Source organism: Saccostrea echinata, unplaced genomic scaffold, assembly GCF_033153115.1.
Source record: "Saccostrea echinata isolate AGI-Se365-2 ecotype Australia unplaced genomic scaffold, CSIRO_AGI_Sech_v1 ptg000113l, whole genome shotgun sequence".
NCBI lineage: Eukaryota > Metazoa > Mollusca > Bivalvia > Ostreida > Ostreidae > Saccostrea > Saccostrea echinata.
This window is the reverse complement of record NW_026889862.1, coordinates 146,037-214,769: the sequence shown is the minus strand read 5'-3', so window position 1 is coordinate 214,769 and position 68,733 is coordinate 146,037. Positions and strand designations below refer to the sequence as shown.

The following is a 68,733-nucleotide window of genomic DNA, read 5'->3' as shown; positions in this document are numbered from 1 at the left end:
TCTTGATAAAAAATTTCAATAAACAATTTTAATTAGGTCACATATAAGTAAATTCTTACCTACTGATTTGCTGTAAAATGGGGTGGATGTGCAGAAATTATTTTTATTTTTGAATTCGAAATCTCTACATAAGGTTCAGCAATTATATTTTTACTTTCTTCATTTTACACGTATCTTTTCTCTATACACTGCTTCCTTCATGTTTCCCACCGATTTTCTTTATTCTTTTCATGTTCACATACTAAAAATTAAAACAGACCGGAAGGGGGGTGCTCTGAAACTTTGACCATAACCGATCCCAAGGTTTTTATAAAGTTAGCCTAACAAATAGTTTTGATAATACCAACACACACAAAAAAATTCAAAGGGGGAAGTATGACACTTTGGGGCGGGGAAGGGAGATGAGAATTTTTTTCTGGCCTGATGGGGCTACATACACATGTACTCAATAGATGCGAAATATTCATTTAAATTGAGCATATTTTTTTACAACTTGGCTTAGGCAAAAGTTTTAGAAACTAAGTCCTTTTCCTACGTGTACTATATAACAATGGCTAAATAAAATATTGTTATATTGAATGCGTGGGTTTACTGCGTTAGGGTCACTACATAAATTGATTTAAGATTGATCATATGATGCTATTTCGGGAGTTGGGTGAGAGAAGAGGTGGAGATAGGTTTTTCGAGATTTGGCACAGTTATCTTTTTTTCCCTTTGTCGAAGATTTTCATGTTCAATCCTTAGTGAAATTCGACTCGGGTCGGAACTCACATGATGTTATTATGACATAATGTTATAAAAGGCTAATTAATATTATGTAATAATATTTTTTGTTAAAAAGTTATATTGTATTAATATAATAATCAATGTCAAATAAAAATAAATTGTATAATTCAATATATATTTAAGAAGTGTTCTTTATAGATTGATTCTTGTTACCTGTGTGATATCAGAATAGCACTGTTCCTTGATGTTGGCCTTTGTGGCTCTTTTTAACGGAATTTAAGAAGCTCTACGGGTTTTTTAGGTAAGCGATATCGAGCTAATGTGTCAAAATCAAACTATCTAAAAGATTTGTCTGATCTCTAAATCTCCTTGGTAGCCGTAGTTTTCTTCTTTTTTGCTTGTTACAGATAAAATAATAGAAGTGGCAGCCATATTGGAAGTGTAATCATAGCAATAAAAGACTAACGTCAGCCCAAGACTAGATGTAAACTTATGACAAGTTTTTGACGTACGTCATACGTACGAGTTTTTGTGAATAACCAATATTGCATTGAAAAATAATGACTGTCATATCATCCTTGCAAACCAAGTGTTCTTAGCATGTAATGTTAGATTTTTATTTATTTTTCGACAATACCATTACAGTAAAACTTGTCTAATCCGGCGACCAGTGGTTCGAAAATTTTTGGCCGGATTAGACAACATCCGGATTGGAGAAAATTGAACCGTTATAGCAAGTTAAAAATTATAGAGATATAAACAAAGAGTGGTAAATAAATACTTGATCAAATGTGTCATTCTTTACGTTTCACTTGATAAAATCGTCTATTTCGTTTGTTTTGAACTCTGTTTGTTCTTCAGAATTTTCATTTCTGTTTAAGTTTCATATTTCTTGGTCACTCATTAAATTTGAAAATCGTTAAATGTTTTAAACACACTACAAAACCTCGTCTTAGCTGTAAATATTATTTTGTTAGCCACAGTTCCTTATTAATTTCTTTCTTTTAAAATTAATATGTTTGAATATTTAGACACAGTATTTGATAATTTCAATTGTTATTATGAATATTGGACCAAAGTCTTCTATCGTTATGGTCGTTGTAAACTAGCGATACAAAGGGAAGTAATTCGAATTCCACGTCGTGCGCGCAAAACGAAAGTAGAAAGGAGGTCATGAATAAGTTAAGGCCGGTATACACAGTAAGATTTATATTATAATACAAGTATTATAATACTTTTGTAGTATGGTACTTTTCTGTATACACGCTAATACAAATTTTATGAGATTGAAAATAAACGTAGGTAAATCCACGTGCTGTTTTCCCTCAATATATCTCTCAAAACAATTTCAGCAGTGTTTGAGCTACTCTTTGTGGTAATTTTTTTATTTTATTTCTTAGTTCTCTACCATAATAGCAGAAACATTTTGTATTTTTGCATTTATCTGAGTCGCTTAAATAGGAGGAGGAAGTTAATGGCATATATTATGATATTCTTTGTAATTATGGAAATCTGTATGTATGTAAACTGTAAACTTAGAAGTTTTTGAGTCAAAACAATAGGAAATATAAGAATAGAATACTTAATATATGACCCCGCTATACATACAGATCAATCTGATTGGTTGGAATAAAAGGTCAGCTAAGATTTGTATTAAGAAATAGAACATTGCTCTATTCTTAATACAGTTTTATAAGATTCGAAAAATCTTATGATACACAGTATTAAGAGTGTATACACGGTAAGATTTTGTAGTATAATACAAATATTATAATACAAATCTTACCGTGTATACCGGCCTTTATAGACATGCTACACGCAACCTTCACTATCACTCGTTCTTTTGCAAGTTTCCTCCCCTTACTTGAGCCATTGATGATTTTTTTTAACGTTTGTTAAAATCTAAACTGTCGATACAGGATAGATCATTAACGCATATGTAGAAATGGTGTTCATTCTGCTCATTTGAATATCGGCCATATTGCAACTACTATGGCGGCTGATTTTATGAAGGTTTGAATAGAGAAAATATGTAAAATCACAAATTTTTATATCCTAACTATTTCGGATAAAGTTCTTCCGCCGATTGTTTGATTCTTCTTAATATCTTCTACCGGAAATGACAAGACTGTTGATACCAAAGTGAAAGTTGCGACCGCCTTTTTAATTTGAAAATTCGAAGCAAGAGTATATTGTTTTTATGAAGGGAAGAGTATATAATTGGTGTTTTTATCATTTTTGATGATGAAATGTAAGTGTTTATTGTAAGTTGATAGAGTTCTTCCGCCGATTAAGAGGTGGCAGGAGCGACCCTATTTTTATAAAATACACATGAATTACCATTTCATGAGGAGTTACGACCGCCTTTTTTATTGAAAATGGCAATTTCTTGCATCAGAGTGACCTACTTAATATCGGAAAAACCGTTTACCTGAGTCTTCAGTTGTTAATCGCAGAAAATTCTACGGAGGCTTGAAGAAAAAACAAAACAAAACAGACTTGCAGGTTTTAACATAAAAATTTTAATAAATGGAATTTAGAGTATATGCAGTATCTTATGAATATTAATGAGAATAAATCACGTGGAAGCAATTTCATGAATAAATTGCACACCATTTCTCCATATGGGGACAATAATTAACCCACGCGAGACTTCTCTAATGACCAGCGGACACAGGTAAAAATAAGTGGCCGAATTAGAGGAGATAATTTGTACTAATTATGAGCAGTTCTTTAAATAGCGGCCAGTTTACAGAATAGGCAAGATCCGGATTGAACAACATTTATTAAACATAAATTATTAAGAAAATTCAAGGAACTAAAATATAACGCCGGACTTTACAACATGCCGGAATGCACAATATCCGGATTCAACAAGTTTTACAGTACCTGTTTCCGGGTGTTGGATCTTTGTCTGTATTTTCGTTATGGCAGTCTTTGTTGTCGATTCTCTACTACCGGAGTCTTTTTGAGTCTGGATTGTTTTACTGTCTATGTTTCCTAGAAAGAGATTTTTATCGGAAAACATTCCTCCATGATTAATTTTAAAAAAAAATATTAAATATCTGAATTCATTGAAAGCAACTATTTTATAAAATGCAAATTTTATTAAGAGATATAACGTTTACATTAAATTGAATAAATTATTTTAAAGGAGGATATTACTTTTATTATCGCATTATGTCAATATATATTCTAATTGAAGGGTGTCCAGGGTCCGTCTGCCGTCTGCCATTATGAAACTTTTCACATTCTGGACTTTTTTCCCAAGAAGCACTGGACAAATATCAACTATACCTAACACGAAGTATTCTTGAGTAAAGGGAATTTAATTCTATTCAAATGAAGGTCAATGCCCTCGTCCAAGTGGATATGATAAAGAATTAGAAAAAGAGGGCTTTCTTTTAAAAAAAAGATTGTTTTTTAAATATTCTTTAAAACATAAGACCAGAAAAGATGAGACTTATATGAAAGCTTCATTGCTTTATGTAGATTGTAGTTTGTTCAACGCATGACTCCCAGGGTTATGACGATCAAATTTTTATAAAGAAGAAAACATTTTTTTTTAAGAACAGCAAAGCCATGGTTAACAATATTTAGAAAAGAGCATCTTCTGGTAGTATACTTTTAAGTTTGTTTTTTTCATGTTACCCGAGGCTACAGTAGGGCCATATTTGGAAATCAAAGTTTTACATAGGAATATAAAGAGATAAATCTTTTAACAATTTCTTCCTACGAGCTGCAACGCCATGATTAGTCATACTCGTCAGGTACTGTAGATTTCAAGTCTGTCTAAATCATGACCCAGTTAAAGGGGCTGGGGTGGGAACCAGAGTAGCCAATTGATTTGCACATGAATATATAATGAAAATCTTCTCAAGAGCAGCAAGTCCATGATTAGTCATATTTAGGTGAAAAAATCCTCAGGTAATGTAGATACAGATGTGTACATGTTGTCATCCTTGTAAATTAAGATACTAAGAGGCTATAGCAATGCAAATTTTACATAGGAATATATTGGGGGAAATCTTTTAAAATCTTATTCTCAGGTACTGGAAATGCAATGATTAGTCATCTTTATATGATTAATTAATTGTATGTTGTTTTAAGTCCCATTCGAGAATTTTTCACTCATATAGAGACCCCACCATATACCGGTGAAGGGCTTCAAATTTTGACCTTTACTCTGCGCCCAGTCTATCGTGACACGGGGCCTCGGTTTTTAAGGTTTCATTCAAAGAACCCTCATATTTCACTTCAAAGTGCCGAGCGCTTGGCGAAGGAACTGTTGCTACCTATTTTTTTTCTACCTACTTAGGTCAGTGGCGGCCGAGATTCGAACTCACGGCCTCCCGATCACGGAGTGACCGCTCTACCGACTGAGCTACCTTGACAGCCATATTTTAATGAAAGCATTCTTTAGGTAGTGAATAAGTCTGTTGTTTGACACTGCAGGCAATAGGCATTTAAGGTTTTGCATAAGAATAATGTTAGATACTAGGAAAACATCATTTCAAGAACAGCAAATTCATTATTAGTCATATCTATATTAATTTGAAGCATCTTCAAGTAGTGTAGATTCAAGTTTGTTCAAATCATTACCCTCGAGGCATAGTAATATTTAGGGAAATCTTTAATTTTTTTCTCTAATGAGCAGCAAAACCAGACGTACTGATATGCCAGCATCCTCAAGTGGTTTAGATTCAAGTTTTACACGGGGGTAGAAAGAGCAAATTCTTTAAAAGCAGTTTGATTAAAAAAAAAATTGATTTAAAAAAATTTGATTAAAGGGTCGTTTTGAAAGTTTGGAAATATCTGCAAATTTCCTTATTTAAATGTCGTTTCTCTTTTAGTCCTTTTTTATATATTACAAGGTTTCCAATTATTTCATTTTAAGTTCGCATTTCGAAAATTAAATTGTCGGTATAATAACTGTGTTTACAAATATAACATACCAGTGGTGGTGTTGTTGGTTTCGGGTTTTTTTTTTCGACTGCTTTGTTTCCCACAAATTGTTAGTCAATTGTTTTGAATACGGATTACTCTGTTCACCTAAATAATAAACAGAGGACATGGCGGGTGTCGCAAGTCGACAGATGATGCTTATTCCTCAATGCATCAGATCCCACTTCTGGTGTTTTCAGGGGTTCGTATTTTTTGACCTGTTTTCGATTCATGAAAATGGTCACTGTTCGTTGTCTCTACATTTTTCACTGTTACATTGTTAAGCTCAAGCTCTATTTTCTTTAATGTCCCTTGGTCCAGTTATCACATTACGTATGCCTCTAACCCTGGTCAGAAATTAAAACCCCTTTTCAGGACACTTCCTGATTTGCTGATTTGTCAATTACCTAGTTGCATATTATGAAAATTAGATATTATATTCCACAAACAAAAAAATAAAGACTCTGCAAACTGATAAACCTTGGTTCAACTCTAGATGTAGGACATTATATAACAAATATATAGATGCACTTGGTCATTATAATTCTCGTCATTCTAGTGCTAATTATAATAAGCTTATTAGATTAAAACGTGAATATAAAACTTTTGAAAAAAAGTTGAAGCGACAGTATCGAACTTCACAGGGAGATATGGTCCAGGCTTTAAAGAAGAATAACCCAGGTCAGTTTTACAAGCATTTCCGTAAACGGACGCATTTTGAATCTAGAATTTCACTTTCTGATTTCTTTGATCACTTTCGCTCCTTAGCCAATGACACACCTGCAAGTTATATTTCTATTGGAACCTATTTTGAAAACTATGAGCCTTTTTTTGATTCATTGGATTCTATTATAACAGAGAAAGAAGTGGAAGATTGTACAAAAAAGTTGAAGTGTAATAAAAGTTGTGGAAGTGATTTATTGATCAACGAATATATCTTGACATTTAGAGAGATCTTAATACCAGGAATCGTTACCCTCTTTAATAAAGTCTTTGGTTCGGGCACATTCCCAAAACTGTGGTCACAATCGATTATAGTACCTATCTATAAAAAGGGCAATACATCTGATCCAGGTAATTACAGAGGCATAAGTATTACTAGCAGCCTTGGAAAATTGTTTACGTCCATTTTAAATGAAAGGATCGCTGCCTGGAATTCTGAGGAGTCAGTTATTACAGATGCACAATTCGGTTTTCAAGCTGGACGCTCTACTGTAGATGCCATATTTTCCCTTCAAAGTTTGATCTCACAAAAGTTAAATAAAAAACAACGTCTTTACTGCTGCTTCATCGATTACAAAAAAGCGTTCGACACAATTAATCGGGAGAAGTTGTGGTACAAGCTCATTAAATTAGGGGTTACGGGAAAACTCATTCGGATTATTCAATCATTGTATTCGGACGTACGAGCCTGTGTAAAACATGTTGGCCAGGTATCTGATATGTCTAGTGTTAAAAGTGGTTTAATGCAAGGAGAAGTGTTATCACCAATCCTATTCAACATGTATGTGAATTACCTGGAAAACCATTTCATCAGTGAAAATTCGCCATCAGTGGAACTGCGAGAACTTAATTTATTCATTTTAATGTTTGCAGATGATACGGTTATATTTGCAAATTCGCCCGAGAAGTTGCAAACAATGCTGGATTCCTTGTATCGTTATGTTTCTACATGGGACCTTTCCGTAAACGCATCAAAAACAAAGATAATGGTATTCCGAAACAGTGGAACAGTAAATTCTTCATGGACATATAATGGGGAAATCCTTGAGTGTGTCGATTCTTTCAATTATTTAGGACTTACACTGTTTTATAATGGCAAATTTAGTTCTACACAAAAAAACCTGGCAGATCAGGGGCGAAAAGCACTTTTTGGACTAAATCGAAATATCCAAATGTTTGAATTTAATGCAGAAACGCATTGTCAATTGTTTGATACATATAAATTAAGTGTTTTAAATTATGGGTGTGAAATTTGGGGCTTCCACAAATCACCTGAAATAGAGCGCATTCATCTGATGTTTTGTAAAAACCTACAAGGAGTTAAAAGATCTACTTGTAGTTATATGGTTTATCGTGAATTAGGCCGTTATCCATTAGTCATAACCAGGAAAATAAGAATTATGAAATACTGGTGTAAATTACTTAGTACAAATAACTGTATATTGAAATCTTCTTATGAATATTTATTGTATAATGCTGAAAATAAATTACACTCCAAACTTAACTGGGCAAGGGATGTTAAAGATGAGTTGTTTAGAATGGGACTTGGGAATTTTTGGATCAATCAAGATTTTATTAATCCAATACAGTTTATATCTTTATATAAGGAAAGACTGTTGGATATCTACCTTCAAGATTGTAATGCCTTTTTTGAAAATTCAACAAAGTGTTTCTTGTATAAGCACATTGTGTGTGATAATTTTTCCAAAATCCATGCATATTTGACAAAACCTATTCATTCTAAGTTAAAGAGGTATATTACTAGAATAAGGCTTTCTTCCCATAGCTTAAGTATAGAAACAGGAAGATATCAGAAAATAGAAAGAAGTAATAGAATATGTCAATTTTGTAATGATCACCGTATCGAAGATGAATATCATTTTTTGCTTGAATGTCCTGTTTATGATTCTTTAAGAAGAAAATATATCAAACCATATTATTTCAGATCTCCAAATATGTACAAGCTTACTCAGTTACTCAGCTCTCATGATGTTGGTGTTTTAGTTGGATTAGGGAAATTTATTTTTCATGCATTAATGTTAAGAAATGATGAATAATTTAATTTATATGTATATTATGTATAGATATTTTTCATGTGTAATGGAGAATCTAATGCTTACTGTAATTGTTGGTGTTGAGGAGTCGGACAGATGGACACTAGGGGTTCCACCCCCCGTAGACTCTCGCTATGCGTGTATAATTATGTTAATTTTGTGTAACTGATGGGCCGTATGGCTTAAAGCTGTTTAATAAAGAATTAAAGTATCATTTAAATAGATCTGCATGCAACGTACCTTTTAGGATTTCTTCGCGACTGGAATTAAAGAAAACTCCATATAACACAAAATATTCATTCATTTATTATAAGAAGACTCATTTTATGGAATGTAATCGAAATTTAAATAATCTTGATATACTCACATTTTGATATTATTGCTGTGTTTATAACACCCTTTGTCTGCAAATATATATATATATATATATATATATATATATATATATATATATATATATATATATATATATATATATATATATATATATATATATATATATATATATATACATTTCAAAATTTAAAAAAATAATTTTAGAAATAAAACGAATCATATCCTGATTTTGTAAATTACATAAACTTCATTAATTGTAGACGTGTTTAATCTGTAGGAACATAAAAAATGAAAATGTTTTGAATAAATTAACTGCTCTTAAACTCATTCACTTCCTTTTTTAACACGTATACAAACTAATTTTCAACAAAACAGATCGTTATTAAAATCACACAATAAAATTACTTGAACAAAAGTAAATCTATACATAATGTGAAGGAAAAATAAATGAAAATGATAAACTGAGATCAAGCTAAAGAAAGTAAACATTACCAATTACCAAAAGGGAGCAGAACAAGCACAAACCTATGCAAGCATCAAAGGTTGAATCAATTGAAGTAAGCACGTCAGATTAAATCTCTCTCTCTCTCTCTCTCTCTCTCTCTCTCTCTCTCTCTCCAAAAAATATGAATTTTGTGTTTTTGGAAATCAAATGTCAGAGTTGATGAGAACTGTGGTAAGGATCTTGTATGAGCAATTGTTATACATTGTTCGTTTGTATAAAGGAGAATGTTCACAACTTTTTGTTTTCTTGAAATGGATATTGATTTTGTGATATGTCATCACTCATTGCGATCCAGTCTAAACTCAATGACCATTATTTGAAGTCGCCAGGGTAGCGCAGTGGTTAGAACGTTTGCTCTAGATTCGCGGATAAGGAGTTAATCCTTATGTCGCGGGTTCGTATCCCACTGCGGGACGTGGTCCTACGGATGAGACCGTATAAGCTGGGGTCCCGTGTCGCAGAAGGTGATGGCACAAAATAAATTCCTCACTGCTAAATGGCTTTGAGTGCCGAGTAAAAGTCTAAAATTGCTGCCCTCCACAGACAAGTGGTGGCGTCTCCGTATGAGTGAAAAATTCTCGAGAGGAATGTTAAACAGCAAACAAACAAACAAATCCATGACTTGAATATTGGAATCTGTTCTATCTGGATTTCTTTATAATTCAGTTATCTGTTTTTGAGAACCAAAACTGTGGTCCTACTTGACCCTGTGTAGTCTTGATTTAAACAAACTTTGATCTGCAATACCTTTGAATACTTAATCCTGCAAAGACCGTCACGGTAGCTAAGTCGGTAGAGGGCTCGCTCTATGATCGGAAGGTCGTGTGTTCGAATTCGAATCACGGCCGTGACTGACCTAAGTCGATAAAAAAAAAAGGTAGCAACTCTTCCTTCGCCAAGCGCTGGGCACTTTGAAGTTAAAGTTGTGGGTCTTTCGGATGAGACATTAAAAACTGAGGGCAGATGTTGGCACAGTAAAGAACCCTCACTCCTCAATTGTAAGCCCTTCACCGGTATATGGTGACGTCTCTGTATGAATGAAAAATTCTCGAACAGGATGTAAAACAACATATAATCAATCAATATTCCTGCAAAATGATATTGCTACGAGTTGCACTGTTAAATTTGAAATGTTTTTTTTTCAGGATTTTTCCACTGATATTCTATCATAATTCTTTAACCCTGTATACTGGCGCCACTTTAACTCTGGAGGCCATAATTTGAACAGACTTGAATGTGTTCTGCCTGTGGATGTTTAGCAAATAAAAACCCCGTTGTTTTTGAGAAGATTGACTATTTGAATATTTTAATCATACGTTCCCTTTAATACTTTTATCCTCTATAGAACGTATCCACTGACATCAGCATTTGAATCCACATTATAACATGTACCTAATTAGTTTCATAGATTACGATAAAATGGTTGTTGATATAGAACATTTAAAAATGGACTAACCTTTTTAGCCTCTTATTGATTATCTACCTTTGGGGGGAATTTGTTAGAAATGTTAGCGACAATGACAACTGCAGACAATAGGGAGATTTGATTTAGCAGAGGTCACTTGAATCCTGGGCGCAGGTGACCAAAATACTCTTGTTTGTGATTGATGTAATTATCTTCTTTTAGTTATTTAAAAATACTCACAATATGTATTTTTAAAAATCGTAACTTTTCCAAAAGGAAAAAAAACGAATTAAGTAAACCTGCATGTATGTAGATAAGGAAGGTTTAAGTAAACTGATCGGAAACGTTGTACGTACAGAGGTATGCATCAGATGAGCTATACTGTATTTCGCAGGGTGGCATGAATGTTGTGCAGTCCAAATAGTGATTAGGAAGTATTTGTCCTACCTCTTTATTAAATTCTGTACAAAAACCTATGAAAACAAAGAGAAAAATATGAAGTCAAAATAATGTAATGGATTCATGAAAGTCAATATGAATAATTTTAATATTAAAAATTTATTTCTATGTATTTTATAATATTTTGTATACATCATGCCAAGCTGACCCGAGCATATATTTTCTGTTTTATACATGCAGTTTATTTTTCTGTACCCAAATTTGGCATAAAGCTATCTAATCTTGAGGGAAGACATTCATTCATGAAATGTGAAGAACCGTGATCAATCTCAAATGTGCATTGAAACAATAAAAATTTGGAGCAGAGCAAATACGGACTCTCGAAACTTCAGAGATGGGATCAGGTGCCACGGATCTCCCATATCACTTACACTAAGCTCCATTATTATAGTCTTCTTTAATTTCTCTTTTAAATTTATATTAATTTGAGCTGGGTTACTTACCAAATATTCTTCTTTCTGGCGCACACACCTCAATCGTTTGATTTCCGAAAGAATTGATTACGCAGTGATATTGTATCTTTGCATAGTCTCTACAGTTTTTGAGTTTAGCTTTCTCAATATATTGTTGGCAGTTCTTGCGTCTTGAAACTTCTTCCTTTTCTTTTCTATTTGAAGGACATGAACCGACTATTTCTACAGTGTCCATCAAAACCTCACAAATTCTATTGTCACAAATGACGCTATCCTTTAAATTACAAAAGTAGCATAAAATGGATCCATCTGAGTTAGATTTATTAAACTATTATTACTGGAACTAGTATATTGCCTTTGTAAGTTTGTTTCTTTAACAGTGTAAATAATCTTAATTTCGCATAGACTGGGCCAATCAAAAATGAATCAAATGGCGTGATATCATTTGTCATAATCAGAGGAAGTGTGTGTGTGTGTGTGTGTGATGACATCAAAAAATATCTACGCACTTTTGTGAAAACTATAATTATGAAGATGAGAGTCAATTTGAGTATGTTCCTCATTTTTTTATTGTTGACATCAATGAAGAATATATCCTTCTTGTGAAAACTTCTGTTGGTCACCATGCCATCTAAAATTCAGAGAAAAGAAAAAGTAATTGTTATATCTAATTTCTGCAGATTTGCAGTGTTTATACATTGCCTTGTAATGAAAAATTGATTTGTCCTTTTACTATATGATGAAATAATTATTTTGGCGTTCGTCTGTAATTGACCAAAATGAAAAAAAAAACATATGACAAGAATTATATTATACATGCTCCGATCAAAAGCACTCGAACTCACTTACATTGAACTCTCTCTATTTGAAAAATCGGTTACTTTGAATGAATTTCCACTAAAAAAAACTTATACAGTTTCTTTGCAATAAATACTCGTCTAGATTGAAATCGGTTAAATTGAAAAACTCGGTTATTTTGAAGTGATTTTGGGGTCCGCTGAACACAAACCTTATTGTTTTGATAACAGTTACATTGCGACGCGTGGACACAGGTGACTGATTATATACGAAATCTAGCACGTGTAACTTTTTCACGCATGTGATTTGATGTCGGCAGACTTGCAACAATTTAATTATGTCTTGTCAGAATAAAAAAAATTGAGCATTTCTAACTCGAACATATCAGTCCTCATTTTTTTTTCTTACTACGGCATTAAGACCGACATGGGTAAAATACGCAGGGGTGTTGTGTGTAAATTGGTGTGTGGAAAAAAGTGCTAGAGTAAATAAATTCACTGTAAGTGATTGGCAAATAAACTTCTTGATTTGAATCGAAGTAAAAATGTATACGAAGCATATATTTTCAATGCGATGAGACAGGGTTCTTCTATAGATGTAACTTGCCAGACCATTGCATCTACACGGCAATATTCAAGACAAACCTTTTTCTTGTGTAAATAGTCCTGATAGTTTTCTAACACGAATCATCTAAAATAGTAAAATATTAAGGACTTCTATGGAAAATAGAGATATATATGTTTCTAAAACACTGCACGTAATGTTTTGTAAAAAATAATATTTCTTGCACGCATAATTATTTAGTACCGTATCTTCATCTTATATATAACTCATGGCACATGGATATAATGAAATTCGGTTAATTTGAAATAATTTAATTCTGGTTGTAACGCTGTATTTGATTGGATAAAAAAATTACTTTATATAGTTTAAAATGGGTTGCCTATGTCACAATGAAAGGTTGTTTTCCGTGCCAATGCCTGTCGTGACATGGGTTCCCGGTATTTAGGTCTCATCCAAAAGATCCACAACGTTCAATTCAATGCGTCGAATGCTTGGCGAAGGAACAGTTGCTGACTATTTTATCGACTTAGGTCAGTCGCAGCCGGGGTTTGAACCCACAAACTTATGATCACGGAGAGAGCTATCAACTGATTGAGCTAACGTGATGGTCGAGAAAAGATACATGTACCTATCCGTGTGTTCAAATTGCATAAATGTTTGATGAAAGTTGTTTCTCTAATTCCTTTAGAGTTGCATTTTCTTAAGATGCGTTTATTTGAAAATGAGGAAATCTTCTAGAAATGGAAAGCTTTGAGTTACACATCTTGATATTTGCGGAAATTTGATGGAATTGTACGTTAGTCAAAAATGTTTGATAAGTTTATAGTTTTTAGCGCATATGTGAATTAAGTCAGCATGTGTGGTGACAGATTAGTTACTTGCAAGATGATCATATAAATAAACTTCTCAAAAATCAGCATGTGTGGTCATACTTTAACACACTGAAACGATAACATGCATCTTTTAATGTTCAAGTTAAGGAAATAAGGAAACATAAAACATATTTTCATTATGAATCAGTATCCTTTAAAGACAGAATTCTCATATATTGATTTAATACATTTGTTAGTAATTAAAGAAACGTCAAACATGTTTGTTTTTTTTTTTTAAATCTCTTGTCAAAGGTAAACACATTTAAAAAAAAAAAAAGGATCACCTACGGAAAGATTAAAAAAAATTTCACTCACAGTTTCATGATGATGAAAAGTAAATTCTTGTGGACAATGTAGCATTATATATTCTTTCATTCTCTGGTTATTTTGTATGAGACGAAGAATACATAGAGTTTTACGTCGACCGTTATCCAAAACGTTCCTCATATTCTCATAGTCTGAATTTAACAACCATTACTCTGCTTTTTAGCCCTTCCTATTTTCACTTCTGATATGAATCGAAGTTATCCTGATCAATCTCTTATGCCATTTATAAACAACTTTTATACTAACTTTCTAGTGCAATTTACCACTTCTATATCTTTTTGCACATCTGAGGGTGGGGTATGAGGTTATCCTAGAATTCCGTTTTGTAATAACCCAGTACCATAGACTTATGAAACTTTAAAAATAAATAAAACTACCAACCACAAATTCTTTAGTGTAAAATTTCGTAATTACACAATTTTATCCTTTTTAAATAAATAATTCAATGTCTGATACTACGAGGTGGCGCAGTCCTAAATATTTCTTTAAAAAAATATATAATTTATTATTTTAATATAAAATTTATAATCTCGAGAAGAAAAAAGTAACTTCTAGTGAGCTTGAAGTAGAAGATAACACAGAGTCTGACACATCTGTTTCATATTTAGATATTTCACTAAAAAAAAAAGACGTTAATGGTAATCTAACAACAAAGGTTTATAAATGATAAAAGTGCTGACTTCAACTTTTCAATCGTCAACTTCCTTTACTTTTATATGTTACAAATATACAGTTATCGCTTGCATTTTTGAGTTTATGTTTCTCAATTGATTCGATACGCAAGAGCATACTCTACGTATGGACAATTTCTAAAACGACGCTAGACAAACAAGTTGATGAAACAAGGATATCAGCAGTCTCGTTTGAAGTCATCATTTCGAAAGTTTTATGGTCGATTCAATGACCTTGTCAGCACATTTAACTTATCATTGAATCAAATGCTGGCTGACGTTTTTTTTTTTTTTTTTTGGGGGGGGGGGGGCATTATTTATACACCTGAACTGTCTACGGATTTTTTTTTATCATGACAAGGAGCACATGGCGAGTGTGACCGACCGGCAGTTGATGCTCACTCCTCCATGGCATCTGATCCCACCTCTAAATTTTTAGGTCCGTGTTAGCACATGTACTTAGGGTATGGACCCCCCTCCCCGATTTCCATTTTTTTTTTCTTTTTGAATCTGGGATCTAGTCACTTTTTTCATATTTTTGTATTCTAATATGCAGTATATATTATCGATAATGTAACTCTTTTGTCTCTTTAAGTTGTTTTTAAATATATCGTTTTCGACTGATATATAAAAAGAGAGTCCAAAACGATATAACTATTTAAAAACAGCTTATAGAGATAAAAGGTTTACTCAACTACGTGCAGTATTTATTATATTATACTGAATGTTTTATACAATTACATGTTACAGTGAACCTTGCGCGCATAAATTCGGCGCAGTCAATATTTTTTGGAATATCACCCTTCGTCAAGCAATGTCGACTGTTGCTATGCGGGAAGACGTGGCTTAATTATTCAGCGGGTAATAGTGTTTTTTACAAATGCTTCTCGACGATTCAGATTTCACTAATTTACGTTTAACAGCAAAGTTTTATACGTGCACACATGTGTGATATCTGCATGTTTTAGGCATTTTCAAGTAGTTTACAAAACATGTAGTCGTCTCAAAAAATATAGGCATAATGATAATGATTTACAACAAAAGATCGTTATCTGCCGTAGATCTCGGCGGTAGTTTGTACACCTTTGCTCAGGCAACTTATACTATTCAAATAAGAGGGTTGAAAGGTTTTTAAATAAAAAAAAATATTATCGATTGAATATTATTTTACATCCCGTTCAAGAATTATAGAGACGTCCCAATACACCGGGGAAGGGCTTCAGATTTGGACCTATACTCAGGACTCAGACATATTTGTAATGTTTATAGATTTTTGAGATCGATCACTGTTCGTTATCTTCACCTTTCTCATTTGTTGGTAATTTTTTTTCTTTTTATTCAAAAATAATTTCAGTTTAATGCATTGAACTTACATGAATTTTCTCGAAAATCATTGACAAAAAAACTCTTCACAACATCACGTCAAGCATCAGCGTTTGTAAACATGGCTCGCGCTCTGTTATTGTTAATATTTACGTTTTACCTGGCTCCAAGACCATAAACTGATAACAGACTTAAGTCAAAATTTCAAATCAAAAAAACTTTTTGAAATAATTTTGATAATTAACAAAATTTACATCGTATCTTTCAATTTGATTATTTTACTAATTTGCATATTCTTAAGTATGTATGTTAAATAGAACGCAAAATATTCAAAATAGAAATTTTGACTTAAGTTTGTTCTCAGTTTATAGTTTTGAGGCCTGGTGTGTTCAATATGTTAACTCTGCACACATCAATGAGCATGGACTGACAATACTGGTGAGTTGGTTTTGCTTTCTATCAATTGCGTCCCGAAATTCGTATTTATTCACCCCTCGATTTTTTTTGAATTCGTATTTTTTTTTTTTTTTTTTTTTTTTTTTTTTTTTTGAATTCCTATTTTTTTCACCCCTCGAATACCATTGTCATCCTCAGCTGCGCCACGGTTGACAATGGTTTTCTTGGGGTGGACATTTTCAATGTTACACTCAACTACGTGCAGTATTTATATATGTCCTGAACACTCAAGTGCTTATTGTATTAAAAAAAATACCTGCCTTCAGATTTTGTTCAATCACAGAAAATGGAAAATATTGTAAAGATCTCATGCAGCTAAACACAATCCTTGCCGAACAGTTCCAATGATTATATCAAACTGTGTATTCTAAACTCTCAACATTTTTACATGGTTTGATATTTTGTCGATTAATTTCCCTATCAATATCAAATCGTCATCCCCGTATCATTCTGCATTTCTATCTAAATTATTCCTGTTTTAGAAACTGAATCACCAGCACTGAAAAGGGACATTTTATATTGTCATCTTATGCAATAAAAGATTTTGTGTAGTAACAATTTGCATTATTTAGTTCTAAGATTCAAACTTGAATAAGACAGAAAGTAGCATATCGTACAAATATAAATGCATCCTTGCCAACATACATGTAGTTTCCTATTTTGCATAGAAAATTTGTCAGTTGCAAGCGATTATCAATATGAATAATTATATAGATTTCAAAGCGAAGAGATGTAATTTTCGTTTGTGATTTGCAGATTTATTTTTTTCAAAATCTTAACATTGACAAAAAATAATAGTTATTAGAAATTTAGTTGGAGAAAGATATAGTGTGGTATAGATAACACTGCTGGACAAGTGCCAACAGAGAAAATCTTGGTTTCGGACACTCACTACTATTGGCACCTGTGAATTGCCTACTTCATTTTATATATTTTTTTTAAACTACACGATAAAAATCATTTTTCAGATAGCAAATTTATTAAATAGTTAAGTGCTTGAATTGCTTTCATACCCGGAAAGTGCTCAATATCGAAACATTACATGTAAATGGCTGTTTACATCGTGTTTTCATGTACTCGCACTCAAATGATACATAAGTGGATAAATTTAACTTTATTTAAATGTTATTCAAAGCTATGGACACACTGTGCTTTTAATGAATAATTTCCATGGAATTTGCCACTAAATAGCAAAGTCATTTTGTAGGTGCTACATGTACAACTGGTTTCTGTAAAACGTTCACACAGGCGACTTTTTATTTGTGGAAATGCGACATTACTGGTTTAAGGACATACGCAACGTACCTTACGTACTGATAATTTTTCAAGATATTCTTAATCTAAAATCATAGTGCCATGAGATGTTCGTAGACAAAAATCAGCATGCATTACCAGTGGTTTTGAAAAGATATCAATTGATGAAAATTCTTGTATAATTCAAAGAAAAATATACAAAAATTACTTAACATATATTCTAGATGATTTGTTTATCCAAACTTGTTTTAGAAGATGTGTACAACAGCTTATATAGACATTAAAATACAGCACATAGTTCCTTTAAGCTTCAACTCTAAGGAAAAAGACAATAAAGTTCAAACTATGTTGCGTACGAGGGCTGTTCAATAAATTATGTCCGGAACTCTATGACATACAACATAGAAATCATATGACATTAATCTTGGCTTTCTCTCACGATTGAACCTTTAATAAACTGATAACCGTTTATGTGACCACGTTTTACCATACAGTTTCATTTTGAGAAGCTGGAAAACAGGAGCTATTCAAGAACACATTTTTGAGTATGGCCCTTCGTATACAAGAAATACATATGTGTTATGTGAATGCCCTAGCATTAAGTGTTCAAAATTTATGACCAAGGTAACATAGTTTTTCAAAAGTAGGTCAAACTCCAAGGTCAAAAGGTCCAAATTGTTAGTTTTCGATAGAAGTTCTCGAAGGTCAAGAGGTCAAATATGTTGGTACCTAAATAAAGGTCTTGTCAAAGAATACACCAAACCTCATTTTGTGCTACAATTTTCATTATGCAAGCTGAAATCTGAGCTCCTTTTCAATGCTTTTACATCTTCATATTCAAATGAATAAAGTTGAACACCACATCATTAGCCACTGTCTCATCAATTTAGATAATTTAGAACTTGCTTATAATACTTTAAGTTCAAATTTATTCATTACATGTGTAATAAACAATCAGCATTTAATGAGGAAATTTATATCAATATGACATTCAAAAATGTTATTATTAATGAATTACCAATTCAATGTAAAGTTCAATACTTGCCATCTAAATAAGACCTGCCTTTCCGCTTTTTTATCAACAGGAATTGTCTAAAATTACATTCAATTCAAAGTATTTGTGAGAAAATGAAAAGAGGATATAGGCACAAGGAAAATCATATAACGTTCCCAAATTCTGGTTTCTCTGAATAATTACTCATTAAATTTTGTGATATGGCTCAAAAGAACCTCGTTTTCAATTTTGTAATCCTTGTGTTACCAAACATTTTCTTCCTTGAAACTTTTTTCCGCGTTTGCTATATTATGTTCAAAATGGCATCTCAACCCCAGACATTTTAATACATTGATGTAAATCGCATAGGTATTTTATTTTAACAATTGAAACTCTGTAAGATTTTGAAATACTGTTGTACATGTATTTCATGTTTTAATAATATATTATTTGTTTCCAAACTCTTGAAATTCTTAGATAGATTTCTAAGATATATTTATAATGAATTCAACTAAATCAGGCTACATTAATTTGAAACTCGGAAGGTGTGATTATACTATTAATTGATTGAATGCATGAATGTCCAACGAGACAGATGTAAATGCTATCCAGGGAACCTTTATTTTCAATTTTGAAAATGGGCTACTACATATATTGGCAGATAAGCACCATTCATTTAGTGTTTTTTTTTTAAATTGAAGCTAGTATTTTCAACTACAATAGCATAGAATGTAGGAAAAATTGCAGCTTAAAATTACTGATCGGTGTCAAAAAAGCAACATCTATAAGGTTTTTTTTTTTTTTTTTTTTTTTTTTTTTTTTTTTTTTGATACCTTAGTAATCTATGTGTCATCTAGATGCAAATTAAACTGGAGGTGGAGAATGGCAAACAATTTAGAATTAAGATCATATCTATGTTGATATCTACCCAATTTTTCGAAAACCAATTTCTTTCATGAAAATGAAAACTTGATTGTAGTTTTTAATTTGTTGTGACCTAATGCTTAATAAATTTAAAAATATTGGATAAGCTTCTATAGATAGAACAAATCAATATTAAGAAGAAATCAGATTCTTGATTTTAAGAAAAATTCATGTAATACTACTTCTCATGGAGTTTAAAGATTATTGATTGAAAATAATTTTATTTTTAAAACATATTCTACAAGCATGTCGTCGTCTTCCGAAACAATCTAAATATATGCAGCATGGATTTATTTCTTTTAATGTAAAAGATTTTGACTTGATTAATTTTGATTTGACTTTCTTTTATGATTACATGACTGTATATTGTACCAAAATTAAAGATTTTGTAATCGATCTTCAAGTATTTTGAATTTTTTCAATGTTTATTTTATAGGAAGTATAGATATTATCGATACTTTAAAAAAAAGTGAATAAATTTCCTTAAAACATTTTGTCTTTTTTAAATAAAACATGCGAAAGCATGTTTAAGCCAATTTAAAAGTAAACCCTCCATACACTCAATTTAACTTACATATCTTCGTTTATGGCATTATATCAGTAAAATAAAGTAAGAAATATACATGTAGCTAAATCTTGGAGGAATTTAGTATTATTTTGATACACTGAATGGCAGTTCATTGCCAAGGTTTAAGTCTTTCAAAACGTAGGTCAAACTCTAAGGTCAGGAGGTCAAAGATGATACCAAAGAAAGATCTTGTCACAGGGAATACATGTAAATATTTGAAATGAGACAGCCCAAGCACCAAGTGTTTAGAAGTTACGATAAGGTTAAGGTTTTTCAAAGTAGGTCAAACTCCAAGGTCATAAGGTGAAAAATGTTGGTAAACAAAGAAATGGCTTGTCATAAGAAATACTTACATATGAAATATGGTACCCCTAGCTCAAACATTTTAAAATTAGGGCTGATAAGTTTAAAGTTTCTATAGACTTTCCGACAAACGGTCAGACAGTTTTGGCTGATAAATAGCACAATATAATTTTACATAGATCTTGAATAATTTGTTATCAAAGTTTCTAGAAAATGAGAATTCCTATATGTATTTTATATTATTAAAGAAAAACAAATGTGTGAGGTTATGTGAAAGCAACTGGTCACCGAGAAAGTAACATAAGCTTGCAATAGTTACTTGTTGGAGGACTGTTAGTCCCCGAGGGTCTCTATAGCCCAGAAGCTAATTACTTCGGTACTAGTTTAAAAAAAAGAAATACGGATAAATTGTATCTTTAATTGCTGTAGTACAATGTAGAAATTTATTTTCAAATTAAGGATATTCTCCCTCATGCGTAGCTCTGATCCTTCGACATATTTGGCCACAGTCTTTGGCACCCCTTTTTCAGCTCTTCAAACTTTTTTTATTGAAATATTTCGAATTTCCAACGTTTCGGCATGAGCATCACTGAAGCGACATGATTTGTCGAAATGCGTATCTGGTGCATCAAAATTGGTACTGTATATGATTTACATTGTTCTTGGTAAATACAGTCAATGAACCCATGAACCAGAATATAAATTTCGTCACCTGCCTTATTTGACAGATTTTTTTAAATAAAAGTAAGTCAACAGATAACATGCAGTTAAGTCTTATTGTGTGAACTTTGCGAGGTCAAGGTCAGCATAATATCATGCATGAATTCCGTTCTTTTGACATTGGCAATATCAACGTGTCCGTTGGAACAGTTTAAATCCTTTGTAACGTGACCGATAAATAAATATTGTTACTCATTTAATGGGTTATTTTAATAAATTACGGCTTGTAATAAAATTAATTCAAAAATGCCCACTCAAATAAAATAAGAACAATATTTTGATAACAGAAATAAAATCTCGGAAGAATTTTGTTGTATCATTATTAAATTCAATAAATTCTCATGAATACAAATACCAACGAACTTATTACATGTAGAATATACTTTCACACCTAAAACCGTTTTGTTTTGTTTTGTTTTTTTAATTTCTCCACATGTCTTTAAATTTGCTTACACAGAGGTTTTAAGTACGTTGTAAATAGCTATAAATGAATTAGAAAAATATATTGAATGTATAAAATTTCTCTCTCTCTCTCTCTCTCTCTCTCTCTCTCTCTCTCTCTCTCTCTTAATTTTCTGTATATATTCTTCGAGACATTTTATTTTCTACAGTAATCACCAACTGTATTTTACAGGAACCAACAAAGAATTGTTTTAAAAAAAATTAAAAAGAAATCCACTAGTCAAAGAAACTGAAGGAATATTATTGCTCATTTTTTAGCATGTCATTATTATCTTATAGTTTCTGATAACAGAATTCATAATATTGAATAACATTTGTTGATCATGAATAAAAGAGGGAAAAAAGTGTGTGGACTACAAAGCGGGAGGAACCAAGTTCGAGTCAAGCTTTGTCGAGAATTTTTTTCAGATTCACTTTAATCTGTTTTTATTAGTATTGTCAAATCGGACGATTTTTAGTAACCGGTTACTAGCTTACTTTTCCGATCGAGTAACTGGTTACTCGGATGATTTTTCGTTACACTTTTCATATCTATTATTTATCTCTGTCATCCTTTACTTATCGGTAGAAATAAAACACAAATGTTCTGTATATGAACTTTATTTACAATTACAAACTCAAACAAAATTAATAAACAATATCTTCAAAGAAGAAGAACTCCGTAATTGCTGGTTGTTTTTGTGGAGTGTCCAGTAAATCGCTAATTTCCAAGTTATGTTTTAATCTTAGGTGATTTAACATATATGTAGTCCCACCCATATACACTCCAATTCCCATAATTTACTATTTTAACAGATTTCAAATCAGCTGTTCGTTTAAAATACTTCCAAGCTTTAGATGTCTTCGGCGGCATCTTGTTAAATTATGTTCCTCTGACTTATAATTATGAGGTAATTATAACTCAGTCTTCGAAACTTGGAAAGCTATCAATTAATATATAAACTGTGAAAACTTATCAAAACAAATCGATCCTATTTGTGAACCACTAGATCAAGTTTAGCGGTAAACAAAATTAAAGAAATGTGTTAGTATACATTTATAAACAATATAACATTTGTTTTGTACGTATTTGCTATGTAAAATGTTTTTTTATCCGAGTAACCGAATAGCAGTTTTACTAACCGATACTCGCATTGTTCGACGGTTAACCGGTTAACCGAGTACTCGTTTACAACACTAATTTTTATCTATTTTTTTTTTTAATAATACTACATAAATTTAATATTATCATATTAGGAAAAAATGAAATAAAATTTCTAAGTTAAAATATAAGCAGATTATGAAATAATAAGATCAATTGATAGATAACTGAAAGGCCACTGAAATTTACCTGCCAATCAGTTGACAGAATGGTTACTGAAATGTCACTGATAGACTCCTTTCAGTGACTTTTCAGTGGCCTTTCCGTGGTCATTCAGTTACCAGTCCGTCGACAGAATGAACGTGTGATATTCTTCAATATGAAGTGGCTTAGAAATAAAACTTAAAATGTCACGTGTCTCGACGATTAAGGGAAAAAACAGTCAGTTTTCTTGACTTTTTGAGAGTTAACACAAATTCATCCACCACTGAATTATGGAAATGCTGCTGAATCTAAGCAATGAACAATTAGGAGCCATTCTCAGTGATGACTTGAAATTTTATCTAGGAGCTGTGGCACGCATAGTCTCAGAATTTCTTCAAACTCTCTATAATGAAAGACTTTGATACGGTAATCTCATATCAGGCAAAAACTGGTTGCTATGTGTCACAGTTACCATGACAACATGCCATAAAATTGAAAATTTGGCATTTTTCAACATGTTGAGAGTCCCATAGTTGACGTTTGCAGCAATGCTAAGAAGTAACAATGACTGTTTCCATAAGTTGAAGGCTTGATGTCTTGAATGCATGATAAATATATTTGGGAAATCATCTTTTATATACGTTACTATGGAAAAAGGAGGATTCAAAAGTAATAAATTTATTTTTTTTCTTCATATTTATAAAGTTATACACTCGAAAATAAAAGCAATTATAAGTTGAAATTCAACCAATTTATAGAAAAAGATCCTTGAAACACATACATGTACCAAAGACGAAATGTGATATTTCTTATTGGATGGCAATTGTTTTTAATGCCGCAAAGGGATTTAATTTACTATCTGTATGTTTTAATCTGATCTTTTTAAAAAGCTTATTTCCATATAACTGGTGATAAATTTTGAAAGGCATCGGTGTTGTCCTAATTTTCCCATTTCAAAATATTCAAATTAATTTCTTTAAATATAGCGTTGCTATGGAAATGGTCATTTCTAGTACATGCACTCAAAGAAGAATTCAACAATATAGATCATAACATATTATATTTAAAAATGATGTTTCTATATTTTAAGCAGACAATTCAATGAGATTTATTACCTTGTGTGTAACCAAAGGACAGGATAGGCTAAGACCCCTTTTTGGCCCCTTGTTTGGGGTGTCTTTTAAAATGATGCAATAGTTTATCAATATAAACCTGTTGTCACCCCTGCCACAAAATGAGTATTGGTTCTAAGTTATGGGATACACAGAGGTCACAGAAAGTTCAGAAAAATATGTCAATTTCCGAGTTTTCTCATTTTTATGCAAATTTTCAGTGATTTTACAGCACATTTTGGTTCAGTAAACATAGAGCACAAGCTTGCCTATCTACCAAATTTATATATTTCATAAACTAGTATCAGATGTATCTTATGTATAAAAATCTCAGATAGGCAAGCTTGTGCTCTATGTTTCTCGAAGTGAAAAGTGTCTCAAATTTGACGAAATTCGACCAGAATTGATGAAAGTCGGGGAAATGTCTTACTTCTGCACCCTCTTGTGGCCCCCGTGTAAGCTCTGAATCAAAAATTAGTGCTGGTTTTAAACAAAACAAGCATTATTAAGTTCTTAACTACAAACTTTCACAATTTTAACCGTGTTATGATTTTTACATCAAATAAGGGGCCAGAATCGGCCGTTACCATACCTTGTCCTTTTACAAAACAATATTTTCATTGCATCCAGTTTTCTTAGTTCTTTGATTCGTATAATTTTCAGTGGAAAGACTTTTTCGAGTGAAAATGACATGCTTTATATTACTCCTCGTTATATAAAATGAAAATTGTCCTCTAACTGAAATTTAAAATGTGAAATATTCTGCATAAGCTGAATAGCTTACAGTATGAGTAAGTAGGTTTTTTCTGACATTATCGTTAAAATAAAGTGAAAAGTTTTATTTAGATGTCATAACCACATTTACATATTTAACCAAATTCATAAGCTGGTAGTCACTTTTATATAAATAAGAAGCTTGCGAGCAAAATTTGGTTTTGGTTTTAAGCGGTTATGACGTGTAGGAGTTTCCAAACGTACCCACCTTCTTGCGTTTTCCCAATGCCCTAGCAAAAGAGCTTATAGAGAATGATCCTTTACCCCCAAAAAAGTTCTAACTTCAGTAGAAAGAGCTATATACTTATGTAAATGTACACTATATTCACAAATTTAGATGTAAAGACTATACATTAGTGTTGTTATATGATATACGATTGCGTAGGTGCACACAAATCACTAGACTAGATAATTATACACCTAATTCACGTATATCTAGTGATGATGTACACAGTTTACAAACTAAATGTACAAACTCCTAGCGTACACAAAAATGTACAAGCTATCCCTACCAATTTTCATTTTATAAATGGCATATAAATGATTTTATTCAAATCTTTTTATGACTACTATATTTTTTTATCAGGGAAGGAAAACAAATGCGAGGTAAAGCGGAAGCAACTAATCATCGAATTTACACTTTAAGCTTCCAAGGGTTACTTTTTCTTGGTCATACACAATTAATGCTCAACATTTTCAATGAACCCATGGACCCTAAAATTTAAATACCTTTACCTGCCTTAGTATGACAGATTGTCGCCTTTCTAGAATTTAAAGTAGATCAATCGATAAAATGCAGTAAAACTTATTGTTAGAGCTTTGCAAGGTCAAGGTCAACATATTTCTGAATTGAATGATAGTGCATGATTTCCATTAAACATTGATAATAACAAGGTGTTCATAGGAAAAGAGACAAAAGTACAGCTTTGTAAAAGTGATTGATGAAAAAAAATATGTTATTATAATGCAGAGAATCGAGTAGGAACATTTAAACGGTACAAAACGTGCATTGGATGAAAAGGTTAAACATTTTAGCCTTGTAAGTTGTTGAAATATTTTATTTGTTAGTAAATTGGATGTCTTGGGGTTTGTTTGTTTTTTTTCGAAGGTCTGGAACTTTTGCTTTCACATCTACCTTTCAACTCCAGTTGAGAGATAATTTAATATGTACAAGATTGTACTCATGATCATTTCTTTTTTATTGAATAATTTCATACAATTGGAAAGGTGGAAAACAGTTAACTCTATCTGTTGAGGCAATGACAATGTACATGTAATTGACTTTAATTCATCTTGATAAGACTAGTCTTCAATGAGTACGGGAGAGACTTAAAGTCATTATTTTCAAACTCATCAATAGTTTATTAATTGAAAAAACAAACAGTCGGTCGGACGGACAGTCATGACAGTCAGACCCAAATTAATATCCTCCATTTTCAGTAAAAGCGGGGACAACGTAAAGGTTTGGTAACTAAATTATCTCTATAGAGTGATTGTAGTACTAGTAAAAGCAAGTCTAAACAAAGGGGGGACCTGTGCGGGGGAAGTCTGACTCTACAACTAGTAGTAGAGTAAATCTTCATGCAGGAAAGTGTGGCTCTAGAGTGAAACTTCCCCGGAGATCCTTCCGCTCTGGAATCAGAATTCCCCCATGGGGAAGTTTCACTCTAGAACCTGACTTCTGGGGGAAAGTCTGACTAAAGGGGAAGTTTCACTCTGCAACACCGGTTCTTCATTTTGTATTTGAAATTTTCTATCAGTTGAGGATGATTTTTTTTTTAAAGCTCATAAGTTAAAGTGGGAATAACTGAACATCGCATTTACAACTCATTAAGAATGCAAGAGTTACTTTTCCTTCATAAAACACTATCAATCGTATCAGTTCCTTGTAAGGCTCGTACAAGCTAGCCTTGGACTTGATACGTGTTCAACCATTATTCTTAAAACATGCTTGTTTTGTATTCTTTTTATGTTCGGCTGTTAGATTCCAGATCCCGTCAATTTAAAAGTACAAACCAATGTTATAGAATGTCCCTGTTGTTCAATTTTTTAGGTCGTTTGTCAATTATAAAACTTATTGGACTCTTATTTTTCAACTTATCGGATAGTATAAGGTAATCCAAAAGACAAAAGAAAACTGATACACGCGTCAATCAAAAGCAATTTTTGATTGCACATTAAATGAATGCCACAATAAAACGTCCAAAACTCCATGAATTTTATGGAATTCTTATTTCATTTCTTAACCTTTAGGTTTACGATTCACATTTAAATTAATACCCTACATAAGAATTGGAAAGGCGATGCTTATATGAAAAACAACTTATCCAGAGGCACATTATGAAAAGATTTTATATTAATCTGCACTTAGCTTCCTTGTTTTTTTTAGGGTCAATTTCATGCCAAATCATCTTGATGATTTTTATTCAAATAATTATAGAATCTTAGTTTACATCATTGCAACTTATTCCTGGCTTTAACACTTTCCTCATCAGATTTTTCCAAAAATAGCCTGAAATATGAAATTTGTCTTTATATAATTCTCCGCCTCCATATTTATAATATAATTTGAAATAACGTCAGTACTTGGACCTTGAATTATTATTGAGTTAAAAATGCCTTTCATCATCAGAGAAATTCATGAGTATTAAAGGTGCTTGGACACAGATTTGAAGTTAATATTTTCTCAAATTTTCTCCATAATTTCATGACTTATATGTTGCTATAGCAATTCATACTAAAATATAATAAAAATCTTATTTCATCTCGAAGTTATTGAAACTTCAAATTTCTGGACGCGTTTGATTGACACATCCTTGCACTTTCACAGATTTTAATTTTATTCTTAATACTTAAGAAAAGTGGCATTTTTGTTGTGTATGAATGAAAACTGTTAAAACTATAATCCAGAAAAATCAGAGTAGAAATGTTCGAAAGCAAAACCCACTCACAGTATTGTCAGTCCGTGCTCAGTGGTGTGTGCAGACTTTAACAATTGAACACACCCGGTGAATCGTAAACATTAACAATAACAGAGCTCGTGCCCTGTTTACAAAAACAGTTTACGTTTCACGGGTGTATTCAATTTGTTAAACTCTACACAACACTGAGCACGGGCTGACGACATTAGTGAGGGGGTTTGCTTTCGCACATTTCTACTCTGAATTTTCTGGATTATAGATGTAATGTTTTTCATTAATACACAAAAAAAATAGCTTCTTTTCTTAAATATTTAGGATAAAGATAAAATTTGTGAAAGTGCAAGGATGTGTTAATCAAACGCTTCCAGGAATTCGTAGTTCCAATAATTTCCAGATAAAATAAGTTTTTAATTATATTTTCGTGTGAAATGCTTTTGCAATATATAAGTCGTGATATTATACAGAAAATTTGAGAAAATATTAACTTCAAATCTGTGTCTAAGCACCTTTAAGCACCTTTAACAGTGAAAGTAACTGAACCATTACCATGTGATCTCTTCCATTTAGGTTAATTTTCCCCACTTTTGATTGTTTATTTTATTGATATGTACAGTGTTTATATTATATATGATATGACATGCACATGTAAGGTCAAGGTTAATATGCTGTCTATACATATATATATACAAGTTGCATCAATCTTCATTGTGCAACGACTCATTAAGTATTATGTAATGTGGTCATTATATATATGTTGCGTAGGTTGCAAAGACTCATTGTTTATTATCTTTTTGTCTTTATATGTCATCTTTTATCATACATCATATAATTGTCACTTTATGCTGGAACGCCAAGAATAAAACATTGTATAAAATATATTTTCGTCTTGGTCATCTATTTTCAGAAACTATCACTATAGAAACCGACCAAAAACCTTTTGTTACAGTTGTATGTATTTATATCAGATAACACAAATTAGATTGAAAAATTGGTGAATTTTGTTCAATGCGAAATATGAAAAGAGTTAAAAGGTAAATCCGGCGCAAAATGCATCGATTTGATGCATATTTCTCCACCAACCACATCCGAGGTTTGTATGGAGCGGAGCAAAGTCAACCAGGGATTGCCGATTGATTTGAATTCTTAATTCCTTTAGTGCATCAAAAGATACAATACAGGGCATGTCTTTTCTCCAGTTTTTCAGGGGACAGATTTGTTTTGTACATTGCTGTATAAAGGTGGAAATTTGATATCACGCGAATGTAAGCTCATCTTGAAAGGTACTGGTTGAGTTGAGACAAGAATATTTCGAAATAAAATGATAAAGCTTAGATTTTTTTTAATTCTAATTAACGGGATCCCTGAACAATTATACAGCCAACAACTTGCTTAGTGGTTAATCAAAAATGTAATGCATATAACCAAGGTTACTTAATTGAAGCATAAAAATTATAATTTTACAGATACCTGTTAATTAAACTATTGCATGCTCTGGCATGCAATTTTAATGTTTACTAGATATCACTCAAGTGGAAGGAGTAGCACATTCCACGTAAGACTTTCTTTTCGTAGGAAAACTAAAATTTCTCCATCAACTATATTAATCTTCTTCAAACTTTAGCTTTTCTAATCATAGAATTTACTATGTAGTTATCTTTCTGTTTGTCTGTTTGTCTGAGTAACAAATTAATGTTGTCATTTATTACAGGAGGACTTGCTATCTTATTTTAGAACAGTTACCAGACTTAATGTGACCTGTAAATACGAGGGCCGTTCAAATTTTACGCGGACTTGTTGCACGGAAAAAATATTTACATAATCAAATCATACACAATATAAAAAGAATCGATCTTTACTTGTATGTACATTAAAATTTCATATCAAAATATTGTAAATTAAACATCATTTTATGTGATTGACATGATATATCATAAAGTCACTGTACAGGAAAATCTTCGACGTCACGGGCATTATAAAAATGTGAGATTTAATTTTCTCAACGTTCACCCTTAGTGTTCGATACTGTACTGTACAGTTGGGTTACCCTATTCACTCAGCATAAATATCTATATACTATTTCTTGTCCAGCTTAAACACTAAAAGTGGTATTGTATGTTCTAGTTTATTTTAAACCCAATACTGCTGATATTTTTTTTAAAAATTCTTAGAAATGCTTGTTTTGTCTATGATTTTAGCATTTTCAGCTTACATCCACCTTACTGAAGTCAATGTATTCTTTTGATCAATCAAGTTATACATTTCCTTACAATTGTTCAAAAACCAAAAATACGTAAAATTAGTAAACTAAGTGTCTAAACCTTTTAAGCTTTTAAAAACCTTAATGTTAACCTAACAACAAAACTTTGTGATAAACGTGATGACTTCAACTTTTTAATCTTCAACTTCCCTTACTTATGTAGCAATATACCCTTATCACCTGCAATATGGGGTTTATGTCTCTCAGTTGATAGGATACGCAAGAGTATGCTCTACGTATGAAAATTTCTAAAACAAGGCAAGCTATTGAAAAAAAGTTGATGAAACAAGGATATCAACCGTCTCATTTAAAGTCATCATTTCGCAAGTTTTATGGTCGATACATGACCAGTCAGCAAATACAAGCTATTATTGAGTCAAATTCTGACTGATATTTTCCAATTGTTAGACCATTATTTACACCTTAAATTGTTTACGGATTTTTCTGTTTTTCCCGATCATGAAAAGGAACACACGGCGGATGTGACTGGTTGCCAGGAGATGCTCACTCCTTCATTGCACCTGATCCCACCACTGATGTTTTTTTTTTTTTTTTGAGGTTCGCGTTTGCTGTGCTACCGATTTGTGTTGTTTAAATAGATTTTGGCCTTGAATACTGTTCGTTATCGCCTGATTTCCTTATAATAGACAAAATGATAATCATTAACTTTTCAGAAAAGTATACTGCTGAAATTTAAGATTTATTTGATTAAATACTATATATGATCATACATAGCACGTGCCATGAAAGTAAGCTTACTAGTAAAATTTTTCATTCTTAAATAAATAAACAATTACCATAATTTAAATCTGGTCGTCCGCATAGCGTGTGGCATGTCGTTATATGGAGATGTACTTAGAGTATAATAATTATTATAATAACTGTTTCATTTTGCTTTATTAGCATTGAAAAAAGTAAAAGAAAAAATCTTAGGATGAAAACTTTGTTTTATTCTTATCTTCAGCTGTTTCTACCATAAATGCACATATAATTACCCACAACATTCTATGTCTCGTACCCAAATTATGTTGTTCTTCAGTTCAGTTATTATGAAATTCACGTATAAAAATCACTATAGATAAGTACCTACATTCATTATCAAACAGGTTCATTGCAAAGAATTGATTTCAGATATTCTACGAATAGAATGTACCTTTCCGCACCTTTCCCTATATCCCGAGTCACATTTCTTTTCTCCACATTAATGATAATACACACACAGGTGCATTAAGCATCGATAAGCTTACATACTTACAGATTTAAAAAAAAGTCGTAAAATGCCTTCTTCTTTTAACCAAAGTTTTGTTACGATGTGGTTGAAAACTTCGTTAACGAAGTTGAAATTGACTCAGGATAAACTTTAAATTACAAGTCATTCCTTATCATTTACTGTCATAAAGCAATCTTAGTGATCAATTCTAAAAAAAAAAAAAAAAAAAAAAAGTAGTCTATATTCATTTCCTCTTTTTCCTAATTGAAAATATTCTTTGTATAGGAATGATAATACACCTGACAGGACCCTCTCCCTATCGCCACAAAACCTAAAAAAATAATTATTTTACTTTCATGCCAGAAAATGTCACTTCATGGGCACCATCTGAAAGCAAAAGACTTCCTTGAGCATGCGTAACATAGACTTGATCTCCTGATTTTAGGCGTATTATGAGAAGCTATGACGCTATGGATTTGGGTACACCATATGCGTTCGTAACAATCCTCTCTTTTGTTTGTCCATTGACAACGATATCGGCATTAAAGGTATGGTTATTATAGGTCAAAATGTTACAGAAGAAGAGGTACGTCCCGTTTTGAGGGACTGTGAATATTCCAGTACTTGTGTTGTATCCGCCACCTTGACTGTCAATCACAGCTGTGAATACAAGTCTCTCTCCTACCGTCCAGTCCTGTTTGGTGGCTGTTCTCCCAGCTGTGAAGATAATTCTGGTGTTTACATCTAAAATTAAACAAGATTGTGTTTGTGAAACACTGATGCCCCCGTATGGCAGTTCAAGGCCAAGGTTAAAGATTTTTCAAATGTAGGTAAAATTTCAAGGTCAAGTTAAAAAAATGTTTGTTCCAAAAGAAAAGTCTTGTCACAGGGAATACACTTGTGAATAATAAAAATCCTAGCAACAACCATTTAGAAAATTTTATTATTAATCTCCAAGGTCAAGGTCTTGAGGTAAAAAATATTGGTACTAAAGAAAAGGTCTTGACACAAGAACTACATACGTGAAACATGATTGTCCTATCAACCGTTCAAAAGTTATAGGAAAGGTCATATTAAGAGTTTACAAATGTAGGTCAAACTCAAAGCTCAAGGTCAAGAGGGAAAAATGCTGGTACCCAACGGAGGCATTGTCATAAGGAATGCACATATGAAATACAAAAAAACCCTTGCACCAATCATTCAAAAGTTATGGCCAAGGATAGAGTTTAATTTTTTTTTTTTTTTTTTTTTTTTTTTTTTTTTTTTTTTTTGCAAAAGCATGTCAAAATCCAAGGTCAAAAGGTCAATTATGTTGGTACCCAAAAAAGTGTTGTCATAAGGAATACGTTTACGGGGGCATAATTAGACACGTATAATTGATTGTATTCTGCAGATTTTTTTGTCTTTGTAACAATAACTTAAGATTGGGATTTTGTGCATCTATAAAGACTATCAGCTCCTCCAAATTTAGAATTTGTTCAATTTACTTATTTATTCACTTTGGGGGGGGGGGGGGGGTTAATGGCTAAAAGACACTACAATTACCTGTTTCTAGATGTTGAATCTTTGTCTGCATTCTAGATAAGACAATGTTTGTTGTTATTTCTCTACTCCTAGAGTCGTTTGTTTTACGGTCTATGTTGACTGAAAAATAAAAGTTAATTATCAAGATAAACATATTTGTACGTAAGTACAATATAAACATTATTAAATGTAACCGCAAAATCCTGGATCTATCCCTACCCACTTATAAACTTTTAAACACAAGCAATGTGCAATAGATTATTGACGAGTGGCATATGGTGTATTTTTTCTTCTGCACAATAGGACTCTAATGATGAAAATAGATAGGACATATTTATTTTACATCGGGATTTTTTTTGTTCATTCTGATGATGATTTGATTTGGACGATAATGACTTGGGTAATCCTGACATTACGTTCATGAGAAAAAAATCAACAAAGGTTGCTCGTGTAGAATGGAATGTATTTCAAAGATCAGTTTTGAAGAATTAATGATTTTTATCATTTATTACGTATATATATAATTTGTCATAATTTTGTAACAGGAAAGGAGGAAAATGCTACGAAACGGATTCGAACCCAGGCACCCTGAATCTTCAGTCAGGTGCTCTACCAACTGAGCTATCTGGCCACCGGCGATCGAATCCGTCTGACGCCACATCCCTCCCTCCTTAAAGGTCTTCGGCCCCCGAAGACTCCAACTTAGGCTCTTCCCTGGCAAGTCTTTCACTGTCACTTCTAGGGCGTGGTCACAGAACCAAATGTAACAGGAAAGGAGAAAAATCCCTTTGACCTTGACCTTGGAGTTTGACCATCTTTAAAAAAAAAAAAATAACCTTGGCCAAAACAGTTGAACAGTTTGTGCTAATGCTTTCATACTTCATTTGTGTATTTCTTGTGACAAGACCGTCCTTTTGATATCAACAACTTTGACCTTGTAGTTTGACCTACTTTTGAAAAAAATTAACCTTGGCCATTATTTTTGAACAGTTGTTGCTAATTTTTCATAAATCACAGTGTACTGCAGTATTTCTTTTGAACAAAAATCTTCCTTTGGATACCAACAACTTTGACCTTTGACCTTGACCTTGGAGTTTGTCTTACTTTTGAAAAACTTTAACCTTGGCCAAAACTTTTGAGCAGTTTGTGCTAGGGCTTTAATAATTTCAAATGTGTATTCCTTGTGACAAGACCTTACTTTGGATAACAACAATTTGGCCCATTGACCTTGACTTGGAGTTTGGCTTACTTTTAAAAAACTTTATCCTTGGCAATAGCTTTTGAACGATTGGTGCTACGGCTTTCATATTTCACATATGTATTACTTGTGACAAGATCTTTCCTTGGGCACCATTAATTTGTCTATTTGACCTTGACCTTGACGTTTGACTTACTTTTGAAAAACTTTAATCTTCTCCATATATTTTCAACGGTTGGTGCTATGACTATCATATTTTACAGGTATTTTCCTCGAGACAAGACCTTACTTTCGGTACCAACATTTTTATTATCTTTTGACCTGGAGTTTGACTTGCATTAAAGAAAGTTTAACCTTCGCTATAAGATGCTATACGGGGAGATCAGTGTTTCACAAACACATCTTGTTTATTATGTAGAGAGAGAGAGAAAGAGAGAGAGGCACGAACCTATCATTTCCTTTGAATCAGTTATGTTCTTCTCCAGTTCTGCAAGTAACGATGTCGCGTTTTCTTGACGTTGTTCAAGATGTCGTAAATCGTTTTTGACGTCATTCAGAGAGAGGGATATATAATGGTTCTGTTTATTAGCAATGTCAAAAAAACCACCCAACTTCGTTATATTGTTCACTATGTCCTGTCTGTTTCGGCGAAACTCTTGTTGAATTTCAAAACTAATAGATTGTTTTATTGTGTTCGTGCCTTGGACAACATTCGAGAGGTTATATTCAAAACCTTTTAATGTCTCGTTCAGGGTATAAATATTTATACGATCGAGTTCCATGGACCTGTTCAAATGTCTAACACTTTCCACGAGACTAGACATGTTCTTTCTTGCCTCTTGTATTCCTTTATGGATAGTCCGATTGCACAAATTGGTAAATTGCTGTAGAGTTTCCATCTGGTGTTGTAGATTTTCTATTTCACTCTTGTGTAGTTTTCGTTGCTCTCTCAACTCACTCTGAAGAAACGTAACTTGGTTCATTGTCGACGCAAGTCCCTGTTTCAGAAGAACGACATCTTGTAATAAAGTCAGTAGTGTCTCACCTTCAGGTTTGGTAACCACGCCATTCAGTGGAATTGGTGTGCTACGGGACTGCTGTAGAAAAAGCAATGTATCACTTGTTTCTAGACAAAAAATTATCAGAATAATTAAAGAAACGTGCATTCTGTAAATTTCCATGTTTCTTCTTACATTTACAGATTGAAGAAAACACGAAATGGCCACCTGATACGAACAGAGTTACAGCTCTGAACCGACAAAAAAGTTAACGGGGTTACAGCTCTCAATGCTGTCTGTGGTATTACCATTATACCATATACTATTGGGGTTAGCGTTCAGAACAGTAACACCAGACGCAATACGGAAAGCCTCGCTCTCTTTCGCACAGAACGTATTGCGCGCGGATTACTTTTAAAAAATCATTTTATATATATATATATATATATATATATATATATATATATATATATATATATATATATATATATATATATATATATATATATATATAAAATATAAAAAAAAACGAACACATATGATTCGTAATATTGCTCTATATGTATTCATACCTTTTTTTTTAAATTATTTTAGTCTTCTATATTTAAAATACAATCAGTTTGATTTTTTTTTTCAAGCTCTTACGTATATTCATGCACAATACTTAAATCAGAATCAGTAGAAATATTTCATGTGCATCAAACACATTATCAATTTAAAGCTTAAGTCAGGATTTACGTTAATTGTATTCATTATAGATCCATATTGCATAAATTATATAGGTCCTAACATTTAGTATATGGTTGTACTTAAAACATAGACCGTATATTATTTATAAAAATAATAAATATTGTACATGTATTTTTTAAAACTCCTCTATACGTATAATTTGTTCAGAATTACAAATTAATATAAATGATTATTTAAAGGCTAATCAGCTGTTGGTGGCTTATATATAGATTTGACTGTGATAGAAATAATATACATATTTTTTAATTATAAACCATAAAAATTTCTACATTTGTTATTTTATAAAAGTAGGACGTTCACGTCATGCAGAGAAAATAAAAAAAAACTGCAGATGTAGCACGGTGCAGTATAACAGACTGGTATAAAGGACCCCCCCCCCCAAAAAAAAAAAAATCCTCGCTGCTTCTCTGAGTAGTGGTATTATCGATGAAACAATACAACATGAATATCTCTGCGTGATAAATTAACACTTCCTAATGAAATACCCACAAAATTATGGGTCATCTTTAATTGCACTCTGTAGGATACATAGGCCTATCTGTTTAATGTCTGTTATCCGTACCCATTGTGAAGTCACGTGATAAGATGGAGCTTCAGAACGGTCACGTGGATGGACACCCAGTACCATGGGTCAAAGGCGCAGGCATACCTTTCTGCAACATTTGTCAACAGTCCAGTAGAAGGTAAGAAAATGTTTTAACAGCTGATTGAAAAGGGGGCTCGTTTTAATCGTTCTCATCCTCCTTACTAGGTACTAACTCGAGGAAAGTTGAAGCCACGCTTTTCAAAAGTTTTGTCCCTTGGCCGCCATCTTTCTCAATTCCCATCTAGGCCTTATCTCAGCGAGCTTCGTAGAGACTAAAAATTTTGGTCTGGTGACCGCAGAGACACTGTACCAACACTTTTAGTCTCTACGAATCTCGCTGAGATTAATCTAGGCCTATAGGTCTATGTAGCGAACCCTTTGCAACTTTTGTCTTTTAACATGTTTTACAGGAAAAAGGTCTTTGCTTCTTGTATTTTGATTTCCCAAGAACATGGGTCATTGAAAAAAAAAATTAATGACAGTACGCCCTTTTCAATTGAAAAAAAACCCCGCCAAATTGGGGGGGGGGGGCGCAATACATCATGAAGTTTCTACGTCTTTAAGGAAGGGAAATATAGATTAAATTATGACACTTTTTTTAACATGTTTAAAAAATCTTTTTCTATTATAGACCTAGTCTATTTAGTAGCCTACTTTGTAACCAAAAATAAACCAAAATGAATATTTTCACTTTTTTTTTAAATTCTTACAAAAAAGATTTCTATATTCAAAATAAGTTTTGCTATTTTGTCTTTGCAAATACCCTTATATTTATGTATTGATTTATCATATCATGTGTATCCCCCACTGCATCACAATATATATTGTTGCACCCTAAATCATTTCTTTTGATCCTTTTGACCTTTTGGTTGACCCAACACAAAGCCACAACTTTTGAAAAGATGAATTTGCAAAGTAAGGACTAGCCTCTACAATGTATTTACCCACAGCCACATGACACTTGCTCACACCTATGTCTGACTTAACCCCATCTATCAATATTTTGTAATATTAAATTAAATTCAACATTACTTATTCATTTGTATTTATCAGACCTGAAGGAAGCAATTTCAGTTTAGAGGAGGGAGTACAATCATATATTTTCAGTTGGGGAGGGGGCACCACCAAGAATTCCATAACAAGCCATAAAAAGAACTAGTCCGTTGTTAGTTGTAGTCGTTTTTGTTGTTGTCATTTTTATTAATTCCAGTGAAGTGTACCTTTTTGCATTACGACACAACCTATGAGGACAGCTGCACTCAAGGTAAATAGTAGTCTCTCCTTATCCCTGATTGGTTGCTTGTGCAACAGACTATTTCCGTGTCAATGTTGACAAAATGATTTGACCAATCACACAGTTCTTATACCGGGGGCGTGAATTGTTTACGCTGGGTGCATCTGTCGAGATAGATTGTCACGTAATGCCAAATGGCACACTTCACTGAAATTGATAATAACTTTTTTACAATTGCATCCTCTTCTCCAGAAACACTGGGCCACTTTCAACGAGTTTGTTTTGGTAAAGGGGATTCAAATTTGTTCAAATAAAGGGCCACACTCTCTTCCAAGGAGAGGTAATGAAGAAATAGTAAAAAGTTAGGGTCATTTAAAAATCTTTAAAAATCTTTAAAGATCATCGGCATAAAACCCAGGACCAGAAGAGAAGATTTTCAAAGAATTAATGCATTTCCACTATATAATCAATAGAGCCCCGCCCTAACACCAGAACCCCTGACCCAGGGGCCATGAAATTCACAATTTTGGAAGAGGCACCCTTCCTCATCATAACTATGTACACAGTTCATTGGCTTAATACCCACGAGCAGAGGGGAAGATTTTTTAAGAAATAATGCATTTTCACTAAATTCAATAGAGCCCCATCCTAGCACCGGAACTCCTGATCCTGGGGCCATGAATTTCACAATTTTGGTAGAGGGCTCATTGCTTCTTACATGTGCAATCATGCGAACAGTTTGACTGCTTGATGTCCAGGAGCAAAGAAGAAGATTTTTAAAGATTGCATTAATTTTAGTGGTTTTTGCCCCACCCCTCAGGCCCCAGGGGGGCAAGAGCCATGGATTTCACAATTTTTACTCCTCTTCACCTATAGATGCTATATGCCAAAACTGGTTGAAATTGGTTCAGTGGTTTCAGAGAAGAAGCTAAAAATGTTCAAAAGTATACGACCGATTGACTACGAACGACAACAGATGAAAACATATATCAATAGGTCACCTGAGTGAGTCAGGTGACCTAAAAAAGGGAACTGTCACTTAACTATATCAAAACTTGATTGGTTATTGGATTAAATTTACCAGATTCTATAATTTTCAAAGTGAATTATAATTCATTGGAAAAGTTTAAAAAAAGGTTATTTAAAATTTTAATAGTCAGATCTTACCCTTGGAGTATTCCTTACAAAATAAGGAATAAGCAGTTGGCCTTACTGCTGGGAGTGTCTTCCTTTGAACCAATTTACCATGTCCACTTTTGGATTTGTGGTAATTTCCCAACCAATTCTGAAATAAAGTATATATATATATATATATATATATATATATATATATATATATATATATATATATATATATATATATATATATATATATGAAAAAATAAAACACCACAATCAAGCATTTAATATTAATATTATTAATACGTACTTCTGTTATTGTAAAAATATGGATTAACCTAGAGCTTTTGATCAAACTGAGGCAAATACATGGTACATGTACCAAGGTTTATTTATCTAAAAACAAATTTAAAGCATAAATGGATAAGGGAACTACCTTTACTTGAAGTTCTGTTAAATTTAATTTTGCTGCCAATTCCTGGTGAGCACCTAACCAGGCCTTTCCTTTCCTTGTGCCCTGTCCATAGGCCTCCTCCAGCATCCTCACTTGTTCTGGCGTAAATTCTGTTCTCTTCTGCTAAAACATTGAATGTTCGAACAAAACTAAATTTTCACTATACTCAGTTTTACAACAGAATTTGAGATAAAAATTGATCTTTCTGGGACATTAAATAGTGAGTATTTATCAAAGTGTACATGTTAAGAATTATTTAGATTAATCAACTACATAAATGTACATATACTTAAAAAATAAACACCCTCACTTTTGTACCTTTCATCATTGTTACTTTGGATACCCACAGGTACATTAATAATATAAAGAAGTCAATTGATGAGTACGCAATACACATGCCATAGGCGTAGGAACTGGTGGGGGGGGGGGGAGGGGGCTAGGGGGGCTTACTTTTTTTGCAAAGATATACATAATATAGGCATTGAAAATTGGGGCTTACCTTTTTTCTTTGGTTTAGCCCCCCACTTTCAATTAGCCACCCCACTTTTAATTTGCTTCCGACGCCTATGCATGCATATAAATCTATAAACATGATAAATGCATTCCTATACAGAGTATGGATATCTTTCTCATCATAAAAGGGGGTTTAATTGGTATGTGGTTGAAGAATTTCTGACAGGGGCTAGCAATTTAATTATTCAGGTCAATGGGAAGGAATTCCATGAATTTTCCCACTACAGCCCCCCCCCTTTTTTTCAATAGACCTTGGGGGGGGGGGGTCATGCCAAGCTCGCTGACACCCCTATTATTTTGTTGAAAAATGCGATAGAAAACACAACCATTATGTGTCATCTCAATAATTACATCCGAGAACTTTTTTACTTGGCAGTGCCTGGAGTCCAAACTGAAAATATTTGCCCACCCCCTCCCAATCTGAAATTGTTTCTATATATATATTCATTAAAACGGTACCACTTCTTCTAAACAGCTTGTGTATGAGATTACTTTTAGTTTATGTGAATATTCAATATAAAAATGTAAATTTATCATCATATTATTATGTATGTATAAATACTGAGTGTACAAAACTTTTTACAATGATTCTGAAAAATAACCCGCGACCCCCCCCCCCTTTCCATTTTATTTTATCTACATTTTTCATAAGCAAACTGGTGTTTTACACTTACCTTTTCCATTTTAAGTCTTCAAATCAGTAAAGGATTGACAAAACTTGACTAAACTTCCTTGATTACTCTCTTCTTCTCTTCTTTTGTCTTTGTAAAGCGCACGTGCAATATAAAATGGCGAGTGACGGTGAGGCTGATCATCAACACCCGTCTTTAAATTATCACGTGACAAAATTTTACATCAGTCTGTTAAATATTTTATAATTTGCTAGGCTATTATATAGGCTAAATATGAAATAAATCAAAGTGTACACATGTGATGGTCAACAGCAGGAGCGGGCATCTGGCACTGATAACAAACATGACGGGGGGGGGGGGGGGGGGTCTTATAGGTATGCAGCCGACACTGTATCATATATCATATTTAAAAAAACAACAACAACCAAACAAACAAACACATTTCAAATGTATTACTTAATAAATATATAAATTATCGTACTATTGTAACTTGATTTGTTCTTCTCAATAAAATTAATAAAAAAAAAAAAGTTAAGAAAAGAAAAAAAACAACTTAGGTACTCTATTAGGAGAAGTGCAGTACGTGCTCAGCAAAATCGTTTTCAAAAGTCTCATATCCAGATATATTTGGCCTTATCATATTTATATATTTATTTATGCATTTTGTTACATAAAAAAAAATCATGAATATGAATAATACTTGTACGAATTAGTTTTTCCTCTGTTAAGACCAGAGACTTTCCGTATTGCGTCTGGTGTTACTGTTCTGAACGCTAACCCCAATAGTATGTGGTATAATGGTAATACCACAGACAGCATTGAGAGCTGTAACCCCGTTAACTTTTTTGTCGGTTCAGAGCTGTAACTCTGTTCGAATCAGGTGCACCGGCAGCGTTTTGGTACAAAGTATAATACAATAGATAGTAAGTGATAGATGGTTAAAACTTTTTTACGTAACACAGTAGCTATACACCGAGGTATACAGGGGTTTCCCCTAAGATATACTGTTTTATCTGAGCAAAGGTTTATAAAATATACGGTATAGATGAAATTTATGTGCATCTGCACACTCACAACCTGGTATGAATATACGACGTACAATCATGTTTATCCTAAACGTCTGTATTGTTGTTTTCTCACATTTTATCGACTTTTTCCCAAAAGGGCCATGTCTTATGAATTCCATGTTATGAATTATCATAAAAATTTGAGGGGGGGGGGGGTATATATCAAGCACTTGTCGTGTAAAAGACTCGTAAAACAAAGTTTAAAACGCTTACTTTCTACAAGAACATGTCATTCGAGTGCAGAGTAAATATTTCCGTAATTTCTTCAGAATTTGATACATTTTTGGGAAAATGAACATGAATAGGTCCTTTATTTGTCCATCGTTTAAGTGTTGAAAGAAGAAAACTTTCCATATACATGAAGATGTAGTTCTAACGTGAAGCAATTTGAATTGTGCATCATTGATTCTGAGAATGACTTGATGGCGATTAGGTCTATAAAATGATAAAATCATACAAATATTTGGCTGAATAACCATTAACAATTAAAAAATATACTGTATATACATGTACAGGGAAAGTTTTTCCCCGTCTCTTTTGCCCTCATCCCGGGTGGGCGAATTTAAAACGGGCAATTTAAAATAGGACAGCATTATCTCTTAAATGCAACTGAATCTTTGCAAATTTAGTGTGAAAGGGCGAAAAATAACACGGGGCGAAAATAACCATGTACGCATACAGTATTCTGACATGAATTTCTTTTCGGTTTGTAAAAGATCCCATCTTAATTGGTCATAAAACTTTGAATAAAATGAGTTACTTTTTTAAAAAATTTCTATAGTGGTTACCGTGCATTACTTTAGATACTTCTACTTTAATATCTTCTTCAAGACTGGAATCTTATATGAAACATCGAGTTTAGTTTTCTATTACTTTTAATATTAAACAACATTTTTATTGCTTTTCTTAATATCAAATCAAACCCCAGGGGGCGGGGGGGGGGGTATTTACAGTGCCTGGTCATTCCATTGTACACGAGGGTTGTCCCAAAAAGTCATAGACAATGTTTATAACTTTGTAAACATTCAACCAATACTGACCAAATTTTGCATAGCCATAATTTATTCGATGTTCCTTAATTTCTAAATGAATATATTACATGGCAATTTTTAGGAAGGCCGATATGGTCTGTATGGTCCGGTATAATTTACGTATGTAACTATTCCAATTGCATTTTTACTCTGCATGTAGAACATAAAACTCAAACTTATATCAACGAAAACCAGAAACAAAATTTTAGTAATACTAGTATATCAAATTTTCACATAAATGGTATCAGATAGAGAGGATTGGTGTCGTAATTTTCAAAGAGTTTACTACAAATGTCGTCAAACACTTTGAAAGCGGCGCACGGGAATGTAATAAAATTGTAACATATGTGGTTTGTCCACTTCAAGGTAGGGCTTGCCAATATATCGATTAATCAATACGTATCGATATTCAGAAATGTATCGTATCGAAGAAAAAAAAATAACTTCCAATACGTATCGGGCAGACAGTTTTTCTTATAATACTGTGAAAAAGTTGGGAATTTCAGTCACCAAAGATGATTTTTGGCTGATTTTAATTGAAACTGGTCAATAATGAAAAAAACATTAAGGAGATAGCAAATTTAAATAACTATTATATATAAATATTGCATGTAGTTGAGTGTAACATCGAAAATCTTCACGCCAAAAACGTTGAGCAAAATATTTTTATACGATACAATACGATGTTTTATAAAGCGATATGCGATATATTGGATTCTTTAACAAGTCTATCAAAAAAGTCTTGTAAATCATTTCATGCATAAATTTGATAATAACTTACTGTATCGTATAAAAATATTTTGCTCAATACACAGCCCTACAGTACTTCAGAGATGGAAAAAGATATAGAAGTAACATTACACACTAGAACGTTAGTAGAGAAGCTGTTTATAAATGGCATAATATATTCAAGGACAGTTTTCTCCTCCGTACCGAAAATAGTTAGGCCTATATATAAGAAGTAGAGTACTGTTTGTTAAATTCAGACGGCGAAGAACGTTATCGGTCACGTTCGATGTCAAACTTTGTGTTTTCTCTGCTTCCTACAATGAATGGCGACCTTTTAAGGATCGAAATTCGAATCTGATTTAAAAAAAAAAAAAAAAAAAAAAACTATGGACATTGGTGAATTTTAATGAGTCCCTCACACAAGAGAGGTTTAGCAGTTTAAAAAAATCAATGAGATTCTAGAGAGATGCGCGTTAAGCACACGGGGCAGTACTTAAAAAAAAGGTCATGACGTTATAAAATACTTAAATTACGCTTGCTTTCGTGCGCCGATGCACACTTATACGCATTCTTCATTTTTACATTATTTTCTCATTAAATGTGTTTTTATCGATAAACTTGCAATTCATGATCATATAAGATGTTGCTTTTTACTATGACAAGAAAAGAAATTTAATTCAGCAAAGTGAAACTAAATTGTTTTCCCTTTGTACAACTTTTTGGACCACCCTTGTACATGTATATGTATATGCTATATAAATCTATAAAATGTTGTTTATTCCATAAAGGAAGTATCATTTTCATTATTTATTTTAGTTTATCAAATGAAAATCTGTAATATTTTATGATATATTATGCAGATACATTTTGAAAAGATTCGTCACGATATAAATAGCGTAGTTGATCCTTTAAATCTATAGCTATTGTCATTTAGTTACGTCAAGTAAAATGTGATACATGTGTAAAAATAAAATGAATGAAATGGGCCACATAGTTAGCATACAATTTCTTTCCGATGAACACACGCGACTGATATTCGAGTAAATGTTTGTTTAAGCATAATTCAATGAAAAGGGTTGTTTAAATTAAGGAGAGGTTGACAATGGTGGCATTTTTTTATGAAATAGCTTAGTCATTACGAAAGCGAACTGGGTCTATAGGAAATATTTATAACGCAAACCTCTTTATTCTGAGATTGAAGTTGACCAAGTGAACTACAGCCAAAGGACATAAAGCTTTCTTATCGTCTTCACTTCATTTCAAACTCTACATGATTTGAAAAAATGATTTTGTACAGGAAAAAAAGAGATTCCCGTATTTTAAATGGTTTTCTTTACTCCAAACAATAACAACAATTTTAGATAGGAAATAATTCTATTTTAAATTTTTATAAATTTAAATAAAAGCGGGGTGTGATAAGGTTTAATCTTATTTCAAACTATAATCCATCCAGTTACTCCAAAGTTTGTTTAACCCTTACTTGCAAATCTACACTGTCCTGTACGAGTTGTCTTCCTTTCAGCAGTGTCATCTCTCTCTCTCTCTCTCTCTCTCTCTCTCTCTGTGTGTGTGTGTGTGTGTGTGCAATTCGAGGTCGCAAGTTCCGTACACATTCTGTACTCTTTAAGTTCAGACTTATAAGAGTTTCTCCTGATATTTTGTTAAATTTTAACGTTCTTCAAATTATTTGTTTTTAATTTAGTTTTGTTCTAAATCATACAATTTTAAATAGCTTTTAGTTACCATATCCAAATTTAAAAAAAAAAGAAAGAAAGAAAACGGTGAAAATGAACAATAGTATACGTTTTCATGATTTCCTGTAGACACGTTTGCGTGTATGGATAGTTCAGTGAAGTTGACTTTGATTGGCATTTTCCAACATTCCAGAGTTGAAATGTATGGACAATGACATGTAAATAGACGGTGCGTCGTACTTTAAATTCTGAAACAAATTTCAACCAAAAAAAAAAAAAACATCACAGCCTGAATAAGATTCTGGGTAATTCAATAACTTGGATGGCGGAAGTTAGGGATTATCATTTCCACACCTGTGATAAGTGTTAAATAAAACATTTAAACATAAAATATATTGAATTTCATACTTTTCCCACGTTTACGAGGGTATGTATTCACTATAATGGCATTTAAAAGTTATCAAAATGATATGGGTGGATAAGTTCGATTAAGGTACACGTACACGTAATAGTTATGCACCGGGTTAATCTTAAGATTGAGATAATCTAGTCCAGGTTTACAAAAGTCGGTTTAAATTAAAGACATTCTGTTCTAAAGATTACAATGCGTCACAGACTTTTAAACAATATAATTGCTGTGGGATAGACGGAATATTTTACCTATATTATAACTGTTTATACCTAAGCTAGCATTGTTTAACAATGAGTCGCTAGGAGGCATTTAGTCTGTTAATTCTTTAATGCATTCACAACGCTAGACTTCACCGCCTACGAGCCACTGCGATCCATATAAGGACAATAAAAATTAAAATATGCACTTTCCATCAAAGGTTTTTTTGTTTGACGTAAAGTCATCACCTTATCGCGGAATTTTATTCTTTAGAAAGTCCCTCCTATAAATAAAATCTAACCAATCAGCACACGAAACTCCAGTATCACGTGTACATGTGAATCACACGAAGTGGCCTCAAAATATTGTTTACTTTCTCAGTCGGAAGCCGGCGACTTGAACCCTGTGGGATATTTAAACCAGATCTGGTCCAGATAGAATCTTCATCTCAAAAATGTCATACAGAGCGACAAAGTCCGGCCTGGCGGCTGAGGCCCAAGGAAAGGTAAGGATGTCGGAGGGGGATAAATGTCCTGTCACGGGATAAAAGTGGCTATCGACCACAGCCCATACATTTGATGGATGATTAGTGAGCGACACGTGGATTAATTATGTTTAGTAATATTGATGGCGCGGATCCAGATTGTTTAATATACATCTATATAGTTTTATAATTTGTATCATTTGGTATACATATATATTTTTCCATAATGGGACTCTTCAAATGAGCTTTGGATTATATATTATATTGGGCCTGATGAAAAAGAGGATTGAGTTAATGTGAAATATTCTTTAAATCGCTGACTTTGCCTTCGATCAGTCTAGACCGACAGATTCAATTATTCAAGGCGAAAGGGATAATCTTTTCAGGATTTTTACTGTTTATTCAAGATGAATTCTACGCTATGGAGACAGACCCCTTTGACAGCACTTAAGAATTTTTAATTAAGAACCACCCTCGTCTCTTGTCAAACATTATCGTGTATTCAGCGTGATCTGCTTTACATCAAAATACCCTTTCTATTAAGCAACAGTCTGCTTTATAGAAATGCCAGAGAGAGCGTAATTTTGCCGAGGGTGACCTGGGGAATTTTTCATCGCATTAACAACACGCCGGAAAAAGATTGACTTGGTGGATGTTAGATAAGTACATAGTCTTCCTGCCAGGGGTGACGGGGAGGGTAAAAGGGGGGACCGATTAACTGATTACAATTCTGATAGTTGTCAAGATTTCTCCTACAGGCACTTAGGTTCAGACTACCTTTTGTGTAAATGTGTCACTTTTTGTTGAAGTCTGATAGCCTGGTTCTAATGAATTCTCCACATACTTTTAATAGTAATATCCCTCAGTAAAAATTGTCGAAATCCGCCATTTACTTACTATTGGGTGGGTGTAGAAGGCGGGTGCTCAGGATAATCAGTTACATGTAACACATGTGGCTTGGACTTTCGGTTTTGAGCATCTTTATTTGTCGGGGGGGGGGGGGGGGGGTAATTTTCCAAAGTTCTACAAATGTCATATAGAGATTTACAGAGTAGATCACATTGAATGTCTGCGTGTTACCAGACCATCAAGTTACATAGTACAAAAGTAGGATTAAAATATAATGTCCTTATTTCATAGACAATATATACATCTCTGTAAAATATATGTTGTTTTTTTTAAACATTAACGCCTTGCAGTAATGTTATGCAAAGATAAGGAAAGAAACACGTTAAATGTTCTTAGCAACTTCCTCGTGTTAAGCTCACACGCCCTTTGTTGAGTTGTGTATGTTTTTGTGCTATTTTAATATATAATGCGTTTTCGATAAGTAAACGGGAAATATTATTTTAAAATAACCTTCCTCCATCAAAATACAGTGTATGTTAATTTTTCAAATAAAATGATGATTCTCAAGAGGCTAATGATAAAAGTCGATTTACTCATAAAGGAATGTTAATTATGTGTGTATGAGAGACGGAAATACATCAGATGAGTGTTTCAAACCATAATGATATTGAATAGTCAAATGAATGTGACTCCCTGCTGAGATAATTTACATGTAGAAGACTATCAATATGTGGCCTACAATTAGGCTTATAGTGCAGAGCGGAAATAAATGGTTACACCAATAATATATGAAGAGAGTATAATTTATGATTTTTTTTAAAAACTTATTTTTCACAAGTGTGTAATTTTCCACCACGCCCAAATTATACTTTATTGCCTCTTGAAGCTGTCTGCCATCTTGAAAGCTTCCCCCCACTTCTCTTTAAAACTCCGAAACAGGTTTTGACGGGGGAAAGTTTATCAAATCTGCAACAGGTTTTTATCCGCACTGCCGAGACAAGGAGCGATTTGTTTGTCGGAGGAAAATATCTCAAGAATGTTTACATTATATAGTGACAGGTCACAGCCAGAACAAACGAATAGCTGTCACTAAATAGGAGAACGAAAAATAGGGGTGGATCCAAAGAGGGCAGTCACTGGCCAGGCGAGCTGAAAATAGGGGCAGGGGTTGTAGCTGGCCAGGCAAAAGGACAATAAGATCGGGATGGATCCAAAGTTCGCAATGACGTACCCATCCTCACAACCTCAGGGGTCCTGGGTCAACTCGTTGTTGTTGGACTCCTGACAAATTTCATTTGATATTACCCCGGTAGCTGCAGTCAGCCCGTAGAATATCGAATGAAATTTGTCAGGGGTCCAACGGCAACGAGTTGACTCTGGACACCTGACGTTGTGAGGATGGCAATGGTTATGATTCCTAAATTATTAATTTCATTTACATGTAACATGTACACCATTAAAGACGTTTTAAATCTATATAAAGCTTTTAAGGTTAGACGTTATTAAAATGAAATAGGCTAAGAGGGAGAATGTGGAGGGGGGGGGGGGGGGGTAAATGCTGACCCAGTGTTAAACTTCTCCAACGTCTCTGTAATCCTATACAGACTGCCTACAGTTTAATTTGTTTTAGAGACTTATTTCAATGTGTCATTTAAGGCGTGTTCACTGAAGTACATTTATATTAAGTTCTTTCGTGAATCACAATACCCCCAAGCTTGTTTAGATCGATGATTTCCGCGCCAATCCACTCTCTAAAGAAATTCACAATTACTGAATTGCTTGTTCTTCGTCCACTGTCCATCTATTCAAAATTAATCATTCCAGATACATGTATGTATGACGCACCGGATGTAATATCGAGTTTCGGAAGGATATAAACGTTTGACCTGTTTAATTTCTTACAAAAGCAATGTCATTTCTCTTCTCCGTGGTAACCACTTGTTTTTCTACATGATTCAAGGATTTATTTTCGGGGGACATGAGAAATGCAATTTCAATTTCAATGAAATTGCATTTCTCATGTCCCCCGAAAATAAATCCTTGAGTCTTGTAGAAAGGGGCGAAAATAAATGGGAGGAAAAATTTCCCTGTATACAGTATTGTGAACACTATTTCAATACATTTTGCGAGGAGATACCATGTCCTTGTCAGTAAATTTTCATTTAATGAAAAAATGGAGTCGTCGCCATTGATAAAACACAGAGCATTTACTTATTACTGAAGCGCAAGTTATTTTGATGGAGAGAATTTTAATTAAGTTCGTTTTAATATCCCATTTGCACATTGTGGATTTTATATAAAGACCTTCTGTTGAATTTGATCGAAGTGTCAGCGACACTGTTTATAAATTCAATAGGAAAACGTTTGTCATAATACAAGGCCCCAGGGCAACGAACGAATAATCTGAAGCTAAAGGTAGCAAAAAATCGGAAGGTGATATATTTAGATAGCATTGTCACCTTGATGTTATTCGACGGGCGCGGATCTTGGGGCGCTTGATAAAAATATTCAGAATATTCAAAATATGACTGCTGTGGTAGTATAACGAATGGATAATCTGATGATATTTAGAATGTGTTCTGAACATCTTGAATTCTACGCCATGTGTCTTGCATTATTTATAACCAATCGACGATTTATAGTACTTTTTAAATTATGTATGTTTTTTTCATTACAAGGTCTATATATATATACAGTATATGGAAATACTGAAACAAACACATAAATAACATGTTTATTTATGTATGCCATTAAAATGTTTCTATTGAACGATCGGTCTTTACTAGATGATTTAATTTTTTAGCTATGTATGATATCGTTGTTCATGTCAAAGGAGTATACCCCCTCGGCTGGAATAAATGGATTTAGAACATTTATATCCACAACAAAGTGGATTCATCCTGTATTGAACAGGATATTTATTTTTTTTTTTTTTATTTTATTTTATTTCCTATGCTCGTTTATCGAGCACTGCTATACGATTTTTTAGTACCATTGACTTTTAAAGTACATTTCAAAACACATGAAGGGCTTAGAATTTTTTCTACATCAATTCATTTCAATCCAATCATTTGTATATGAACTCAAATCCATTTCAACATATTCAGCAAAAAAGCAAATGTTATCGAGCAGTTGACGTATTGAGTGAGTCATGCATTGTCATGCATGAAACACGTGTGTCTGCAGATACTGAAAAAAATAATATAAAAAAAACTTAAAATGATATAATTTTTTGCGCTGTGGAATGCGTGGCTGTTGAAACTGACAGAGCTATTGGCCCTTGTCCAGTGATAAAAACGGTCGTAAAAAACTAAACTATTAAAATGCATTAAATTTTCTTATAAAGGGAAAAGGCAATTTGCTACATCGTTTATCGCTCTGAATGCGTGAAATTCATTGTATTGAAAACATTTATCACAGTGTTATAAGATATTTTTATTATAATTTAATGCATGTTAAGTGTGCGGCCGATTTCCCAAAGAATTTTAGCTTCGGATTCCAAACTCTTGACATTTTATTCTTTCAGATCAAGGGTAAATATGACCAGGTTGAAGCACAAAGAGCTCTTGATTTCATCAGCAGAAAAACTGGAGAAAGTTTTAACACAGCAGGAGACATGGACAATTTCCAGAGTCAACTCAAAGACGGTGTCAAACTCTGCAAGTAAGTCGATTTTTCCTATAAGTCGAAAGTTAATTATCGTTTTATAAGACGTGGTTGAGATATACATGCAGTTATATTATAAATTTGGATAATCCGTAAATATTAGTAAGACTGAATGCTTTATTTTTGGATTATTTGACTCAGTATTTCTTGATATGTGCAATGAGTGCCAAGTCTGAAATCTATATTTATTTAATTTTTTTTTCTTCAGATTAGTAAATGCGATTAAACCAGGGTCCATTTCAGCGAAGAAATATGAAAAAAGTCCAACTTTACCATTCAAACAAATGGAACTTATTGGTCTTGCCATTGATCAAATGAAAGCATTGGGGGTCCCAGATCATGAAATGTTTGCCACTGTGGACTTACACGAGGCCCAGAATCTCCATCAGTGCGTTATTGGAATAAGCGCTCTAGCCAGGAAGGTAAATTTTAAGAAACAATTATTTTAGGAGGGTGGCCTGATGTAGTGATATTTCCTGGAATATTGTTAGAATTACACAATTAATAAAAGATTAATTATGAAAATCACTTCCTGTGGTGCAGCTAAGACCGGTATAAGCCGGCAAATACATGTTTTGTGATCGAAACGGGAGGTCTAGAGTAAACATGTAACCGTGCTTCCTCCTTATTTGATATTTCCTAATATTATACTTTCATGTAAATTAGTTGAATCTGATTCGTCGAGAAACATTTGTTAAAAAACACTATTACCCGCTGAATGATGAAGCCACGCCCTCCAGCAAAGCAACAGTCAACATTGCATGACGACGGGTGATATTCCCAAAAACATTGCCTGCGCAGAATTTATGCGCTCAAGACTCACTGTTATATGTATTTGTAGAAAACATTCAGTATAATATAATAAATATTGCTTGTAGTTGAGTGTAACATTAAAAAATTTCACCCTAAGAAAACCATTTTCAACCGAGGCGCAGCTTTAGTTACACTCAACTAAATGCAATATTTATGTATTATTCTTAGTCATTCTGTAATGAAAATTAAATGTAAAAAAAAATCATTGTGTCTGGATTTCAGATTGGTGCATATGGACCTAAGGAGGCAGAAGCTAACAAGCGTGATTTCACAGAAGAACAACTTAAAGCTGGACAGAATATTATTGGTCTACAGATGGGTACTAATAAAGGTGCTAACCAATCAGGAATGAATATCGGAAACACCCGGCATATAGTCGACTAAACCATCCAATCAATTCATTGTGCAAGATATTCGCAACTCAAGCATTTACAATTAGGTTTTTGCTTAGTTTTTGAGCAACCGTGCTACTGAATATTTCGCTTCTTTAAATCAATGCTAACAACAAGCGATAATAGTTTTTTTCATAATTGTATTTGCTCACACAGTTCAGTGTATGTAAAGATTTAAAAAATTCGACCAAATCATGAATTTTTACTTGGAAGCAGGCTTTTGTTTTCATTCGCAATATTGATTAGGGCAGTATAAACACGGAAAGGGACCAATGATGACGTATTACACTTACGTCATAAACCATTTTATTGTTATTTAGCTGATTTACATTATTGTTTACATGGTTTATATAATAAACTTTTTATACAATAAAACAGTTTTTTGTGTATTATTGTACGATGTACATGTATGTATCAGAGTTTAGTTATCCCATAATACCATCAGAAAAAAAATAACATGATGTCTGAAATAGAATACAGCAAGGAAGAAGACCAAATTTTTGTGTAAGGGAACCTGCCCTTGAAAGCCTGCATGATTTCTATACATTTTGCCCAATTTAACAAGAATATACCAAGTTGTTTGAGGATTTGAGTGGATGTTTCTTGACGGCCATAAGTCCAATCGTTCGACTTTCATCCTTGAAAATTGGAAATGAAAGTTTAAGTCCAATAAAAGTCCTTTATTCAGTTTAGTGTTGAATTGATATTGCCTGAAAGTATCTTACTGCTATATATACATAGATAAACTTAATTCCATGTGTCGAAATTACATTATGTGGGACTTTATTAAATTACATGTATAAGACTTAGTTTAAACAGGAATGAGTCGGACCTTTATCCACCTGGCGCAGGAATGACCTTTGGCCACCTGGCACCTGCTGGTTAGGGGTAAAACCAACAAAATTAGTCTTCTCCTTTACTCCTTGATATTAAACAGCTGTTGGTAGGATCATAATAAGCATAATGATTGATCCTTTTACCAATATTGTGAAAGTTATGGTTCCTGGACTCAGACTCCAAAGTAGGCTAAGTTGATCATGCATTGAAATTTATTAACGAGGTTGGATCCTGATATTTAAAGTCTTAAACTTTTTTTGTCAAGTATATTTTTAGTTTCTACACACATAGCTTAATTAAAAATAAGAACAAAAAATGGGGGTCAATATGCTTCTTTTGGCGCTACAGCACATTCAATATGACCTTTTTGCACTGACATTTTGTGTCTTAATCAAAAATCACTTCTTCGACGTTTTTCCTCCAATGTTTTTATCCAAATAAACCATGGGACAAATTAAACTATTATCTATTTTAAAAAAGACACATTAAAATTGTGACTAAGAAAAAGTTTTAAATTTCTTCGCATAATCAATTATTTGACCTTTCTGCACTCACAAAATGTGATTTTTCTGGTATTAAAAATTTAACAAGCAAGAAAATTATTTTAAAGTCTTAAACTTTTGCTGAATTTAAGCAGTTTGATAGAAGTTATCTTATATATTCAGAAAAGAAAATCGAAAGTGGGGGTCTATGATGTAAATTTTTAGATATTACTAAAAAGGTGTCAATTTTATGTTAAAATTGGCTCAATTTTTTACTGGACTTTCAGAATACATTTACTATATTTGTCACAATATGACGAAAGAATTCATAAGAAATAATTTAATAGATATTTCAGAACCAGCGTAAAACATTTCACTGCAAAAAATAGCTCTGTGTGCAACCAGCATGGAAAAACAGGAATCTAAACTTAACAGTACTGCATATATTTTAAAAGGGAAAAACTGATCATTTTCTTCTAAAAAAAACCTTCCGCCACAGAATATAGTTCCTGGCTTAGTCCTACTTGAAAGGAATTTAATCGCGGTTTTTTCATTGGATATAGTTTAATTTGCATTGTAGAATCCAGATTTAATGTTAGAACTTAAAAATGATACAGAACTTTAGAAATAAAGGTCCAGACCAAAATCTGCTCAAAAGCGCAGGATCGAACGTCCTTAAACTGTACAGTGTATCTTATTTTCTTTACTGCGGAGCTTCTAGCAGACTAGCGTCATGAATATAATAATGAGTACCTACTAGTGTTGTCAAATCGGACGATTTTTAGTGACCCGCGGTTACTCGTTTACTTTTCCGATCGAGTAACCGGTTACTCGAATAGATTTTCTTTAGACTTAAAACATTTTTGTTCACGACTTATATATACTTCAGAAGTAACTATAATATACATTGCAAGTAACGTCGTTACACTTTGTATATTTATTTCATCATTTGTAAACCGGTACATGTATATACAAAACACAAATGCACTGCATATGAATTTTATTTATAATTACAAACACACATCTAAATAAATTCGTTCTCGAATACCCGTAATAAATGGTTGTTTTGCGGGATGTCCTTTTCATAACTAGTTTCAGAGTTAAATTCAGTTTAAAGTGGTTAAGCATATTTGTTGTCATATCCATGTATGTTAATTCCATTTCACATATTTTACACCCCACGGTCGTAATTTCAGTCATTTTTTAAAAATATTTCCGTGTTTTTGATTCATGTGGCGGCATCTTCTTTAATCTTGTATCCATTGAGTTCCATTTTTATTGAAAAAGCAGATGTCAATGATTTCAAAAAGCCTGGACTTTAATTTATCGTGGGGAATGGTTGTATATAAAGTTGAAAAGTCGTAAGCTTTTATGTTGTTGATTTTGGTAAAATTTTGTGATCTCAAATTTTCCAAAGTTCCTTGGAATTTTTAAGTATCCACATCTGATTTACACCACTTCTCGAATATATTGCTGTACAGTACTCCTGAAGTTTCTCCTTCACTACTGTTAATATTTTAGTGAGGAGTAAAGATATAGACTTAATTGGTAGAACATTTAATGGAACCCGCTATGTATCTTTGTTTGCAAGGATTTTTATGAAGTCTCGAATCCAATATATAGATGCTTATTCTATTCTTTCTAAATTCTCAGAGAAATTGTTATATAAATGACAAAATTTTGGAAATTAACAAAGCTTGACCGTAAAAATATACAAAAAGTAGCCCTTGTATGCCAACCCCCCTCCCCCCCCCCCCAAATCAATAAAGGAGATTCTGATGGTTTAGGCTTATCAAAGACTCACAAAGTATGCTATGAGACAATCACGCCAGCAGACACAACTACTCTTGCGATACTGTGCGTAATTTTGTAAAAAGGATCACATTAAGATTATAACGTCATTAACTTAATTTATACACCCTCTACTCCCCCACAATGCTACAAAAGTCACATATGTATAGCGCGTAGGGATCGACAAAATATTTCTAGCAATGCACGGGTGAATATTGGAGATTACCAGCTCAGCGTGCACGGTAATGATGTTTTTCGGAGATACAAGAAGATAAGTGTAAAAGCTGATCGTACGTGCCCGAATGTTTCATCACAGTATTTGGGGAGGGGTAGGATATATGACGTCACAGTCTTCCAATGAAAATTTCTTTTTATGAATAAATACATTAGCAGCAACCATTGTCATTAAATATATTTATCAGAAAAATACATCAACAGCTGCCAAATAAAGTGATTGGGTGTTTTAGAATAGTTAGGGTTCTTCTTTTCCTAGATTCTTTTCACCAGATTCTTTTCACCCTCGAGCTGACTTAGACCCGTCCTCGTCAATAACTTCTCCAAGAAATATTGGTTCTTCAGACGTAATTTGTTACTTTTGAGGATATCCAACAAAATGCCTGCAAAGGTGAGTAGTTTTCATTTCATTGACAAAAAAGTTTTTAAGCAAGTTTTGTATCATTGTCAACACATTCTGTGTGGAAAAACTTAGCCGCCAATTACAAAATCGGAAATAATTTCAAAAAAGTAAAAATCTGAGATCATTTGAAAGAGCAGGCTACGAGAACATGTGAGACATGTGTATATACATATATGTTTCTATAAATAAAATCGATTTCTTTTTAACAGTTTAAAGTGTACTTCAAAGTTTCTCTTACTAGTTCATTGTTGTCTTATAATGAGTTATGTATGAACTTCGCAAACTTATGTTACGAAGCAGGCAAAAAATATGTTTTTCACTATGAAATCACATAGATTACAATTTGGTGGTGGAAAAGAAAAAAAAAAGCATAAGCTAATTAATTGATCTATGGTGAAAAAAAATATTTATTTGGTTAAGAAATTTAGATTGTAATGTTGAAATCGCGTCATTTTCTTTTCACGCGCAAAAATCTCAAAAAGCCAAGTTTGCTTTATGGAGCTGTGTATTGTTTTCTTTTACAATGATGATAATATTGGTATAACGAAGATATCAAGTATTTAACTGAAGCATAGAATAATTTAACACTACAATGTTACTGGTCGTACATATATCTATCATACTTTCCTTGTACTCTTAGAGGGGTGAAAGAATGGAGTCACTATAAGACAAACATCAGTAGTTGACTTTGACTTCGTGTTTTTTTTTTAGCTGCTTTGGCATTCATTTCTGATGTAAACACGATCATTCCGCGCCAAACACCGTGTATACGTCATAAAAATTGTTTCCTTGCGTGCTTTTTTTCTGGAATTGTTTTTTTTTCTGGTTTATTTCAGTTTTCAAAGGCATTAAAATTTCATTGAGGCAAGATATGAGAAAACATATAATGAAGATTTCTTTCAGGTTAAGCAGTAATTACTATTCAGTTATCTTGGCATTTTCATTGCTCTTAATTTGTTTAAGCATTCCAAAGAGCAAAGAAGACTGTATTAATTAAACACACATGTGGTTTCTACATTCAACATTAACTTGAAATAATCTTTTCAGCCGTTTTACAAATTAAATTTAACCTGCCAAATGCATGCTCGATCACTTGGCTGCTAGTGAATTCCTGAATTGAGAGGCTATTTTTAAAGTATAGCAAAGAGTCTGGCAACCGTCAAAAGGTACAAAATTTAAAAAAAAGGGAGATATTTTGGGATGCATGTGGGAGATGAAAACTGAGCCTTAAAGCAGAAGGGCAAAGATATCACCTGTAAAGCATTCATTTTCTGCTCATTTGGCACGACTAGAAAAGAGGAAAGTCGCGCTTGAAAAGAATTCTTGATTTTCTTTCTTTCAACGGAAGAAGAAATTTCATGACGTCGATAGAGAATTGGTTACATGTTAAATCAATGTGTCAATCTGCTGCTTCCTCTGTTTGTATTCTAAATCTAGCCAGTCGTATTCGATATACATGTACATTGTTCGTTTGAATGAACACGAGTAAATAAATCAACCAAGGTTTTAATAATTTCTCTGGTCGTTGCCTGGTATCCATCTTGCCCTAACACTGACATGTTGAAGTTTGCATGAGCTGTGAAGGACATTTGAACACAAAAATAGTGAGCACATTATGACTTTTAATTCAACTGGAGTAAAGCCTTATCTATACCGCAGGACACGCGATAATCTCAGATACGGGGGAAAGCTTGCAGTGAATGTCACCTCAGATTTGGCGTGTCTGTGTTGAGGTGATAAGCGCGTGCTGAATGAGATATAGTGCAAATGTTTTCATGCCGTGTTCGGTTGATAATTTGTGATTAGAAAAACAGGTGTCTTTAAATGCAAGGATCATGCAGATTTAGACTGAAGGGAAAATATTTCCCTTATGTTGGCTTACAAAGCTTTGAATTGAAAAAAGCTGAAGAGAATTTTATTGCTAGTCGTGAAAAAATTCATAAAGTACGAGCTTGGTTTGAAATGTTGTAGTAATATGACTGATTACACAAATTAACGGTTCCATATCAAACACAATCAGTGGCATATATTAAAAATAAACAACCCCTGGTGATAGGCACAGACATCCAAACCTCTCGCGCACCTCAGTATAAACAGGTCGGTGTTTGTTGAATGATACTCACCATAAGCCGGTCACGTTTGTTTCTATGTTTCCAGTGAGAAGATGTGGGGTTAATTACTTTTTGTTAGAATATATATCCCTGTTAGCGTTATTGAGATATGTCAAAAAATTGAGCTTTCCTAGAGCCTTAAGCCTTTGAGTTTGCGAGTAGATTTTTTTGTTAAGGGTCATAACCAGACTATTTTTGTAAAAAGGGGGAATATATGTGTCTGATTTCTAGAAAATTTGCTGAAACAGTTGACCCTAAATTAACAAGTTGGAAAAAGAATGACTAGCTTTGTTATCAAGATGTTTTGTAATTATATTATTATTATCATAATACCGGTATAGCAGATATGAAAAGCCCGGACAATGCACCGTACGCCCCGGCGATCGAACTCAGGGAAGGCAATCTGTGTCATGTTGATAATTGAAGATAGAATTAAATAGTTATTAATTTTCATTGAATCAAAAAATATTTCTGAAGATTATTTTTAGACGATTTATAAATAAATGGGCTTTAGAAAGAAATATTGTTTTATAAAGGCGTCATTATGTCTGTAAAGCATTAAATTTTCCAAACTCTCTCCCTAAAAACAGATAGAACCTACTGATAACGCATGCGCAGAACAATGAACAACGTGAAGCTGTGCACCACATTGCATACGTTCCCCACTACCTTAATCTGTGTACCGCAGGGTCTTTAACTTTCCAATCTTGCCTTAGACAAGCAAACAGTATCTGACTAATCTGCTTAAATATTAAAATTTCTTAAACACAAAACATGCAAAATACGAAGACTAATTAGGGTCATGTCCTTGTGTGGCCGGTCTAACTGAATGGGAATTCCACAGTGGATTACACCATGTGAAGGACATTGAAAAAGCACGTTGATTTGAAGTAACTTTGAAGAAATTGTTATGCTACTTCTATGGGATTTAAGGATCCCCATTTTTTTTAAATTTTCCTCACATACTCAACGATCTTATTGTAATCGGTACTTCAGTCATCGAGCAACACTTGGACATGCACTTTCCCTTCTGAAAAGAGTCTGAATAAAAAGGAACCTTGTATACCATATTTTGTTAAAAAATCTCCTTCTATGTAGATTTGATAACTTCAATTAAAATAGTCATAATCGTACGGACCGTACATTGTATTTTACTATACATGTATCATAGATCCGCGCCTGTCCTTATACCTTTGGTCATCCACACATAGTTTGCATGGTGCCAGTAATATCCCAAATATATTTGGTATCTTTTATCTGATAGATCTTGTCAAAACAATGCATATGCCAAGACTCAGCTGGAAAAATATTTTGAGAGGGCACATTATCGGGGGGCACTGCCCGTTCACAGAGAGGAAAATATTATATGTTACTTAGGGGGGTCAGTGGCCATAGGATTACGTGAAGAAAAATCCTTCCGCTAATGGGTGAATGACTACAATGCTGAAAATCCTTCCGCTAATTGGGTGAATGACAACAATGCTGTTGTAACTCTGTCGACATGTATATTACAGTCAATATGTCTAAGGAGATCAAAGCGAGATCGAGCATATATTTATAGATTTATATGCATTTCACTTCAAAAAATGAAATTAACCATTTTAAAAATCATGCAAGAGGCTAATATTTGCAAACATCTTAACATCTATACATGTACGTTGAAAAATGTACTCATGACCTTTTATACTTTATATACAGAACTCATAAAATTGATTTGGGGTGATCTAAAAATCATGATATGGAGTATTTGAAGTGCATTTTGAAGTGTTCGATGTTTACTTAATGGGACGCTTGTAGCTGGTTTGTGAGTGAGAGGCAATTAAACGTTTAAATGGTATAGCACCTCCCTCCAAAACAATCAAAAAAGTTGAAAGATCTTGCAGATAACTTCACATTCAAAAACTCTAATCCATGTGTTATTTTTCCTCATCTAAAAATAAAAGCAACCAGTAGAGATTACTTGAGATCAAACAAAAAAAATCGTTATAATGTTGTGTAGAGAAATTGTGATGAGCAAGCGTTATTATATCAAGTGCTGGATCAGCGCAGTGATTTTATAGTTTTACACCCATCAGTAAAGTAATACAAGAAAAAGATTTTTTTTTAAACCATCAATATAGGGCCTAAAGACACGAATCAAGGCTACTTCAAGTGTAGTAAAAACCTGGACCACACTTCTACATAAATTTTGAGATTTAAAATACACCTACCTGCAAAAGTCAACAAAAGAACAAGTTTTTGAGGAGAGGAACCTATCCCTTGTTTAATATTGAACACCAGACTGTTCGACTTTTTTTCTTCATTAAACCAATTTCATCACACGTTTTCCAGAAAATGGGGTAGGGGGGATCTCCAATAATGATTCACACCCAACTGAATACATGAATATTTATATCAGAATTCCAATTTCCCTAGGTTTATGTTAAGAAGAATTTTTTTGTATGATCTCAAATTTATGATAAGCGTGGAGACCCTGTCCATAATTAATAACCTCTGTTATAGCAAATTACATGTACATGTAAATGACCCTCATACAATGAACAGTATAGTCAAACTAACACTTTCAGTCCATGAAATCAATGTTCTTAATAAATTTCTTGCTTATTTCCAGAGAGATAAGGAGTTAGAAGCTCAAGCCTTAGACTGGGTTGAGGCCAATTTAGGGGAACCGGTCGACAGGAAAACCCCATATGAGGATGTTCTGAGAGACGGAATTATCTTATGCAAGCAAGTCAATTACACGTGAAATTTGAGTTACATGTATTAAGTTGACAAGAGTTATCTCGCCTAATGTACATGAAGGCACATCTCTCTCTCTCTCTTTCTCTCTCTCTCTCCCTCTCTCTCTCTCTCTGGATAATCATCTTTTGACATGCTAATGATTTATCCCTTTTTTGAAAGGTTGATGAACAAACTTATGCCTGGATGCATAAAGAAGATCGACACGAAAGGGGGTGGTTTTGCCCTCATGCAGAACATTGAACGTTTTCAGGAAGCAGCCAAAAAATACGGCGTGCCAGTTAACGAGGTCTTTCAAACCGTAGACCTGTGGGAGAGGAAAAACATTCCCCAGGTTACCCTCTGTATCCACGCCCTGGGACGTGTGGTACGTACCAGTAGCAGAGAAAACCACACAAAAATAGAAAAAAAAGTAAAATGATGAATTGAAGTTTTGAACATTCCATGGTATTTCTTCACAAGAAAAACTTTTAACTTCAACTCAGATTATTTTTTAATTTAAACTTTATTTTATGCTGCGCATTTTGGATAATTGGTAGACTGTTAGTGCATTGACAAATATTCAAGTCAATATTGAATTTTTACTTTATTTTTGGATAACTGCTTGACTGTAGTGAACTTACCGCATTTCAGTCAATTATTTTTAAGAAGGCTATTTTTACTGTTTTCACATATAAAGTAATATTGAACAGCTATAGCTTTACCACGTTAAGTATATACAGTTCGGCACATTCAATAAAGGGTTTTAATTAAAAGGGATCCTTTATTTATAAGCCAACCAGAAAAATCGACAATTTTTAGAAAGAGATGTATTTCTTTAACTTTCAGGCGCAGACGCGACCGGACTACAAGGGGCCTGTGCTGGGTCCAAAGATGGCAGAAAAACAGACTCGGGAGTTCTCGGAAGATCAACTCAGGGAAGGAAGAAATGTAATTTCTTTACAATACGGAAGTAACAAGGGCGCAAGTCAGGCGGGACTTAACATGGGCAAGCAGAGGATGATCAATGATTGATGCGCATCCCCAAATTTCCAAAGTGAAAAAAAAAACTATGTGAAATGATGTTGACATTTTTTTTTTAAATTTCTTAAACTTTTTTGTTTCATTAGTTAAGTTATTTATTCTTTACATATCAGATTTTTTTTTCATTTATGTGTCTAGACAATTTATAAACTGCCTTGTGTCGTATGTATGCATAGAGAATATATAATTATATGGAATATTTGAAGTGAATTAAACACTATCAAATGATGTCTTAAATCTCATCTTTAACTGATTTCTAATGCAGTATTAATTATGTCAAAGAAACTAGACTTTCTTGGGTACATTGCAGAAATTTTAATAACTTTTAATAACTAATTTTGGCGAAAGAGAGAGAACTCCAATTCATTATTTTCAATTTATGCCACCATCGCTTCAGACCAAAAAAATTGGTTAAGGGGAAAAAAAATTTAAAATGTTCACAGACGGCTTTACAGTTTGGCAGTCTTATACGAAGAAGATAAAGATGCCTCCTAGGCGCGTCTGTTCCTTCCTTCTTTTATAACCTTATTTTGAAGAAAATCTTTTCAAACCATATAAAATATTTAATATAGGCCTATATGTTACTTTTGACAAGCAAGAACATTAACATTGTATCCAGGGTGCGAATCCAGAATTTTTTTCCGGGGGGGGGGGGGGGGGGTAGAAGTTAAAAATCAAAACAAGTATGCCCTCTCCAAGTCTTCTACACATATTTCAGTGACTATTCCAATACAAGTTACGACAACTTCAAAAGTCGTCTTTACACACTGGAAACTATCGTTCCGCATAAACGAGAGTCTTTTAAAAAGAATTCAAGTTTACTGATCATTTACACTTGTATTGACGTGTTGTTTATTTGTTGATACTGTCAAGTAATTAATTAAACTAATGGATAGCCAATGTAAGTACCAATAACAAACACATTGGATTTTTATATCCTACTTATGTACGTAAAGAATAAGGATGTATACAAATAATTTATTTCAGTTCTGAAAAAAGCGTACACGTAACAATAGGTCTCAATTTTTTTTATGTGAATAGGAACTATCTATGACAGAGGGAACTTTTTCGTAGTTTAATATATGTAAAAATGTTGAAATATAGGTTAACTTTGCATATACATGATATTTTAATTCGTTTAAAAGGACCAAAAAAACTTAGAACTCACTAGAAAGGGGGTGCCCTTTTCTCCTTCCTGCAATGCCCGCTAGAGAGTTTTAAAACTTTCTTGTTTTTAAAGCTAGAGATACCCTTATATTATATAAATTAATAAGTTGTCCCTTTACATATATGTCATAACCTCAGATCAACATGAATTAACTCATACTGCACATGCACTATATTCCAACGATATTTAAGATATACAAAAATGAGATGAAAAGATAAATGTACTCATTATTCAAAAAGAAATATACACAGAAGATTTTAACTTACTGGTATCTAAATTAAATTCATTTTCTCAATCGTCAGATATTGTCGTTGCGTCTGTCGTCAGTGGTATCGTTTTCATTATCATCATAACGATCATCGCTATTCTGATATACAACAGAAAGAAAAAGGTAAGAAAAGGGGGGGGGGTTGACACTGTTGTTTAACCTCTAGAGTAAGAAAAGGGGGGGGGGAGAGAGAGAGAGGATTGACACTGTTGTTTAACCTCTAGAGTAAGAAAAAGGGGGGAGGAGAGAGAGGATTGACATTGTTGTTTAACCTCTAGAGTAAGAAAAGGGGGGGGGGAGAGAGGATTGACACTGTTGTTTAACCTCCAGAGTAAGAAAGGGGGGGGGGGGGGAGAGAGGATTGACACTGTTGTTTAACCTCTAGAGTATATTTCATAGAGACGTAAATTTTCCACATTTTGAGGTGGTATATAGTGCCTTTTCTGACATAACGTTGCATATTTTGTTTGGCGAAATAAAATGTCAGAAAGGAGTTTAGGCAAAACAAAATCACGCAACATTAGTAGTATATGAATTAAATAAATATTAGGTTTATAGTATTTTATTCTTTCCTTAGAGAAGTCCGTCACTTTCTGTACTGTGAAACAGCTAGGCATTGGGTCTTCTTAATGTTAGAAATTTTCAATCGTTGTTCGAATTTTTGTAGAAGATACACAACAAGGAAACTGTACTCAGTATTTCCGAAAGAGACACGAAACACACTTCAAACACAGACAATAATGATTCACAACTTTCTAAGGTTGACCGGAAACTACAGAGTTCCGGAAGCAGCTCAAGTGATGATAACTCCAGTGAATCGACGAATACTTCTGATGACGAGATTGATGTCATTGTTACTTCCGGTGCACCATTCAATCACCAAGAAAATAAGACAATCTTAAACTTCGAAAAACAAATCTGTTCCTCTGAAAGTACCACAAAATCTAGTACAGGCTATGCAACTGATGCATCAGCCAAAGTTGTGGGCGGTGTTTGGTACAAGAAGGAGACCGAATTCGAAATTGACAAGAAAATAACTACACATGAAGACATCCAAAAGAACCAATCTCAGAAAAAGCAGGTGACATTACAGGATCAAAACGTACAGACCTCAAATAAAAAATTTAAAACCGATTTTGATCTCTTGCACAAAAACTCAACAAATGACAAAAACGGAGAAAAGGGTGTCAAATTGAAGAAGAAATCCGAAAGTCAGAAACCAAACAACATCAGTAAAAGATATCAAGTGCCGTCGTCAGTGGGAGCTCTAAAATCCACAAAACCTTCAAGAAAATCTATCATCACTGAAAGGAGTATTGATAACAAGTCAGAAGAATGCCGAACAAAATTCAGGAAATGCAAGTGTGAATTCCTAAAACTAATCGTTAACCAGCCGCGTAAAAGACGGAGAATTTCCAAGCAAAGACTTTTGTTAGAGCAGGACATTAAAATGATAATGGAGGACCCTTTCTTACGTAAAAACCTATCGATTTGTGTATCAGATTATCGGATCATCATACCTAGATTAAGATTTCCCCATCTACGTACTCCCCGAAAGAAAGGGAAGCGGGTAAATAGAGAAACTAGGTCTGTTCGAAACGATTCCAAGCTACTTCATAAATGAATTTTAAAAATTGATTTTTTTTTTCAAATGCTCACAACTGATAAATACAATGCTTAATTTGTATGGCATCAAATTTTAAAATAAATCGGTGTTAAAAGAATGAATCATATTTATCATTTTATAAAAAAAAAAAAAAACACCCACAAAATTATTTAAAATTTGACGTTTTTCACTCATTAGTGAGCTGCTCATCTTTGCTAGTCACTTACAACATCAGAATCCAAATACATGTATAAGTTCGGTAAAAGCTGGACATATTTACCAAATTTTAACCAAAAATTTAAATGAATCACTCCAAAACCTTGAATTCACTAGTCTCCCAATTCCGTCAAGGTGACCTATAAAAGCTGTACTACATGTATAACCTTGTACTTTGTAAGTTATACTTGACCCTGTGACAATGACTCATTTACATATCTCTTGTAGATCTAAGTCATTACAACGTTAACCCTCCTTCGTTGCAATTTTCAGATGAAATAACATCTACATCACAAAATACGACCATGCACTTAAAGGACCTAGGTCAGGAATGCACATGTAAATACATAATTGCAGTAAATACACAACGGTACTTGTGACCTTGAGCAAATCAACAGGGCCATTGCATGATTTAATTTCATACCTACTTCAAATACCTGTGAATTTAAAGTCAAACTGGATAATCACTCAATTAACATATGCACGAGAAAATTAGTCCTGTTTATTAACCTATCGTTTTTTTACCTATTCATGAAGTACCATGACATCAAATTCACAAAAAAAATCCTTCTACGTTGACAAATAACTGAGGTGATTGATTTTAATTTTATTTTATTCAACAAGTTGTTAAATGGATAAATTATGATCACAGCCAAAACTGAAATTCAATAAACAACAGATACTGCACTGATCCATTTACGCAATCATCAATTACTTAAAACCTTGTAACACTTAAAACAATGCCAGCAATGTTAAATTACCATACACAAATTTTATAATGTGCAAATTTACGCTTTCTTAAAGTTCTTTGAATGTAATGCCACTTTTCTAAAAAATAATGCACACCTTAAAATGACACACTTGTACATATGTAATTATCATTCCTATATATGCCTGGTTATTGATCAAATTACATGTACATTTTTTCAATTTTCAACAACATAGGAACAAGCTGTTTGAGGAAGTTAATGAAGAATTTTATGGAATATAATAAATGCAGAAGGTTCAATAACCAGGTATTCTAATTCCATTATTAATCAGTAGTATGCATGTATTCATATCTTTAAAGAATAGAATACAGCTACTTCAACCATTCCTATAGGCACCCCTAGCTACAAATACACGTACAATGCAAATGTATATGTGAACAGTTCGTGACATATATCTGTTTTTATTCACACACAGTCCTTAAAAACTATTGGAGAAATGTATTTCTTTGTAGTCTAAGAAAAGAACAAAAATGTCTGAAATATGTACCTGCATAATTTTTTTTGGAAACCCTAAGAATCGAGATGGTATTTTTTTTTTTTATCTGCCCTATAAATAACCAGTAGGTGGGTAGCTTAATGTAGCAATTGTATGTATTATCTCCCTTGATCAAGTCAGCTCTCTGTCTTGTCTAATTCAGATGTAAAACACTTACTTTTTCTAAAAATACAAAAGTTCATGTACACATAGATAATTGATATTAAGAAGCATACTCTTTGGCACATTTCATTATCAAATAAAATATTCTACACCTTCAATACATACATGTATGTGTTCAATCAACATAAAAATATCAATAAATTTGACTACAGTGTACATATCATTGGTGGATTTCTATATATTTAAGAAGACAAAAAATGAACAGATGGAATGGGGCCACCTGTCTGGGACTCTTAATTTCTCATATAGTGTACACAACATTTTGTACACATCAAATAATTGAAAAATTAATTAAAAAAATAAAACAAAAATTCACGAGAATTTCATTAAAAGATCTCAATTTAAAACATCTGTTCATTTAGTAATTGGAACAAGAAGCAACTTATGCATCTTAAGGCAAGAAATGTGACAAATCATGGGACCACATGTATATTTTAAAACAATTGCCATCAATATAATTTTGATTAGTTAAATTTGATATCCGGTTTACAAATAGATATCTGTAAAATTAGCTTATAACTATATTAAAAAAAAAGAAAAATAAAATTCAATGTAATGGTTGTATACTCAAACCTTACTTAAATGGGAAATTAAACATCATTATATTGCTTGTAATAAAAATGCACTAAAAGATGGCTTGCTGCTATTGCTGTTACTATAAATAGCACTAGGTCAGACAGGTGGGGGGTTGACATGGTGGTACTCTGGGTACACCTGGACCGCTGCGTACCCCACGGGGAAGAAGGACATGATGACACTGACTGCGGCGAGAAACAGGAAGAAGATGACGGTGGCCAGTCGGAGCTTCTTACTGGCTGTCTCCCACTCAGGTACATGTTCCCAGAACTTGGTCATGATGGTGTCTCGCAAGCTTCTGTACAACACAAAATGTAGAATATTAAATTGGAAACATTTCACTTTTGGAGTACTGATTGAAAATACATGCATCTGTTAGACTTCTAAAAACCAAAACATAAAATTCAGAATGATCAACAACAGATTATTTCCCAGAATGCCTTGGTACTGACACTTCCTCTGTATCCTCTTCCTCCGTCTCTTCACACTTGTCCCGGAGTTCCTCCAGTGAGTCCGTGATGGAGTTCTGCTGATCTCGTAACTGTTTCAACTGTCCTGTAATCTGAGCCTTGTAGCCTTGCTCAAACCTAACACAGAAAACATGCATCATATATAATATCTATGATTACTGTAAACCACGAAATGTTTGCATTTGTGAATGAGTAAAGTTTTTTAAAAATTTATTATCAGTCAACAATACATGTACAATTTTTGAAAGGAGGTACAGTTCTACAGGATATGCATGCATTAGTGAATTCCTAAACTTCCAATAAAATAACCCCTTCCCAAAAGCTTTGTTACATGGAAAAAATGCAGAATTTCACCCCCATAAAAAATATCTGAGTTTACAATATACACATAATGAGAAATGATGTATATGGTATTATGAAAATCGTCACATGATGATTGACTGATTCTTGATCAATCAGAGTTACTTACCCTTTCTGAAATGCTTCCTCCTCCACTGAATGTTGCTTGGAGCCGGATCCTGAGGACTTGCTGCAGAATAAGATTTTTTTCCATGAAAGAGATCATATATATATTTATAATATATTATATTGCAAGTATTAATATGGAGAATTTCATCAAACATCTGACTAAACTTTATACATAAAATATGTATGGTATTTGAAGCACTTCGAAAACTGTTGAGTATAGGCTTGAGCATCACAATTTTGAATCTTTACATGAAAATACATCCAGTTTTTCACAAAGTTGAATAAAATGAAAAAATAAATTTCCATCAATAAAATGTCTTGTGTGGAAAATTATATCTTTTAAGAAATTGCACATTCAAATGTGTGTCATATCATGTAATGAACAAAAGCAATATTTCAGAGAATTGGGGTCCTATGTTTTAGAGGATTTATTGATTAGGGTGTAGCGATCTATGGCATAATGTAACTGTCTTGTCTGTCCATCATGCTAAAAGAGCAGTGCATGTACATTATATTTAAGTAATATGTTCTTGTGCAAAAGTAACTGCCAAGATTAAAGTTTTTGAAAGTCAAACTTTGGGGTCAAGGTCATAAGGTCAAAAATGATAGTACTGTCAACTGAAAAAATACTGGCATGAAATCGACCTCTTCTGGTGCAAAAACTACCAATAAGTTTAAGATTTTGAAAATTAGGTCAAACTTCAGGGAAAAGTCATATTATAGGAAATGCTCATGTAAAAGTATGAAAGCCCGGTCTTTTCAGGTGCAACAGTTCTGACCAAGGTTAATTTTTTAAAGAAAAATTTTGCAAGGTCACAAGGTCAAAAATCGTACAATGTTCTGAAAGGTCCTTTCCTATATAATGCACATAACATGTAAAAGATAGAAGTCCCATCGTTTCTCATTCAAAACTTTGGGCCAAAGTTATGTTTTTGTGGCAAACAGAAAAAATAAGATTTATTACAGTCCTTGCACTTTTGCCAAAGCGGAAGACAAAAAACATGACTTAATGTACATCTATATCTAATAAATACTTTAATAGAGAATTGATAAAATATTGTTTTTTCACAATAATGACAAATAATCTCTGGCTTATCTTTATACTTAATCTTGAATTCTCTACAATAAGTCAAATTAATGTAGTTTACTGTATATACCTCTCAGACTGGGTACTGTCCTGGGACAGTCTGAGGTTCTGTCCTAACAGTGA

General features: G+C 33.1%; 4 protein-coding genes across 4 annotated transcripts in view; 2 read left to right on the top strand and 2 right to left on the bottom strand.

The window, feature by feature from the left end:
• Window positions 1-31,820: 31,820 nt before the first annotated feature.
• On the bottom strand, window positions 31,821-36,657 carry LOC133177277 (uncharacterized). The gene is made up of 4 exons (XM_061312344.1): window positions 36,579-36,657; window positions 34,852-35,208; window positions 32,906-33,004; window positions 31,821-32,104 (listed from the first exon to the last, which is right to left on the bottom strand). The coding sequence occupies exons 1-4, from the start codon at window positions 36,655-36,657 to the stop codon at window positions 31,821-31,823; spliced, it is 819 nt and encodes a 272-aa protein (XP_061168328.1).
• A 9,192-nt stretch (window positions 36,658-45,849) lies between these two features.
• On the top strand, window positions 45,850-52,078 carry LOC133177283 (myophilin-like). The gene is made up of 4 exons (XM_061312349.1): window positions 45,850-46,004; window positions 50,359-50,495; window positions 50,707-50,920; window positions 51,534-52,078. The coding sequence occupies exons 1-4, from the start codon at window positions 45,954-45,956 to the stop codon at window positions 51,693-51,695; spliced, it is 564 nt and encodes a 187-aa protein (XP_061168333.1). The 5' UTR covers window positions 45,850-45,953; the 3' UTR covers window positions 51,696-52,078.
• A 3,236-nt stretch (window positions 52,079-55,314) lies between these two features.
• Window positions 55,315-61,553, top strand: LOC133177270 (myophilin-like). Its single transcript, XM_061312337.1, has 4 exons — window positions 55,315-55,438; window positions 60,173-60,288; window positions 60,463-60,667; window positions 61,129-61,553. Exons 1-4 carry the CDS (start codon window positions 55,427-55,429, stop codon window positions 61,312-61,314), a joined length of 519 nt encoding a protein of 172 aa, XP_061168321.1. The 5' UTR covers window positions 55,315-55,426; the 3' UTR covers window positions 61,315-61,553.
• Window positions 61,554-65,176: 3,623 nt separating this feature from the next.
• LOC133177276 (uncharacterized) overlaps window positions 65,177-68,733 on the bottom strand; it is a 64,513-nt gene continuing 60,956 nt past the window's right edge. The window contains exons 34-37 of the mRNA XM_061312343.1: window positions 68,681-68,733; window positions 67,525-67,584; window positions 67,038-67,172; window positions 65,177-66,883 (exon numbers count right to left, since the gene is read on the bottom strand). The exon at window positions 68,681-68,733 is cut by the window's right edge and continues 105 nt beyond it. Of these exons, the coding sequence (XP_061168327.1) occupies window positions 66,682-66,883; window positions 67,038-67,172; window positions 67,525-67,584; window positions 68,681-68,733 (450 nt within the window). The 3' untranslated portion in view covers window positions 65,177-66,681. The remainder of the gene's footprint in view (window positions 66,884-67,037; window positions 67,173-67,524; window positions 67,585-68,680) is intronic.

Coding starts and splice junctions, on each gene's coding strand:
- LOC133177277 (XM_061312344.1), bottom strand. CDS start 36,657: ATGGGAATTGAGAAAGATGGCGGCCAAGGGACAAAACTTTTGAAAAGC. Junction 35,209..36,578: donor TTTCCTCGAGTTAGTACCTA/GTAAGGAGGATG, acceptor TTTTTTGTCTAG/AAACAAGTGATACATTGCTT. Junction 33,005..34,851: donor CAGGTCCATGGAACTCGATC/GTATAAATATTT, acceptor TTTATTTTTCAG/TCAACATAGACCGTAAAACA.
- LOC133177283 (XM_061312349.1), top strand. CDS start 45,954: ATGTCATACAGAGCGACAAAGTCCGGCCTGGCGGCTGAGGCCCAAGGA. Junction 46,005..50,358: donor CGGCTGAGGCCCAAGGAAAG/GTAAGGATGTCG, acceptor TTATTCTTTCAG/ATCAAGGGTAAATATGACCA. Junction 50,921..51,533: donor TAAGCGCTCTAGCCAGGAAG/GTAAATTTTAAG, acceptor TCTGGATTTCAG/ATTGGTGCATATGGACCTAA.
- LOC133177270 (XM_061312337.1), top strand. Junction 60,289..60,462: donor GACGGAATTATCTTATGCAA/GCAAGTCAATTA, acceptor CTTTTTTGAAAG/GTTGATGAACAAACTTATGC. Junction 60,668..61,128: donor TCCACGCCCTGGGACGTGTG/GTACGTACCAGT, acceptor TTTAACTTTCAG/GCGCAGACGCGACCGGACTA.